Raw genomic sequence first — 72,089 nt, 5'->3', positions numbered from 1 at the left:
TATGAAATATCTTAGATGTGAAGGATATCTAAGACCTCTATGGGATATGTCTTAAAACTCTAACAGAAAAATGTTATCTTGGATCGAGCGCCTTAATTACTATATATGTTCACTTTCCCCTAAATTAATCCAGAAATGTGATGCAATGCTAATCAAAATCCCAGAGGGATATTTTTTGAGAGACTTGATTATTTTATTTTAAAGTTTGTAATGAAGAATAAAGACCACAGAGAGCTAAGATTTGTTTTTTAAAAAAGCAAGACAACCGAAGGACTTGTATGCATGTATAACCAATGGACACAAGATGGGGGTGGGGGGGTCTGGAGGAGGGGTGAGAGCAAGTGCCAGGGGTAGGGGAGGGGAGGCCGGGGGGAGATCAATGAGGGGAGGGGGTGAAGGAGACATATGTACTACTATTTGTAATATCTTAAACAATAAAATAATTTTTTTAAAAAAAGCAAGGCAAAGGCTTGTCCTTCTAAATACTGAGAGACTATAAAGTCTGTTACAAAAAAATAAGGTATTCTTCCAAGAACAAGTAAACTAGTAGAGCTGAATAAACAGTTTGAAATAGGTACATGCTTAAACAGGAACTTAATATGCAATAACAATGGAGAAAGCGTCAATTATTTTAGCACACGGTCTCGGGAAGCCTGGTTCACTCCATGAGAAAAATAAAAGTGGCTTTACACATTCCGGGTGTGTTGTTAGGAAATCAGAAAATTCCTAAATGACTACATAAATGATCATACAGTGGAATTTCACAAGTAGCCAAAAAAGCCAGGGCTACTTCCCCTTTTTCTTTTCAATAGGCTTTTAAAAGTAGTCAAAGAGTGTAACCAAGTGATCCAGAGAACGGGCATCATTCCCGTTCTCTGGATCACTAGGTAGAGCGTTAGCCTGTGAACTAAAGGGTCCCAGGTTCGATTCCAGTCAAGGGCACATGCCCAGGTTGCCTGCCCAGTCCCCAGTGGGGGGCATGCAGGACACAGCCAATCAATGACTCTCATCATTGCCATTTCTATTTCCTCTTCCCTCTCCCTTCCTCTCTGAAATCAATAAAAATATATTTGAAAAACAAAAGAATGGGGAAGAACTTTAACAAAACCACAAGGCAAAACATTGTTGAATTTGATTAGATCAGAATTACATATTTTTGTTTAGTGAAGGACAGACATGTCCTTGGCAAAATTCATAGACAGTTCATGACAGATTCGGAAATAATACGCCCAGTTAGTAAAGATGACTAGGGAATAATCCTATATAATAAAAGCCTAATATGCAAATTGACTGAACAGCAGAGAGACCGGTGGAGCAACCGGTTGCTATGTGGTGCACTGACCACCAGGGGGCATATGATCAATGCAGGAGCTGCCCCCAGCCCACAGGCCCCAGGCCAGCCAAGGCAGGTGCCATCGGGGACCCCTGATTGCCCTGCCAATAGCCCCACAGAGGGAGGCAACAAGTGGCAACTGCGGGGGCAGGGCCGGTGAACAGGAGACGCCAGGCCAGTCAAGGCAGGTGCCAGTGGGGGTCCCCTGATCGCCCTGCCAGTTGGTCCACAGATCGGCCTTGATCACTGGCCAGGCCTACGGACCCTACCTGTGCATGAATTTCATGCACTGGGCCGCTAGTATAAAAAATAAAGAACTCCTGTCCTGGCCAGTGTGGCTCAGTTGGTTGAGCATCGTCCTGTGCACCAAACCGTTGGCCATTTAATTCACCATCAAGGCACATACCCAGGTTGTGGGTTTGATCCCCAGTATAAAGTTTGTGATTGGAAGGGAAGTAATAAAAGAGCTCACTGAGAAGGAAGTGAGTGAGCTATGAGATTCACTGGGGAAAGAGTGCACCAGGCAGAGAAAGCCCAAGGCCCAGAGATTTTGCACAATAATAAGGTGGCTGTGGTGACTGTACAATGAGTTATGTGGAAATAATTGAAGAAACATAATGGAGGTTGAGATCACAGAAGGTCTTGCAAGTCATTGAAGGAAGCCACTCAGATATTTTGATCACAGAATAAGAGAAATGCCATTGCAAACAACAGTGTACTATGGCCTAGCCATCAGATAGGTAAAAATGCTGAGTGTTGGAGGGATTGTGGTGACATGGCAAGCCTTGTGCACTACTGGTGAGAGGTATGAATGTTCCCTGTCCCTGTAATTGTCACTGGTTTTTATGCTTCTTCCTTACGTGTAAGGACTGTCCAAGATAAAGCATGAAGACTTTATGCTTCTCTTATCATCTCAACTACTCCCTCCAAGGGGATTGCCCCAAATTTATATCTCCTACCAGACCAGTCAGACTTGAAACCCCAGAACATGTAATATTTCCTTCACTACCCTCATGCTCTGAGTTCCCATGATTCGAGGATTGCTTTTACAAAATCTTGCACCTCCGTCCCTTTCCTAGTCTCAACACCTCCACCAGAACTGAAAGCAGACACCACCAATCCCACACAGACTGAAAAATTACTCAAAACCCTAACAGCTAGCAATTTCTACTGGCAGTGTCCTGAAAGATCTGTAAGGGAGGACTTCGTGGAATAAAATACTTTACACTTACTTTTACTCTGACCTTTGACCTCAAGGAATCTATTCTATATACATCCTTGTCCAAGTATGAATGGATACTTAATAAGTATGTTCACTGATGTGTTGTTAGAAAATCAGAAAATTCCCAAATGACTTTGCATAATTTATCATACAGTGGAATTTCACAAAGAATAAGTCAGATCTTTAGGTGGTGACATGGAAAGATGGTCACAACACATTATTAAGTGAAAGGAGAATGCTGCATAACCATGTATATAGCATGTTATTTTTAAAGTATATATATATATATATTATTTCAGAGAGGAAGGGAGAGAGAGAGAGAGATAGAAACATCAATGAGGAGAGAGAATCATTGATCAGCTGCCTCTGCACACCCCCCACTGCGGATTGAGCCCACAACCTGGGCATGTGCCCTGACCGGGAATCGGACCTCCTTGTCCATAGGTCGACGCTCAAGCACAACTGAGCCACAATCGTGCGGCACATGTTACTTTTTTATAGAACAGAAACATAGGTTCGTTTTTATATGACTTTGTTCATATGTTGAAATGAATCTTGAGAAATATACAACACAGGAGGAAGCAGAGTACTTTGAATAAGAAACTATTCAGGTCCACTTCAGCAGCAATTTCACAGGGCTGGGCATGACTCTAGATGTACTATTAAACCCTAGACTTTCATTGCTCTATTTCAATACAGTTCTACAGATATTTTCTGACCTGTTTGCCAAATTCTAGAATATGAAAAAGAAAAAAGGACTTCACTAAAAGCTACAACTGGACTTTTAGGACCAAGAAAAACAGAAAAGTGGGCTCTAGGAATCATTTCCAAGAGCTGACACAAGCTGGAGAGAGAACGGAAGCAGTTAAACTCTCATCTGGTTCCGTAGGTGGATACTTGGAATTTCCCCAAAGACAACTCTAGCTTTTCTCATTCCATCCAGGCACCCTTCCTTGCCTCTATCTAGTAAGGAAGGGTGGTCCTACCCTTAGGTTCTACACCTGCCGGGGACAGGGTCCCAAGGGAGAGAACCTGGGAGCTGCCCGGGTGAGGGAACAGTAACACATCGCAATTTCCAGGGCCAGAGGCCCTTCCACCTCCATGTGTGGAGTTTCCCGGGGTTCTGATTACCTGGGATCACTTGTGGTAGGAACACAAGGGCAGTGAGAGTCAGAAGCAGGAGTTTCATGGTCCTTGGGAAGTAGGCGGCAGTGGATCCGGGAGTCCAGAACACTTTGTACATTGTGAATCTGAACTGCAGTTTTATAGTCCTCTCTGGGCACTAAACTGGACAGATAAAAGCTAATTCGTGTGGAACAGCAGTCTATTGGCTGGCACACTGATTGAGCATCTGATACCGGCCCTGGAGGTCAAGCAGAGGATTAGAAGTCACGGGCCTTTAGGGTGTGTTTGGAGATATGAAGAGTGGCCTCCCCGCTGGCTTCCCCAGGCCTCTCATAAGGGACCTGCCTTCTCTGCTCACAGTCCCTCCCTCCCCGGCATATGCCTGCTTTTACAGTATCTATTGACTTGTGCGTTTGCCCCCACTGGATGTGAGATTCCTGAGAATAAGGACTGTATCTCTCATTTTTGAACCCTAAGGCACAAAGCACTTTCTAGTGAAGGTTTGTGGAAATAAAAAACATGTCAATCTATATTCCAAAAATCTTACATTGGTGTCCACCAGGGAAGTGACTTGCCCAAGGTAATAGAGCTGGTTTGCTGGAGAATTTGGGGGAGAGAATTTATAATAGGACTCAAAGTGGGATGTTATGCAGTCATCAGAAATGCACCCTCCTGCCCTAGCTGGTTTGGCTTAGTGGATAGAGCATTGGCCTGCAGACTGAAAGGTCCCAAGTTCAATTCCAGTAAAGGGCACATGCCCGGGTTGCAGGCTCTATCCCCATTAGGAGACGTGCAGGAGGTAGCCAATCAATGATCCTTTCTCATCATTGATGTTTTTATCTCTCTCCCTCTTCCTCTCCCTTCCTCTCTGAAATCAATAAAAATACCCTATCTAATAAAAGAGTAATGTGCAAATTGACCATCACTCGAACACAGAAGCTGGCTGCCCCCATGTGGTCAAAGATGGCCATCCCCATGTGTACACAAGATGTTCGCTATAAGATGGCTGTCAGGGGAGGCAGTTGTTGGCGATCAGGCCAGCAGGGGAGGGCAGTTTGGAGGGACCAGGCCTGAAAGGGAGGGGAGTTGGGGGCGACCAGGCCTGAAGGGGAAGACAGTTGTGGCTACCAGGCCTGCAGCTGAGGGCAGTTGGGGGTGACCAGGCCAGCAGGGGAGGGCCGTTAGGAGCAATATGGCCAGCAGGGGAGGGCAGGTAGGGGTGACTGGGCTTGCAATGGAAGGCAGTTAAGGGTGACTGGGCCAGCAGGGGAGGGCAGTTAGGGGCAATTGGGCAGTCAGGGAGCAGTTAGGCATTGATCAGGCTGGCAGGGGAGTTGTTAGGGAGTGATATGGTGGGCAGGCAGAAGCAGTTAGGGCCAAGCTGGCAGACAGGCAGGTGAGCGGTTGGGATCCAGCAGTCCTGGATTGTGAGAGGGATGTCCCAGATTGGAAAGGGTACAGGCTGGGCTGAGGGACAACCCGCCCCCCCCCCCCCGCACAAATTTTGTGCACTGGGCCTCTAGCATTTTTTAAAAAGATTAAAAAAAGAAGAGAGCACCTTACTCAAGACAGCTCCACAGTATGTTGGGATGTTACTTCTGACAATGGGCACCCTGTAGGCCATTGAAGCTCTGGGATCATGTGTGAAGGCCTTGACATTCAGATCAGCCCCTGGGATGCAGAGCCCCAATGTGACCTCTAGAGTCAGCCTCGTCCTGAATTGTTTACATCCCATTTTCACCCTATACCAACTCCTGCTTCCTCTTGTTTACTTGATCCTAAAAGTACCTGTAAAGTTTCAGAAGAGGGTGCTGACTTTCCTTTCCTGGGTTTGATGACCATGCCTGTGAGATCAGACAATAGGAATTGGCAGGGTGGCCATGTGGATGAGCAAACTGGAGTGCCCAGTATGGACTATTCAAACCACTTTTAGGTTAACACCTCCTAACAGGCAGAGCTCCTTTACTATGAAATGTCTGCTCAGAGAGGTCTAGGGTATTCTCTAACTGGTTGTGTCAAGCTGAGGCTAAGTGATAAAATAAGAGGAATTTCTCCAGAGAATAAAAAATAGCTTTTCTCATTCCATTCGGGATAAAAAATCTATATATTAAATTTATGAATGGTGTCTCTCAATGTCTTATGATGAGTGAGATACCTGGCACTTTCTAAATGGAGGGCCTTGAGAAAAACCATTTTTGGGGTCACACTACAGAAAAGCAGGAACGTTTGGACTACCCCCAGCCCAATTCGTAGAGCCTGTCCTAATGTCTGCAGTGGTGGTGGTGCGAATGGAGAAGGGTAATTTCTAAGAGAACATGTTCTGAAGGGGAAAAGCCTATTACAGGGGAGAAGATAAGTGCATGCAGTTCGTGTATCACAGTGAGTCTCTGGCCCAGTGCCCACTCTGGCCATCCTTGTCACGGGATAAACTGAGGTCCTGCCCATCACTAAGTATACCTGGAGGGTGTGACATGGTTGTTTACCTATCTACTGGACTTCTATTTTGCTGAAAGTTGCTTTTACTTTTTTAAACAGCTTTATTGAGGTATCATTAACAAACAAGAAATTGTACATATTTAAAGTATGCAATTGGATAATTTTAACATGTATGTACTTATTAAAACTTCATCCCCATCAAGAGAATTAACATATCGGCTACTGCCCCAAAATTCTTTGTGCCTCTTTAAAATTCCCCCTCACCTCTTCCAGCACTCTCCCTCCACCCCTAGGCATCCTTTGAGCTACTTTTTGAAACCATACTGTAGTTTGCATTTTCCAGAACTTACCCAGTTAGACTGGATTGTTTCTGGTTTGGGCTATTCCAAAAGGGATAGTATGGGCATTCACGTGCAAGTTTTTATTTGGACATATGCTTTCTGTTCTTTTGGGTAAATATCTTGGAGTAGAATGGCTGGATAACATGGTAGGCGTCAGTTTAACTTACTAGGAAATTGCCACTGTGTTTTCCAAAGTGGCTGTACCATTAGCATTCCTACCAGCAATGTATGAGGGTTTCAGCTCTCCACATCCTCCACAACGCTTGATATGATCAGTCTTTTCAATTTCAGCCATTCTAATGGGTGTTTGTTTGTTTTTGAGTGCTGCTATTTTGAGGAGTAGTTTATTCTTAGAATTCAAATTTAAGTTTTGCTGTTAAACTGCCAGGAAGGGAAACACAGCTTCTGATATTCTAGCATCTGAAGTTTACAGAGAATCATTTCAGCAGAGTGTTCATAATTATTTAGTAACAAAACTGCTTGGATGAGGGCTCCTGGGCTAGGAACTTTCTGCAAGACTGTGGGCAGCACTCCTGGGCTAAACTGCACTTGCTGTGTAAGCTCTTCCTATTCAGGAACAGGTTGCTTTTTTACAGGCCCCATAATGTGGGGTCATCACACATTCCAACCAGGAAGCAGAGCTCACGGCTTCTTGCTTGTTGCATCTCCAAGAAAATGGAGATGTGCAAAGATCAAAACCATATGGAGGACTCCTAAGTGAGCTTTCTCTTCCCTTGGTGCTTATGCTGGAAGAGGTGTCTTTTCTTTTCTCTTCTTTTCTTTTCTTTACTTTTTTCTTCTCTTCTCTTCTCTTCTCTTCTCTTCTCTTCTCTTCTCTTCTCTTCTCTTCTCTTCTCTTCTCTTCTCTTCTCTTCTCTTCCTTTTTTTTGGTTTTTGTTACTTCTCCCCTAACACATTTCCTCAAAGCAAGTATTACCAAGCATGGCTCCGCTACCGTCTATACAGGTACTCGGATTGCCAAATATAACCAGAGCTTGGGTCAATAAAAGAAGCCCATGGAGCTTGCAAATCAACCGGATTGTCTGTGTTGTGTAGTCCTTAAACAAAGGAAGAAGAAGGATTTCTCTAGGTGTGGCCTGCCCCCATTCTAGAGCAAGACATCAGCCAGAAGTTTGTTTATAGAAGTGTTTATTTTATTTTTAATTGAAATATATTTGACATATATCATTGTGTAAATTTAAGGCATACAACATGTTGATTTGATACATTTATATATCGTAATATGCTTGGCATTGTAGCAATAGTCAGCACCTCTACTAAGTCACATAATTCTCTTTTCTTTTTTTGTGGTGGGAATTATTAAAATATAATCTCTTATCAAGTTTGATTATTATAATACTAGAGGCCTGGTGCAAAAATTTGTGCATGGGGGTGGGGTCCTCTCAGCCTAGCCCGGACCCTCTCCAATTCAGGGGATCAGGCCTAAACTCCCAGTTGGACAACCTTCTCAAAATCCAGGACCATTGGCTCCTAACTGCTCACCTGCCTGCCTGCCTGATCGCCACTAACTGGCCCCCCTGCCAGCCTAATCACCCCTAACCACCTCTGCCTGCTTACCTGATCACCCCTAACTCCTCCACTCCGCCTGCCTGGTCGCCCCCAACGGCCTGCCCCTGACTGCCCCACCCCTCCTTGCCAGCCTAGTTGCCCCTAACTGGCCCCCTGCCTGCATGGTCACTCCTTACTGGCCCCCTTGCCAGCCTGGTTGCCCCCAACTTCCCCCCCCTGCTGGCCTGGTTGCCCCCAACTGCTCCCTCTGCTGGCTTGGTCACCCCTCAGAACCCCTCTTGTCAGTCTGGTCACTGTCAACTTCGCCCCCTGCTAGCCTGGTTGCCTCTAACTGCCCCCCCTGCCCCCCCGCCCCCCCCCACCCCCCCGCCAGCCTGGTTGCCCCATGCAGCCTTCTATTTGGTCATTTGGCCGATCATTACTGCCCTCCCTGCTGGCCTTGTCACCCCAGGCAACCTGCTGTTCAATCGTTTGGTCGTCCCTCACTAACCCCCCTGCCGGCCTTGTCACCCGACTCAGCCTGTTTGGTCATCCATTTGGTTGTTCCGGGTGTGACGGCCCCTGGCTTTTTATACATATAAATTACTGTCTATAATCACTATACAGTAGGTCCTCAGGTCACATGGGAGATCCATTCCTAGGGCGTGACATAGCAGATTTTGGCCATAAATCGGAACCCACCCACATAAGCACCTACGTCACACACATGGAGCACATGCACAGCAGTAATGAAGTGAAACAGTAAAAAACATTTAAAACCAAGATAACAATTCCTGACCTTTACTTGTGGTAAATACAGTAAATAGTAAAAAACATAAAGAACATATGTAAATATGTCGAAATGATGGAACTTTTTAAAAAATAAATAAATGGGAGATGGCGACATAACCACAAAAACATACATCGAGTCCAACGTAACCCGAGAACTGCCTGTACTGTGCATTAGATCTCCAAGTCTTATTTACCTAGTAGTTGCGAGTTTGTACCCTTAAACAGCATTCCTATTTCCCCAGCCCCCAGCCCCTGGTATCCACCATTTTACTCTGTTTTTACAAGTGTGACTTTTTTTGGATTCCACATATAGGTGATATCACATAACATTTGTCTTTCTCTGACTTCTCTCACTTAGCATAATGTCCTCAAGGTCCATTTATGTGGTTGCAAATGGCATGATTTCCTTCTTTCTCATGGCTAATGCTTCATTGTATGTTTACATCACATTTTCTTTATCCATCAATTCCTTGATGGGTAGGTTGTTTCCATATGTTGACTCTTGTGGATAATACTACAATAATCATGGAAGTGCATATATCCCTTTGATATCCTGTTTTCATTTCTTTTGAATACATACCTGGAAGTGGGTATATTTTTAATTTTTTGAGGACCCTTCATCTTGTTTTCCACAGTAAGTGAACCAATTTACAGTCCCGCCTACAGTGCCCAAGGATTCCCTTTTTTCCACATTCTCGACAACCTTTGTTGTTGTTTGTCTTCTGGTAACAGCCATTCGAACACGTGAGAGGTGATATCTCACTGTGGTTTTTATTTGAATTTCCCTAATGATTATTGATGTTGGTGGTGATTTTTCATATTTATGTTGACCATTTGTATATCTATGGGAAAATGTCTATTCATTTTCTTAGCCCATTCTATTTTTTCTTTTCTTTTTTTTTAGTTCTTTCATATTTTATTTTATTTTATTTATTTTATTGTTTAAGGTCTTATAAATAGTAGTACATATGCCTCTCTTTTTTCCCCCCATTGACTTGCCCCCGGTCTCTTTTACCTCCTGGCACTTGCCCTCCCCCCGGCTCTCCCCAGTGTTTTGTGTCCATTGGTTATGCTTCTATGCATGCATACAAGTCCTTTGGTTGATCTCTTACCCCCCAAACCTCCCCTGCCTTCCTGCTGTAGTTTGACAGTCTGTTCGATGCTTCTTTGCCTCTGTATCTATTTTTGTTCAACAGTTTATAATGTTCTTTATATTCCACAAATGAGTGAGATCATATGGTATTTATCTTTCACTGACTCTTTGCCCATTCTTAATGAAATTATTTTACTAGAGGCCAGATGCATGAAATTAATGCAAGAATAGGATTTCGTAGCCCTGGCTTCGTCCGGAAGGTCGTCCAGATGGTCATTCTGCAGTTCGCAGAGATCAAAGGGGGAAAAGGAGACATATGTAATACTTTCAAAAATAAAGAATTAAAAATAAAATCCAGCTGATGATTTAGTTTAAAGTTGTCCCAACAGTACTGCCAAAGATACCTGACAGAAATAAATGAAGAGGTAGTTCTGGAGGTCAGGACTCAATTAATTTACTCAGATAAAATTCCAAGAAAAATGCACAGATCAGAAAACACGCAAGGCAATGAGGCACCATGAATTAAGGACAGCAGAATCTACAGACCAGAGATTCAGACTTCCAAAGGCTTCACATATTAGAAGTATTAGTAACATTAATTTTAATAAGCTTTTGAAAAAATGAATTCATGAGATTTAAATTTCTCATCAATTAAATATAATCTGAGCCCTGTCAAGAAGCACCCCAATGTTAGATAGAAATGATATGTTCAAAACTGGGACTTAAGGTCTGCAACGCATAAATAAACTGCAGAACCAGGTGGCTTAGATGCCTAGGGTACGTGCTTTACTGCCTGTCTTTCATCGCACACCAACGGGGTCACAAGGAGTGCTTATGTTAGTGAACAGAGGAGGAAAAAGCAAGAGCGTGTTTGTGGAGTGGTTTGCATGATGCTGGCATCAGCCAGAAGAGCTGCATTAACAGCCTGGTATTGAGGGGCCCTGAGATTCGAATAAGGAAAATCCTTCCCAGAGAAAGAGGGATGGCCTAAGGTATGGATCCACAGCAATTCATGGACAGTGATAATGGGTTGACTGGTAGGTTGGTCAAGGTCTCAGAAAGGACAAGATAAGATTTATAGCAACGAGGTGTGTGTGTTATCTGAATGGACCTCTCTGAAGAACTTGGGGTGTGAAGATGTTTATTTTGAATAAAATTTAATTTTTAAATTAAAAATATTTTCAATATGGTTGACATTCAATATTATTTTATATTAGTTTCAGGTGTACAGCATAGTGGTTAGACATTTATAATTTATGTAGTGATCCCTTCAATATGTCTAGTATCCACCTGACACCATACAAAGTTATTACAATACTAGAGGCCCGGTGCACGAAATTCGTGCTCAGGAGAAGGGTGTGTGTCCTTCAGCCCAGACTGCAACCTGTCCAATCTGGGACTCCTCGGGAGATGTCCAACTGCCCTTTTAGGCCTGATCCCACCGGGCAGTTGGACATCCTTCTCATAATTCAAGACTGCTGGTTCCCAACTGCTTTCCTGCCTGATTGCCCCTAACCACTTCTGCCTGCCAGTCTGCTCACCCTCTAACAATTCCCCTTCCAGCCTGATGGATGCCTAACTGCTCCTCTGCCGGTCAGCTTGCCCCTAACAACTCCCCTTCCAGACTGAACGACGCCTAACTGCTCCCCTGCTGGCCCAGTCATCCTCAACTGCCCTCCCATGCTGGCCTGGTTGCCCTCAACTGCCTTCCCCTGTTGGCCTGCTTGCCCCAAAGTGCCCTGCCCTGCCATCCTGGTCACCCCTATCTGCCCTACCCTGCTGGCCTAGTTGCCCCCAACTGCCCTCCCCTGCCGGCCAATTCTCCCCCCTCCCCCCAACGGCCCTCCCCTGCAGGCCTGGTCCCCCTCAAATGCCCTCCCTTGCAGGCCATCTTTTGTCCACAAGGGAAGGCCATCTTGTGTGTTGGAGAGATGTTCAATTTGCATATTACCTCTTTATTATATTGGATTCCCTATGATGCACTTTCAACCCCCTGAAACTTGTACTTGATATTTGTATGCCATCAGAAAGACAAATGAAGTTCTCAGTAGCCAGTGGACAAAATGGCCCATCCTTCACCCACCATTATGAGGCCTACATTCAGATGTCCATGTGTGATCCAAGTGTGGTCAAAGAAATGTGCCTATGAGGCCAGCCTTTCAACAGTTTCTATTCCAGCCTTGTAGCAGCTGGGGGAAAGGAGTCCTTGGGGCTCACACGTGGGCCGGTTTCCCACAGTGAGTGATGACACAGGGGTCTGGAGCCAGAGTTAGCCTTCACCTGAGGTTTCTGCTGCTACACAGAAAACTTAGTGTTCTAGAAACGACTCTCACAAATGCAAGGATTTAGAATTTTGATTGTGACAATTTATGCTGCCATCAAGGGGCAGGACTGACACAAGGGATGCCTCTGATATCCCAAACCACTCGCTAAGAAGACAGAAGGACACAGGGAAAGATTAAGGTTGGAATGCTTAACTAAGTGATTAAGGCTGTGCATACTAGTAAGTCACCAGCAGACAAACGGTTCAAACTTGTCATGGAAATAATTGGGCATTTCAGGAAAAGTGCTGAGGAGTTATCACTGACAGTACTGGGAAGTTTTGGGCTTCCTTACACAGCTGTTGTTTTAATCTAGAATTACACATTGATGGAAGGCAGAGTGTGTCACCGTGGTATTTGCAAATACTTTATCTATGTGCCTCAGTCCATCACCCTGAGGACGGATGAGTGACAGCCGAGAGGAAGCCATGAGCTTTAAGGAACTGGTGGGAGAGTCACCGGAGTTCCTACTGCCTGCGTAGGTCGTTCATTTTTTGTAACTCGGTCAGGAGTGAACACAGGTGTACGTGTGTGCGGTACTGTTACCATGTCATTAAATGGAATTGAGAGATCAAAAAAAAATTCTGGTATGGTAGTAGGTGGAGGCACCGTGTGAACAACCACTTCCTTCTGGACTTTTTTTCTGACACAGCAGACTTGACCGAATCGGTATTTACATCCTGGTTTTATCTCTTCATTAGCACCGCAGCTTCTCCTGCAGCTCCCGTCTTGTTGCAGGCATTTCTTTGCAGGAAAGGCTGAATAATAAAAGGAAAGACCATTTTACAAGCATGCCTGCCTATTTGACATCTCATAACAACTTCATGGGTCATAATTAGACCATGGCTACAAGCTCAGGGCTGGTAAATACCATGTTTCTAAGAATATTTGTTCCCAACCTCCTATCGGCCAAAGTTTTTGTCTGAAGGTGAGATGAATTTTACCATAAAAGAAAAGAAACTTGCCAGTCACAGGAATGGGAGCCAGTTTTAATGAAGCTACAGTTCCTGTGTGAAGCTATCCACATAAAGTTCATCTTGTTGTCACTGTGATGGAGTTATTTACATTGGTAATATCCTATGTGGTTAAATTTCCTTGAATACATTCTATTGCCAAATATACATTCCAATGAGTACATGAAACAAATGTGAATAGTTTTAAACAAACAAACAAAAAATAAAACGAACACCCAAATGCCTGCATTCTAATTAGAAATAGAACATTGTGCCCAGCTGTAATGGTTCAGTGTTTGAGCGTCAACCTATGAAGCAGAAGGTCATGGTTCAGTTCCCAGTCAGGACACATGCAGGAGGCAGCCAATCAATGATTCTCTCTCATCATTGTTGTTTCTATCTCTCTCTCCTCTCTTCTTCTCAGAAATCAATAAAAATCAATTACTAACAAAACTTTCCTTAAAAAAAAAAAGAAGAAAAGAAAGGAAACAGAGCATTGCTAGGACCTGAGAGTAGTGTAGGCTCTCCTACCTGAGAGCTTCATTTGCTCAGGTGATCAGTCAGTGCTGCTTAGGCCAGAAATGTGCCCACGAGTCAGGTGGGTGTCTTGTTAAAATGCACTCTGCTTCAGTAGGTGGAGCAGGGACTGAGTTTCTTTTTTTGTTTTGTTTTGTTTTTTATTTTTTATTTATTTCCTTATTTATTTATTTTTATCTTTAATTTCTTTTTTTTATTGCTTAAAGTATTACAAATGGTATTACATATGTGTCCTTTTTTTCCCCCCCGCCCTTGACAATCCCCTGGCCTCCCATACCCTCCAGTGTCTTATGCCCATTGGTTATGCTTATATGCATGCATACAAATCCTTCGGTTGATCTCTTACCCTCCCCTCCACTCCTGCCCCCCAACCCTCCCTGGCCTTCCCGCTGCAGTTTGACAATATGTTTGAGGCAGCTCTGCCTCTGTATCTATTATTGTTCATAAGTTTATAATGGTCTTTATTATCCATGAAGGAGTGAGGTCATGTGGTATTTTTCCTTCATTGACTGGCTTATTTCACTTAGCATAATGCTCTCCAGTTCCATCCATGCTGTTGCAAATGGTAGGAGTTCCTTCTTTTTTTACAGCAGCATAGTATTCCATCGTGTAGATGTACCACAGTTTTCTAATCCATTCATCTACTGACGGGCACTTAGGCTCTTTCCAGATCTTAGCTATGGTGAATTGTGCTGCTATGGACATATGGGCGCACATATTCTTTCTGATTGGTGTTTCTGGTTTCTTGTGATATATCCCTAGAAGTGGGATCACAGGGTCAAATGGGAGTTCCATTTTTAGTTTTATGAGGAAACCCCATACTGCCTTCCATAGTGGCTGCACCAGTCTGCATTCCCACCAGCACTGCACGAGTGTTCCTTTTTCTCCACATCCTCTCCAGCACTTGTCGTTTGTTGATTTGTTGATGATAGCCAGTCTGACAGGTGTGAGATGGTACCTCGTTGTTGTTTTGATTTGCATCTCTCAGATGATTAGTGACTTTGAGCATGTTTTCATAAGTCTCTTGGCTTTCTGAATGTCCTCTTTTGAAAGGTGTCTATTTAGATCCTTTGCCCGTTTTTTGATTGGATTGTTTATCTTCCTTTTGTTAAGTTGTATGAGTTCCCTATAAATTTTGGCGATTAGGCCCTTATCAGATATGACGTTGGCAAATATGTTTTCCCATACAGTGGGCTTTCTTGTTGTTTTGTTGATGGTTTCTTTTGCTGTGCAGAAGCTTTTTATTTTGATGAAGTCCCATTTGTTCATTTTCTCTTTAGTTTCAACTGCCCTAGGAGCTGTATCAGTGAAGAAATTGCTTGGGCATATGTCTGAGATTTTGTTGCCTTTGGATTCTTCTAGAATTTTTATGGTTTCCTGTCGAACATTTAAGTCCTTTATCCATTTTGAGTTTATTCTTGTGTATGGTGTAAGTTGGTGGTCTAGTTTCATTTTCTTGCATGTATCTGTCCAATTTTCCCAACACCATTTATTGAAGAGACTATCTTGGCTCCATTTTATGTTCTTGCCTCCTTTGTCAAATATTAATTGAGCATATTGGTTCGGGCCGATTTCTGGGCTCTCTATTCTATTCCATTGATCTATATGTCTGTTCTTGTGCCAGTACTAGGCAGTTTTGAGAACAGTGGCTTTGTAATACAGCTTGATATCTGGTATTGAGATCCCACCTACTTTGTTCTTTCTCAGGATCGATGCAGCTATTCGGGGTCTTTTTTTATTTCAGATGAATTTTTGGAGAGTTTGTTCTAGATCTGTGAAGTATCCCGTTGGGGTTAATTTTGTATCCTGCTACATTGCCTAATCCATGTATTAAGTCTAGTCGTTTTTTGATGGAGTCTCTAGGGTTTGTATGTATGATATCATGTAGTCTGCAAATAAGGACAGTTTTACTTCCTCTTTTCCAATTTGGATGCCTTTTATTTCTTCTTCTTGTCTAATTGCAATGGCTAATACTTCCAGGACTATGTTGAACAGGTGTGGTGAGAGTGGGCATCCCTGTCTTGTTCCTGTTCTTAGGGGAAATGCTGTTAGTTTTTGTCCATTGAGTATGATGTTGGCTGTGGGCTTGTCATATATGGCTTTTATTATGTTGAGGTATGATCCTTCTATTTCCACCTTGCTGAGAGTTTTTATCAAAAATGGGTGTTGGATTTTGTCAAATGCTTTTTCTGCATCAATTGATATGACTATGTGGTTTTTTTCTTTCAATTTGTTTATGTGATATATCACGTTTATTGATTTACGGATATTGTACCATCCTTGCATCCCTGGAATAAATCCTACTTGGTCATGGTGTATGATCTTTCTGATGTACTGCTGGAACCGATTTGCTAAGATTTTGTTGAGGATTTTGGCATCTATGTTCATGAGGGATATTGGCCTGTAATTCTCTTTCATTGTGTTATCTTTATCTGGTTTTGGTATAAGGATGATGCTGGCTTCATAGAATGAGCTTGGAAGTGTTCCTTCCTCTTGAATTTTTTGTAGTAGTCTGAGGAGGATAGCTTTTAGTTCTTCCTTGAATGTTTGGTAAAATTCCCCTGTGAAGCTGTCTGGCCCTGGGCTTTTGTTTGCTGGAAGCTTTTTGATGACTGCTTCAATTTCTTCCATAGTTATTGGCCTATTGAGATTTTTAGATTCTTCCTGATTGAGTTTTGGAATGTTGTATTTTTCTAGGAATTTGTCCATTTCCTCCAGGTTGTCTAGTTTGTTGGAGTAGAGTTGTCCGTAGTATTGTTTAACAATCATTTGTATTTCTTTGGGGTCTGTTGCTATTTCTCCTCTATCATTTCTGATTTTGTTTATTTGGGTCCTCTCTCTTTGCTTCTTGGTGAGCCTGTCTAGAGGTTTGTCAATCTTGTTTATCCTTTCAAAGAACCAGCTCTTGGTTTTCTTGATTTTCTGTATTGTTTTTTTGGTCTTTATGTCATTTATTTCTTCTCTAATCTTTATTATCTCCTTCCTTCTGCTCACTCTGGGGTTTTCTTGTTGCTCTCTTTCTAATTCTTTGAGTTGTAGAGTTAGATCGTTTACTACCATTTTTTCTTGTTTTTTGAGATAGGCCTGTAGAGCTATAAACTTCCCTCTCAGTACTGCTTTCATTGGGTCCCATAGGTTTTGGATTGTTGTGTTTTCATTGTCATTAGTGTCCAGGATGTTTTTAATTTCTTCTTTGATCTCATTGGTAACCCAATCAATATTTAATAACATGCTATTCAGCTTCCAAGTGTTTGAGTATTTTGGGTTGTTTTTATTGTAGTTTATTTCTAATATTATGCCATCGTGGTCTGAGAAGATGCTTGGTATGATTTTAATCTTCTTGAATTTGGGGAAACTTTGCTTATGACCCAATACGTGGTCTATTTTTGAATCTGTCCCATGAGCACCTGAGTGGAATGTATATTCCACGGCTTTGGGGTGAAGTGTTCTGAAGTTGTCAATTAAGCCCATCTGATCTAGTGAGTCATTTAGGATTGCTGTTTCTTTGCTGATTGTTTGTCTAGAGGATTTATCCAGTGATATTAGTGGTGTATTAAAGTCCCCTACAATGATTGTATTGTTGTCGATCTCTCCTTTGATATCTTCCAGGAGTTTTTTTTTTATGTATTTGGGTGCTCCTGCATTGGGTGCATATATGTTTACCAGGGTTATATCTTCTTGTTGTATTGATCCCTTTAGTATTATGAAGTGGCCTTCCTTATCTCTTGTTATGGCCTTCACTTTGAGGTCTATTTTGTCCAATATAAGTATTGCTACCCCAGCTTTCTTTTCCTTTCCATTTGCCTGAAAGATATTTTTCCATCCCTTCACTTTCAGTCTGTGTGAGTCCCTTCTAATGAGGTGGGTTTCTTGTAGACAGCAAATGTATGGGTCACGATTTTTTATCCATTCAGCCACTTGATGTCTTTTGGTTGGAGAATTTAGTCCGTTTACATTCAAAGTTATTATTGAAAGGTACTTGTTTGTAGCCATTTCTTTTTTTGTGTGGCTGTTTTCTTTCTGAGCTTTTTATTTCTTCTTTTTACACCAGTCCCTTTAGCATTTCTTGCATTGCTGGCTTGGTGGTGATAAACTCCCTTAGCCTTTTTTTTTGGTCTGTGAAGCTTCTTATTTCCCCTTCAATTTTGAATGATAGCCTGGCTGGATAGAGTATTCTTGGATTCAGTCCTTTGCTTTGCATCACTTTGTAAATTTCTGTCCATTCTTTTCTGGCCTGATGTGTTTCTGTTGAGAAATCATTTGATAATCTAATGGGAGATCCCTTGAATGTAACTTTCCGTCTCTCTCTTGCAGCCTGTAAGATTCTCTCTTTGTCCTGAACATTTGCCATGGTAGTTATGATGTGTCTTGGTGTGGGTCTTTTCGGGTTCACCTTGTTTGGGACTCTCTTTGCTTGTGTGATTTTTTTCTTCCCCACCCATGGGAAGTTTTCTGATATTATTTCTTCGAATAGGTTTTCTAATCCTTGTTCCTCTTTCTATTGTTCTGGCACCCCTATTATTCCTATGTTATTTCGTTTCATGTTGTCCCAAAGCTCCCTTAGACTCTCCTCCTGTCTTTTAATTTTTTTCTCCAATTGCAGTACAGTTTAGGTGTGTTTTGCTTCCTTGTCTTCTAATTCACTAATTCTGTCCTCTGCTTCTCCTAGTCTACTCTTGATACTTTCAATGGTGTTTTTTATTGCAGCTATATCACTCTTCATTTCTTCTTGGTTCTTACATAATTTATTGATTTTTTCATCTGTTTCTTCTTGCTTCTTGCATAAGTTTTTGATTTTTTTCCTCCATCCGGTTTATGCACTCTAGGACCCTTATTCTGAATTCTTTTTCTGTCATGTTGCATGCCTCTGTATCACTTAGCTGCTTTTCTGGTGAGCTCTCCTTTTCTTTCCTTTGGGGGTTTCTTTGTCTACTCATGTTTGATCTCACCGACATCTAGTTGTTGAGTCGTTCAGTGGCTGCTCCCTGGGTGGCAGTGGCTCCTCGGGTTGTGGTTGCTCCTTGGGTGGTTGTGATAGCAGCTGCTCCTCCGTTGGTGGCAGGTCCTCTGGTGGGTGCTGTTCACAGCTGTGGTGGCTCTTCTGGCTGGTGGAGGGAGGCTTCACACACCGCAACTGTTCCTCAGACAGAGTGTGTGGTGATCAGAAGGCCGCTGTTGCTTGGATCTGCTTTCTGTGGAGAGAAGCAGGGCTCGTCTGAGTTCACGTAGTCGTGCTGCTTGAGAGCAGTTGCTTCCAGGTTGGTAGCCGATCTCTGGATGCCGGTAACAGCCACTCAAGATGGTGCGGTCTCCGCGGTTGACCCGGCGCTATGGGAGAGGTTTCAGCTTCAATCTCTAACTGTCCCCTTTTTCTAGGAGTCCTCTGCCTTTCCTGGCTGCAGACTCAATCTGAGTTTCTGCTTTTCTAACAATTCTCTGGGGGATGTCAATACTTCTAGTCCACAGACTAGCTTTTATGTAGCAAGGTTTCAGGACATAAAACACCTCACTAAGTTCCATGTGTTTAATATCCTATATTTTCCAAACACATGCAAAAAGAAATAGAATTAAAAATTCCATGTAGTTGGAAATTAAATAAGAGGGTAAAAATACAACTTAGATTAGAAGCGTGGTAAGAAAGTCAGAAGTGGTGAAATTATTAAACTTTGGGAAAACCTAGTTAAGAGAAAATGAAAACTGGCATCCATACTGAAATGGTGAAGTAAAAAAAGATACATCATATTAAAAATAACAAAGAGAATTATCAACAACTGTACACAAATAAAATTGAAAAGCTAGATGAAATGTGAAAATCCCTAAATATAGTCCAGGGATGGCATAGGAAGAAAAGACAAACTTAAATAAATCAAGAAGTGTTTGGAAATTTAAATGGTAAAAGACAAAAACAACAAACAAACAAACAAACAAACAAAAAACAAAAAACACCTCTTCTGGAAAGCCCCAGCCATGGATGATTTTTACATTTTTTGTAAAACACATATAACGACTCCAGGGTATCACATACATCCACACTGTTATGGTACCATCACCATCATGAATCTACAGAGCTTTCTTCATCTTGCTGCTATGAAACTCTGTACCCATTAAAAAATAACCCTCTTGCCCTGGCCAGTGTTGTAATTGGTTAGAGCATCAGCCAGAGCACTGAAAGGTCACCAATTGATCCCCAGCCCCAGTTGGGGTGCATAAGAAGGCAACCAACGAATCTCTCTCTCTCTCTCTCTCTCTCTCTCTCTCTCTCTCAATTCAATGGAAAAAAATATCCTTGGATGAGGATTAACAACAACAAAAAATCACCTTTCTCATATCCCTGGCAGTCACCAGTCTACTTTATGTCCCTATGAATCTGACGATTCTATTATGATCCCCTCATACAGTACTTGTCCCTTTGTAACTGTCTTATCTCACTTGGCATTAAGTCTCCAATGTCCATCCACACTGTAACATGTACCAGAATTTGCTTCCGTTTGAAGCGTAAATGATATTCCCTTGCATGTACTAGTATACACCGCTTCCTCTGTATCCATTCATCACTCAATGGACATTTGGATTGCTTCCACTTTCTGGCTATTGTGAATAATGCTGTTAGCCTGGATGATTGTAAAGGTGCGTTCTGCCACTTTCACTGGAGGTCACACACAAAATGTTCCAGAAAATATCTGGGGCTTTGGGTGGGGGGGATTTTGGTTTTAAAACCAAAAATTATAGGTGCATTTTCTTTATAAATATAAAATTTAAATATTCTAACTAAAGTATTAGCCAATTGAATTCAACAATGTTTTAAAATACATCTTTCTCGGGCTGGTGTGCTCAATGGTTAAAGCACTGGACTGGGCACCAAGGGTCACGGGTTTGATTCCCGGTCGAGGGCACATACCTGGGTTGCAGGTTTGATCCCCTGCCCCAGTTGGGGTCTGTGCGGGAGGCAATCAATCTGTGTCTCTCTCACTTCCATGTTTCTCTCTCTCCCCCCCCCCCCCTTCTTCCCTCTCTTTCACTCTACCTAAAAGTCAGTGGGAAAATATCCTCAGGTGAGGATTATCAAAAAACAACAACAGCAAAACACCCACATCATGATCAAGCAGGTTTGACTCTGAATGTAAACTACCCTCCCGAAGCATCCATCTTACCTAAAAACTGCTGTTTGAAATTTTAACGCTGCTATTTTGGCTTCTGTAAACACTTCCTTGCTTAAATAATAAGGAAAGTAAGACTACTCCCATTCCAGAGAGACCATAATCCATGCCCCAGACAGAGTTGTCGTGCTGGCACCAGGCCAGGCCTTGAGATATGGTCTCATGGCCCCCTCCCAGCACGAGGGCTTCTTTCTCAGAAGGCCCAGAAGTCTCATTCCCAATTTGGGAGACAAAGGACTGGAAAAAGTATAAATAGAGAAAGTTTCTTCCATGTTTGGGGGCCCGCAATTTGAAAGACACATTTTTCTCTGGGCCTGTGCATAATAAAGTGTAACTCGCTTTCTCTAAATGTTGCTTGGTTTTTCTCTGGTCTTCTGTAACAATCCAACATTAGAAAATATTTTATTTTATTTTATTTATTTATTTTTTTTAAAATATATTTTATTGATTTTTTACAGAGAGGAAGGGAGAGAGATAGAGAGTTAGAAACATCGATGAGAGAGAAACATCGATCAGCTGCCTCCTGCACATCTCCTACTGGGGATGTGCCCGCAACCCAGGTACATGCCCTTGACCGGAATCAAACCTGGGACCTTTCAGTCCGCAGGCCGACGCTCTATCCACTGAGCCAAACCGGTTTTGGCTAGAAAATATTTTAATGAGATTCACTACCTTTACAGAATTAAGGAGATAAATAATAGAATTATGTTATTTAATACAGACAAATTATTTGATAAAGGTCAATCCTTATTTATGATGAAAACTCCATGCAAAGCAGGAATAGAGGGAATTTTCTTTTAAAAAAATACATTTTATTGATTTTTTTATAGAGATGAAGGGAGAGGGATAGAGAGTTAGAAACATCGATGAGAGAAAATCATGGGTCAGCTGCCTTCTGCACATGGGGATGTGCCAGCAACCAAGGTACATGCCCTTGACCGGAATCGAACCTGGGACCCTTCAGTCCGCAGGCTGATGCTCTATCCACTGAGCCACACAGGTTAGGGCAAGGGAATTTTCTTAATTTGGTAAAGGTTATTCATTAAATTCTAAAGCTAACATTATTTAATGGAGAAACTAATATCCAATGAGGTCAGGAAAATAAAAATGCTGTCTATTATTGCTATTCTTTAAAATAATAGTGGTGGCCCTGGTCAGTGTTTAAAGGAAAAGACAAAAGGAAACAGAAGTATGAGGATTCGAAGGGAAGGGATGAAATTGTCATCCATTCTAGCAATTATGATTAAAATATTAAAAAGGAACTAACAAATTCTTACAATAAATATGAGTTCAGTAATTATGTCAGATGCAATATTACCTTAAAAGAAACAATAGCACGTCTCGACACCAACAATAACTAACCAGAAAATAAAACAGATAGCATAGCTACAAAGTATCTTAGATGTGAAGGATATCTAAGACCTCTATGGGATATGTCTTAAAACTCTAACAGAAAAATGTGATCTTGGATGGAGCGCCTTAAGTATTATATATGTTCACTTTCCCCTAAATTAATCTATAAATGTGATGCAATGCTAATCAAAATCCCAGTGGGATTTTTTTTGAGAGACTTGATTATTTTATTTTAAAGTTTGCAATGAAGAATAAAGACCATAGAGAGCTAAAATTTTTTTTAAAAAAATAAGCAAGACAACCAAAGGACTTGTATGCATGTATATAAGCATAAACAATGGACTCAAGACTCGAGGGTGGGCTGGGGAAGGGGTCAGAGGAAGTGCCAGGAGGTAGGGTAGGGGAGGACAGGTAAGGGGGAGGAGGTCAATGTGGCGGGAAAAAGGAGACATATGTACTACTATTTGTAATACCTTAAACAATAAAATAAAATTTGTTTTTAAAAAGCAAGGCAAAGGCTTGTCCTTCTAAATACTGACAGACTATAAAGTTTGTTACAAAAAATAAAGCATAGTTATAAGAACAAGGAAACTGGTAGAGCAAGTAAAATAGACAGTTTGAAATAGATACATGCTTAAACAGGAACTTTATATGCAATAGCAATGGAGAAAGCATCAATTATTTCGCATACGGTGTTGGGAAGCCTGGTTCACTCCATGAGAAAAATAAAAGTGGCCTTACACATTCTGGTTGGTGTCTTAAAGATCTAAACATGAAAGGCAAAGCTAAAAAGTTATTGTAAGATAATGTCACAGATTTCCTTTGAGACATACGAGTGGGAAGAACTTTAACGAAACCACCAAGGCAAGGTTGAATTTGTTTAGATCAGAATTACTTATTTTTGTTCAATGAAGAAAAGACATATCCTGGGCACAATTCATAGATAGTTCATGACAGAATCGGGGATAATATGCCCAGTTCCTAAAGATGACTAGGGAAAAACATAAAAAATAAAGAACTCCTGCCCTGGCCAGTGTGGCTCAATTAGTTGAGCATCATCCCATGCACCAAAAAGTTGCCCGTTCACTTCCCCATCAAGGCACATACCCAGGTTGTGGGTTCGATCCCCAGTACAAAGTTTGTGATTGGAAGGGAAGTAATAAAAGAGCTCATTGAGAAGGAAGTGAGTGAGCTATGAGATTCACTGGGGAAAGAGTACACCAGGCAGAGAAAGCCCAAGGCCCAGAGATTTTGCACAATAATAAGGTAGCTGTGGTGACTGTACAATAAGTTATGTGGAAATAATTGAAGAAACATAATGGAGGTTGAGATCACACAAGGTCTTAAAAGTCATTGAAGGAAGCCATTCGGATATTTTGTTCACAGGATAAGAAAAATGCCATTGCAAACAACAGTGTACTATGGCCTAGCCATCAGACAGGTAAAAATGCTGAGTGTTGGAGGGATTGTGGTGACATGGTAAGTCTTGTGCACTACTGGTGAGAGGTATGAATGTTCCCTTTCCCTGTAGGTGTCACTGGTTTTTATGCTTCTTCCTTACGTGTAAGGGCTGTCCAAGATAAAGCATGAAGACTTTATGCTTCTTTTATCATCTCAACTACTCCCTCCAAGGGGATTGTCCCATATTTATATCTCCTACCAGAACAGCCAGACTTGAAACCCCAGAACATGTAATATTTCCTTCACTACCACATGCTCTGAGTTCCCATGATTCGAGGATTGCTTTTACAAAATCTTGCACCTCCGTCCCTTTCCTAGTCTCAACACCTCCACCAGAACTGAAAGCAGACACCACCAATCCCACACAGACTGAAAAATTACTCAAAACCTTAACAGCTAACAATTTCTACTGGCAGTGTCCTGAAAGATCTTAAGGGAGGACTTCGTGGAATAAAATACTTTACACTTACTTTTACCCTGACCTTTGACCTCAAGGAATCTATTCTATATACATCCTTGTCCAAATATGTATGCATGCTTAATAAGTATGTTCACTGATGTGTTGTTAGAAAATCAGAAAATTCCCAAATGACTTTGCATAAATTATCATACAGTGGAATTTCACAAAGAATAAGTCAGATCTTTAGGTGGTGACATGGAAAGATGGTCACAACACATTATTAAGTGAAAGGAGAATGCTGCATAACCATGTATATAGCATGTTATTTTTAAAGTATATATATATTATTTCAGAGAGGAAGGGAGAGAGAGAGAGATAGAAACATCAATGAAGAGAGAGAATCATTGATCAGCTGCCTTCTGCACCCCTCCCCCTCCCACTGGGGATTGAGCTCACAACCTGGGCATGTGCCCTGACCTGGAATCGGACCTCCTAGTCCATAGGTTGATGCTCAAGCACAACTGAGCCACAATCGCACGGCACATGTTACTTTTTTATAGAACAGAAACATAGGTTCATTTTTATATGACTTTGTGCATACATTGAAATGTGTCTTGAGAAATATACAACACTGAGGAAGCAGAGTACTTTGAATAAGAAACTATTCAGGTCCACTTCAGCAGCAATTTCACAGGTCTGGGCATGACTTTAGATAAACTTTAAAAAGCAGTGATATTAAACCCTAGACTTTCATTGCTCTATTTCAATACAGTTCTGCAGATATTTTCTGACCTGTTTGCCAAATTCTAGAATATGCAAAAAAAGGACTTCACTTAAAGCTACAACTGGACTTTTAGGGCCAAGAAAAACAGAAAAGTGGGCTCTAGGAATCATTTCCAAGAGCTGACACAAGCTGGGAAGAGAACGGAAGCAGTTAAACTCTCATCTGGTTCTGTAGGTGGCTACTTGGAATTTCCCCAAAGACAACTCTGGCTGGTGGGGTTGCCCCCGTCTAGTAAGGAAGGGCTTGTCCTACCCTTAGGTTCTACACCTGCCGGGGACAGGGTCCCAAGGGAGAGAACCTGGGAGCCGCCGGGGTGAGGGGAACAGTAACACATTGGAATTTCCAGGGCCAGAGGCCCTTCCACCTCCATGTGTGGAGTTTCCCGCGGTTCTGATTACCTGGGATCACTTGTGGTAGGAACACAAGGGCAGTGAGAGTCAGAAGCAGGAGTTTCATGGTCCTTGGGAAGTAGGCGGCAGTGGATCCGGGAGTCCAGAACACTTTGTACATTGTGAATCTGAACTGGAGTTTTATTGTCCTCTCTGGGCACTAAACTGGACAGATAAAAGCTAATTCGTGTGGAACAGCAGTCTATTGGCTGGCACACGGATTGAGCATCTGATACCGGCCCTGGAGGTCAAGCAGAGGATTAGAAGTCACGGGCCTTTAGGGTGTGTTTGGAGATATGAAGAGTGGCCTCCCCGCTGGCTTCCCCAGGCCTCTCATAAGGGACGTGCCTTCTCTGCTCACAGTCCCTCCCTCCCCGGCATATGCCTGCTTTTACAGTATCTATTGACTTGTGCGTTTGCCCCCACTGGATGTGAGATTCCTGACACTAAGGACTGTATCTCTCATTTTTGAACCCTAAGGCACAAAGCACTTTCTAGTGAAGGTTTGTGGAAATAAAACACATGTCAATCTATATTCCAAAAATCTTACATTGGTGTCCACCAGGGAAGTGACTTGCCCAAGGTAATAGAGCTGGTTTGCTGGAGAATTTGGGGGAGAGAATTTATAATAGGACTCAAAGTGGGATGTTATGCAGTCATCAGAAATGCACCCTCCTGCCCTAGCTGGTTTGGCTCAGTGGATAGAGCATCGGCCTGCAGACTGAAAGGTCCCAAGGTCAATTCCCAGGTCCACAGTATGTTGGGATGTTACTCTGACATGGGCAACCTGGAGGCCATTGAAGCTCTAGGATCATGTGTGAAGGCCTTGACATTCAGATCAGCCCCTGGGATGCAGAGCCCCAATGTGACCTCTAGAGTCAGCCTCGTCCTGAATTGTTTACATCACATCTTCACCCTATACCAACTCCTGCTTCCTCTTGTTTACTTGATCCTAAAAGTCCCTGTAAAGTTTCAGAAGACAGTGCTGACTTTCCTTTCCTGGGTTTGATGACCATGCCTGTGAGATCAGACAATAGGAATTGGCAGGGCGGCCATGTGGATGAGCAAACTGGAGTGCCCAGTATGGACTATTCAAACCACTTTTAGGTTAACACCTCCCAACAGGCAGAGCTCCTTTACTATGAAATGTCTGCTCAGAGAGGTCTAGGGTATTCTCTAACTGGTTTGTCAAGCTGAGGCTAAGTGATAGAATAAGAGGAATTTCTCCAAGGAACAAAGAATAGCTTGTCTAGTTCCATCCAGGCATAAAAAAATCTATATATTAAATTTATGAATGGTGTCTCTCAATGTCTTATGATGAGTGAGATACCTGGCACTTTCTAAATGGAGGGCCTTGAGAAAAACCATTTTTGGGGTCACACTACAGAAAAGCAGGAACGTTTGGACTACCCCCAGCCCAATTCGTAGAGCCTGTCCTAATGTCTGCAGTGGTGGTGGTGCGAATGGAGAAGGGTAATTTCTAAGAGAACATGTTCTGAAGGGGAAAAGCCTATTACAGAGGAGAAGATAAGCGCATGCAGTTCGTGTATCACAGTGAGTCTCTGGCCCAGTGCCCACTCTGGCCATCCTTGTCACGGGATAAACTGAGGTCCTGCCCATCACTAAGTATACCTGGAGGGTGTGACATGGTTGTTTACCTGTCTACTGGACTTCTATTTTGCTGAAAGTTGCTTTTACTTTTTTAAACAGCTTTATTGAGGTATAATTAACAAACAAGAAATTGTACATACTTAAAGAATACAATTTCATAATTTTAACATGTATGTACTCATTAAAACTTCATCCCCATCAAGAGAATTAACATATTGGCTACTGCCCCAAAATTCTTTGTGCCTCTTTAAAATTCCCCCTCACCTCTTCCAGCACTCTCCCTCCACCCCTAGGCATCCTTTGAGCTACTTTTTGAAACCATGCGTTAGTTTGCATTTTCCAGAATTTATCCATTTAGACTGGATTGTTTCTGGTTTGGGATATTTAAAAAAGGGATAGTATGGGCATTCACGTGCAAGTCTTTATTTGGACATATGCTTTCTGTTCTTTTGGGTAAATATCTTGGAGTAGACTGATGGCTGGATGACATGGTAGGTGTCAGTTGAATTTACTAGGAAATTGCCACTGTGTTTTCCAAAGTGGCTGTACCATTAGCATTCCTACCTGCAATGTATGAGGGTTTCAGCTCTCCACACCCTCCACAACACTTGATATGATCAGTCTTTTTAATTTCAGCCATTCTAATGGGTGTGCAGTGATATCTGATAGTTACGTTAATTTATAACTCCCTGATTACCAACAATGTTGAAGATCTTTCCACATCTTTGGTTTTGGCTATTTAGATCCTTTGCATTTCCATACCAATTTTAAAGTGAGTATGTCAATTAAAAAAATAACCTACTGGTATCTTCATTGTGATTGCATTGAATCTATAGATTAATTTGGACAGAATTGACACGTTAAAGGTATTGAGTCTTCCAACCCATAAACATAATATATATTTTTAAAAATATATTTTATTGATTTCAGAGAGAGCAACTGAGAGGGAAAGAGAGATAGAAACATCAATGATGAGAGAGAATATTGATGAGCTGCCTCCTGCAAACCCCCTACTGAGGATTGAGCCCGCAACCTGGGCATGTGCCCTGACAGGGAATGAAACCGTGATCTCTTGGTGCACCTTCTAAGCCACAATATATCTTTTCACTCAATTAGGTTTTCCTGAACTGAATTCCATAATGTTTATGGCTTTTAATAAATAGGCCTAGCACGTCATTTATCATATTTATCCGCTGGTATTTTTGATGATATTATGAGTGACCAACTAAAATTTTTCATTTTACTTGTTGTTCCTAGTATACAAAAATACAATTGATTTTTGTATATTAAACTCATGATGTGCAACCTTGTTATAATCCTTTATTCCAGTAGTATTTTTGGTAGAGTCAGTGGGATGTTGTCCATAGAGGCTTATGTTAACCTGAAACTTGAGTAATGTGTGAGATCAGATGCAGCTGAGAACCTTGAAACTTGGGAGGCAGGTCCTGTGCCTGATGATCTTATAGGTCCATGGGCAAAGTATGGAGAACCAAGACGTGTTCTGGTTGATTAGGGCTGTGTTTGGTATGATATTCCAAGGAGATGCCTTCAAGAAAGAACTGGCCAGCTTGCAAGTAGAAATGAGCTGAAATAGAGGGCCTTTCAAGGGTAGAAAACTAGTCTAATCGTAGCCCCTAAATCATAAGAGAAGGGATTTAATAAGGCATTGGACACTAAATGCAGGTAAAATATTTCCGTTGGTATGAAGCAAGTGAGAGAAAAGGTGAGATTAATGATGTGGACTTCTCAGAGCTTCACAGTAGCTGCCATTTATGAGGGAGAGGGGGCGGGGCACAAGGAAGAATAAAAATAATTTGAGAAATAAGTAATTGAGGAAGGAACCTCAGATTTGGTTAACTCCAGATGGAACTGACGAGAAGCTAATATATCAGGAGCCTGCTAAGTCTTCAAAGGTAGCCATATTGCCAAAGAAACCATTGACCCCAGGCCAACAAAGTGTCTGACTGAGCTGTGGAACAATCTAGTTCTCCAATCTTTCAAGGAGGAAAGCAGCTTCGAAGGCAAGCTTCCAAACACCAATTCCAGATACTGTCGAGGAGAATTATGTATAAGGAGGAAGCTCCACCAGGATGGATTTGGGGGTCACAGAGAATAAAGGGCAAGGGAATTCATCACAGAGCAGAAGCAGACCTCTTTCAAATTGCAAGGACTCTCTCCTAGGCACAGGGGAGAGCTTCATAGTTTGGGTCTAATGGCTATGGCTGCTGGTCTTTTCTAAATGAGAAGATTTGTGGTGGTTACTTTATTCCTAATCTAGCAGTTTACATAGGTGAGCAGACAACTTGTCTTTTTAGGTTGTCAGACTGAGGAGATCCACCTCTGGACCTGTTGGTGAGGGCCCAACATAACTCAAGAATACTGGGCTTGGAAGCACCAGTCAGAAAGAATGTGTGCACCCCTATGTGCATAGCAGCACAATTTACCACAGCTAAAATCTGGAAACAGTCCAAGTGCCCATCAGCAGATGAGTGGATAAAAAAGCTGTGGTACATTCATACCATGGAATACTATGCAGCAGTGAAAAAGAAGAATAGCTTACCCTTTGAGACAGCATGGAGGGACCTGGAGAGTATCATGCTAAGTGAAATAAGTCAGTCAGAGAAAGGCAAATATCACATGATCTCACTCATATGTGGAATCTAAGTAACAAGATAAACTGATGAACATAGTGGATCTGAAGACATGGAAGCACAGAACAGAGTACAGAATCTAGAGGGAAGGCAGGGGAGGGTGGGTGAGTGGGAGGTAATCAACCAAAGACATTGTTTACATATATGCATAACCGAGGACACAGACAATCGGGTGCTGAAGGCCTATGGTGGGGGTTGGGGGGTTGGAAGGGGGTCACTGGGTATAAAAGGAGACATCTGTAATACTTTCAATGATAAAGAATTATTTAAAAAAAGGAAATTAAAGAAATGTAGTGAAGGTTTTGAGTAGCCATATTTTACTGCTTTAGTGCATGTGCATTGAGAGAATGGAGTTTTGCCAGGTGAGTTTCATAGAGGAAGAGGGCAATGGAGTGGAGGGGAAAAAAAAGAAATAGTGGCCTTTGAGCTGAATTGGATTTTAAATTGTGTCTCCTGAAAAGAAATTGAATGTGTTTCATATGAAGGAAGAAGAGATTAAGAGATCTGACCACTTATTGGGAAGATCACTTCATAAATTATATGAATGTCTAACCACTGTGCTGTATACCTGAAACTAATATAATATTGAATGCCAACTGTAAATGAAAAATTAAAAAACAATTTAAAAAGAGAATATGATGATTTCAGACTATGGTAGAGTCTGTTAGTGCTCACCAAACATCTATGCCCTTCTCCTTCATCTTCCAGCCTTTTTTACAGGTCAGGTAGTGTCATGTGACTGAATTCTGGCCAATGGGAGTAAGCATAGAAATGACATAAATCTTTCTGTGTTGGCTCTTAAGGACACAGTATATGACTATCCAGGCCCCTTTTTCCTGCTGTGATAATCTTAGAGGCCACATGTTTCAGCTGCTGTAAACAACTACAAGGTGGAGACGGTCTGAGTGACCCACACTGACTTTGTATGAGCCAAAATAAATCCTATTGTTAAGCCACTGAGGTTAAGGATATGTTTGTTCTTGCCATATAATCTTTTCTATCCTGATTATATCAATATACTACCTATCATGTATTCTTTGTATCATCTTCCTAGAACATTGAGCATTTGCTTCAGGCTTTAGCTTGAATGTCACATTCTCAGAAGGGAATTTTTTGCACACTCCATCTAAAGTCGGCACTCATATTCCAGTTGTCATTCACCCTTTCTTGTTTCCGTTATAGCATCAATCACAAGTTATTTATTTTTTCATGTGTTTGTTTTCTACTTTCTTTGCTAGACAATACATTTCATCAGATCAGGCAATAAGCCTGTCATCTCCACCCTTGTAGCCCCAGTGTCAGCCACAATGTCCTTCAATGGAATAGGTAGTTAGAGAATTTTGTTGAATAAATTAATGAAGTTAACCCCTTTCAAACTCATTTTTCTCATCTACAAAATGTGATAGTATGAATCTGTGTACCATAGGTTGGCGTTGTTTGTTTTTGAGTGCTGCTATTTTGAGGAGTAGTTTATTCTTAGAATTCAAATTTAAGTTTTGCTGTTAAACTGCCAGGAAGGGAAACACAGCTTCTGATATTCTAGCATCTGAAGTTTACAGAGAATCATTTCAGCAGAGTGTTCATAATTATTTAGTAACAAAACTGCTTGGATGAGGGCTCCTGGGCTAGGAACTTTCTGCAAGACTGTGGGCAGCACTCCTGGGCTAAACTGCACTTGCTGTGTAAGCTCTTCCTATTCAGGAACAGGTTGCTTTTTTACAGGCCCCATAATGTGGGGTCATCACACATTCCAACCAGGAAGCAGAGCTCACGGCTTCTTGCTTGTTGCATCTCCAAGAAAATGGAGATGTGCAAAGATCAAAACCATATGGAGGACTCCTAAGTGAGCTTTCTCTTTCCTTGGTGCTTATGCTGGAAGAGATGTTTTTTTTCTTTCCTTTCCTTTCCTTTCCTTCCTTCCCTTCCCTTCCCTTCCCTTCCCTTCCCTTCCCTTCCCTTCCCTTCCCTTCCTTTCCCTTCCCTTTCTATTGTTTGTTTTGTTACTTCTCCCCTAACACATATCCTCAAAGCAAGTATTACCAAGCAGGGCTCTGCTACCATCTATACAGGTACTCAGATTGCCAAATATAACCAGAGCTTGGGTCAATAAAAGAAGCCCATGGAGCTTGCAAATCAACCGGATTGTCTGTGTTGTGTAGTCCTTAAACAAAGGAAGAAGAAGGATTTCTCTAGGTGTGGCCTGCCCCCATTCTAGAGCAAGACATCAGCCAGAAGTTTGTTTGTTTATAGAAGTGTTTATTTTATTTTTAATTGAAATATATTTGACATATATCATTGTGTAAATTTAAGGCATACAACATGTTGCTTTGATCCATTTATATATCGTAATATGCTTGCCATTGTAGCAATAGTTAGCACCTCTACTAAGTCACATAATTCTCTTTTCTTTTTTTGTGGTGGGAATTATTAAAATATAATCTCTTATCAAGTTTGATTATTATATACTAGAGGCCTGGTGCACGAAATTTTTTCACGGGGGTGGAGTCCCCTCAGCCTAGCCCAGACCCTCTCCAATTCAGGGGATCGGGCCTAAACTGGCAGTCAGACAACCCTCTCAAAATCGAGGACCATTGGCTCCTAACTGCTCACTTTCCTGCCTCCCTGATCGCCCCTAACTGGCCCCCTTGCCAGCCTAATCACCCCTAACCACCTCTGCCTGTTTACCTGATCGCCCCTAACTGCTCTGCCCCGCCGGCCTGGTCGCCCCCAACAGCCCTTGCTGGGTTAGTTGCCCCTAACTGGCCCCCTGCCTGCATGGTCACTCCTTACTGCCCCCCTTGCCAGTCTGGTTGCCCCCAACTGCTTCCTCTGCTGGCTTGGTCACCGCTCACAGCCCCTCCTGCAGGCCTGGACACCGTCAACTGCACCCCCTGCTGGCCTGGTTGCCTCTAACTGCCCTCCCCCCTGCCTGCCTGGTTGCCCCATGCAGCCTTCTATTTGGTCATTTGGCCGCTCGATACTGCCCCCCCTGCTGGCCTGGTCACCCCACGCAGGCTGCTGTTAGGTCATTTAGTCGTCCCGCACTAACCCCCCTGCCGGCCTGGTCACCCGACTCAGCCTGTTTGGTCATCCATTTGGTTGTTCCGGGTGTGACGGCCCCTGGCTTTTTATACATATAAATTACTGTCTATCATCACTATACAGTAGGTCCTCAGGTCACGTGGGAGATCCGTTCCTAGGGAGTGACATAACAGATTTTGGCCATAAATCGGAACCCACCTACATAAGCACCTACGTCACACACATGGAGCACATGCACAGCAGTAATGAAGTGAAACAGTAAAAAACATTTAAAACCAAGATAACAATTCCTGACCTTTACTTGTGGTAAATACAGTAAATAGTAAAAAACATAAAGAACATATGTAAATATGTCGAAATGACGGAACTTTTAAAAAAATAAATAAATGGGAGATGGCGACATAACCACAAAAACATACATCGAGTCCAACGTAACCCGAGAACTGCCTGTACTGTGCATTAGATCTCCAAGACTTATTTACCTAGTAGTTGCGAGTTTGTACCCTTAAACAGCATTCCTATTTCCCCAGCCCCCAGCCCCTGGTATCCACCATTTTACTCTGTTTTTACAAGTGTGACTTTTTTTTTGATTCCACATATAGGTGATATCACATAACACTTGTCTTTCTCTGACTTCTCTCACTTAGCATAATGTCCTCAAGGTCCATTTATGTGGTTGCAAATGGCATGATTTCCTTCTTTCTCATGGCTAATGCTTCATTGTATGTTTACATCACATTTTCTTTATCCATCAATTCCTTGATGGATAGGTTTTTTCCATATGTTGGCTCTTGTGGATAATACTGCAATAATCATGGAAGTGCATATATCCCTTTGATATCCTGTTTTCATTTCTTTTGAATACATACCTGGAAGTGGGTATATTTTTAATTTTTTGAGGACCCTTCATCTTGCTTTCCACAGTGAGTGAACCCACTAACAGTGCCCAAGGGTTCCCTTTTTTCCACATTCTCGACAACCCTTGTTGTTGTTTGTCTTCTTGGTAATAGCCATTTGAACATGTGAGAGGTGATATCTCACTGTGGTTTTTATTTGAATTTCCCTAATGATTATTGATGTTGGTGGTGATTTTTCATGTTTATGTTGACCATTTGTATATCTTTGGGAAAATGTCTATTCAATTTCTTAGCCCATTCTATTTTTTCTTTTTTTTTTAGTTCTCTCATATTTTATTTTATCTATTTTATTGTTTAAGGTCTTATAAATAGTAGTACATATGCCTCTCTTTTTTCCCCCCATTGACCTGCCCCCGGCCTCCTTTACCTCCTGGCACTTGCCCTCCCCCCGGCTCTCCCCAGTGTCTTGTGTCCATTGGTTATGCTTCTATGCATGCATACAAGTCCTTTGGTTGATCTCTTACCCCCCAAACCTCCCCTGCCTTCCTGCTGTAGTTTGACAGTCTGTTCGATGCTTCTTTGCCTCTGTATCTATTTTTGTTCAACAGTTTATAATGTTCTTTATATTCCACAAATGAGTGAGATCATGTAGTATTTATCTTTCACTGAATCTTTGCCTATTCTTAATGAAATTATTTATTTACTAGAGGCCCGATGCATGAAATTAATGCAAGAGTAGGATTTCGCAGCCCCGGCTTCATCCAGAAAGTCGTCCAGATGGTCATTCTGCTGTTCGCAGAGTTCAAAGGGGGAAAAGGAGACATATGTAATACTTTCAAAAATAAAGAATTAAAAATAAAATCCAGCTGATGATTTAGTTTAAAGTTGTCCCAACAGTACTGCCAAAGATACTTGACAGAAGTAAAGAAGAGGTAGTTCTGGAGGTCAGGACTCAATTAATTTACTCAGATAAAATTCCAAGAAAAATGCACAGATCGGAAAACACGCAAGGCAATGAGGCACCATGAATTAAGGACAGCAGAATCTACAGACCAGAGATTCAGACTTCCAAAGGCTTCACATATTAGAAGTATTAGTAACATTAATTTTAATAAGCTTTTGAAAAAATGAATTCAGGAGATTTAAATTTCTCATCAATTAAATATTATCTGAGCCCTGTCAAGAAGCACCCCAATGTTAGATAGAAATGATATGTTCAAAACTGGGACTTAAGGTCTGCAAAGCATAAATGAACTGCAGAACCAGGTGGGTAGATGTCTAGGGTACATGCTTTACTGCCTGTCTTTCATCGCACACCAACGGGGTCACAAGGAGTGCTTATATTAGTGAACAGAGGAGGAAAAAGCAAGAGCGTGTTTGTGGAGTGGTTTGCATGATGCCGGCACCAGCCAGAAGTGCAGTATTAACAGCCTGGTATAGAGGGGCCCTGAGATTTGACAGCGAGTAAGGAAAATCCTTCCCAGAGAAAGAGGGATGGCCTAAGGTATGGATCCACAGCAATTCATGGACAGTGAAAATGGGTTGACTGGTGGGTTGGTCAGGGTCTCAGAAAGGACAAGATAAGATTTATAGCAACGAGGTGTGTGTGTGAGTTATGTGAATGGACCTCTCTGAAGAGCTTGGGGTATGAAGATATTTACTTTGAATAAAATTTAATTTTTAAATTAAAAATATTTTCAAGACGGTTGACATTCAGTATTATTTTATATTAGTTTCAGGTGTACAGCATAGTGGTTAAACATTTATAATTTATGTAGTGATCCCTTTAATAAGTCTAGTATCCACCTGACACCATACAAAGTTATTACAATTCTAGAGGCCTGGTGCACGAAATTCATGCTAAGGAGAAGGGTGTGTGTCCTTCAGCCCAGACTGCACCCTGTCCAATCTGGGACCCCTTGGGAGATGTCCAACTGCCCCTTTTAGGCCTGATCCCACCAGGCAGTCGGACATCCTTCTCACAATTCAGGACTGCTGGTTCCCAACTGCTTTCCTGCCTGATTGCCCCTAACCACTTCTGCCTGCCAGTCTGCTCACCCTCTAACAACTCCCCTTCCAGCCTGATGGATGCCTAACTGCTCCCCTGCTGAAGTGCTTGCCCCTAACCACTCCCCTTCCAGGCTGAATGACACCTAACTGCCCTTCCCTGCCAGTCCAGTCACCCCCAATTGCCTATTCTTAATGAAATTATTTATTTACTAGAGGCCCTCCCCTGCCGGCCTGGTTCCCCCCAACTACCCTCCCCTGCAGGCCTGTTCCCCCTCAAATGCCCTCCATTGCAGGCCATCTTGTGTCCACAAGAGGTGGCCATCTGGTGTGTTGGAGAGATGTTCAATTTGCATATTACCTCTTTATTATATAGGACTAGAGGCCCGGTGCACAAAAATTTGTGCACTCGGCGGGGGGGTGGGGGGGTCCCCCAGCCCGGCCTGTGCCCTCTCGCAGTCTGGGACCCCTTGGGAGATAACGACCTCCTGGCTTAGGCCTGCTCCCGGGTGGCAGAGGGCAGGCCCAATCCCTAAGTGCAGCCCCTGGTCAGGCTCAGAGCAGGGCCGATTGGGAAGTTGGGGCGCCGCCCCATCATGCACAGAGCAGGGCGGATTGGGAGGTTGCGATGCCACCCTCAGTCACGCTCAGGGTAGGGCCGATCAGGGGTTTGGGGCACCGCCCCCTGTCACACTCAAGGCAGGGTCAATGGGGAGGTTGCGGCGCCACCCCCTGTCACGTACAGAGCAGGGCCGATCAGGGGGTTGGGGCGCTGCCCCCTGTCACTCACAGAGCAGGGCCCATCAGGGGGTTGGGGCGCTGCCCCCTGTCACAGAGCAGGGCCCATCAGGGGGGTTGGGGCTCCGTACCCTGTCACACACAGAGCAGGTTCGATCAGGGGGTTGGGGAGCTCCCCCCTGTCACTCACAGAGTAGGACCGATAGGGGAGTTGGGGCACCGCCCCCTGTCACACACAGAGCAGGGCGGATCAGGGGGTTGGGGCGCTGCACCCTGTCACACTCAGGGCAGGGCCAATGGGGAGGTTATGGCTCTACCCTGTCACACACAGAGCAAGGCCCGTGGAGGGGGGTTGGAGTGCCACCCTCTATCACCCACAGAGCAGGGCCGATCAGGGGGTTGGGGCGCTGCCACTGTCACACTCGGGGCAGGGCCGATGGAGAGGTTATGGTTCTACCCTGTCACACACAGAGCAGGGCCTGTGGGGGGGAGGGGTTGGGGTGCCGCACCCTGTCACACACAGAGCAGGGCCGATCAGGGGGTTGGTGCGCTGCACCCTGTCAAACACAGAGCCTCAGGGCAATCAGGGGGTTGGTGCGCTGCACCCTGTCAAACACAGAACCGCAGGGCAATCAGGCGCTTGGGGAGCTCCCCCCTATCAGGTACAGAGCCAGGCTGATCAGGGGTTTGGGGTGCCTTCCCCTGTCACGAACAGAGCAGGGCGGATAGGGAGGTTGTGGCCCCACCCCCTGTCACACACAGAGCCGCAGGGTGATCAGGGGGTTTAGGCACTGCCCCCTGTAACACTGATCCCGGTGCCGGGAGCCTTGCTGCTCCGCTGATCCCAGTGCTGGGAGGCATATTACCCTTTTACTATATAGGATAGAGGCCTGGTGCATGGGTAGGGGCTGGCTGTTTGCCCTGAAGGGTGTCCTGGATCAGGGTGGGGGTCCCCACTGGGGTGCCTGGCCAGTCTGGGTGAGGGGCTGAGGGCTGTTTTCCAGCTGGCGAGTGACTGAAGCTTCCAACCACTCCTTGTTTTCTTTTCTTTTTTTTTTTATTATGGGCCAGCTTTAGCTCTGAGGCCTCGCTGCTGAAAACATCGATACAATGTTGCGGTCTGGCTGGCTTTCAGTCCGGCTGGTTTCTGGGGTTTTGTTTAGCTTCTTATTTGCAACATAGTACATAGTTGCTTAGAGTTGCAGCTGAGAGGCCGGCAAGATAGGTGGGGAAGCTTGGAGTCCGCAGTTACTGGAGAAAGCAAGCCTCCCTGCTCGCTTCAGTGCATGGCTGCTGGCCGCTATCTTGGTTGTCAGTTAATTTGCATATACTCACTGATTAGCCAATGAAAAGGGTAGCGGTCGTAAGCTAATTACCATGTTTCTCTTTTATTAGTGTAGATTCCCTATGATGCACTTTCCAACCCCCTGATTATTTTGTAAAAACCAATTTGTACTTGATATTTGTGTGCCATCAGAAAGACAAATGAAGTTCTCAGTAGCCAGTGGACAAAATGGCCCATCCTTCACCCACCATTATGAGGCCTACATTCAGATGTCCATGTGTGATCCAAGTGTGGTCAAAGAAATGTGCCTATGAGGCCAGCCTTTCAACAGTTTCTATTCCAGCCTTGTAGCAGCTGGGGGAAAGGAGTCCTTGGGGCTCACACGTGGGCCGGTTTCCCACAGTGAGTGATGACACAGGGGTCTGGAGCCAGAGTTAGCCTTCACCTGAGGTTTCTGCTGCTACACAGAAAACTTAGTGTTCTAAAAACGACTCTCACAAATGCAAGGATTTAGAATTTTGATTGTGACAATTTATGCTGCCATCAAGGGGCAGGACTGACACAAGGGATGCCTCTGATATCCCAAACCACTCGCTAAGAAGACAGAAGGACACAGGGAAAGATTAAGGTTGGAATGCTTAACTAAGTGATTAAGGCTGTACATACTAGTAAGTCACCAGCAGACAAACGGTTCAAACTTGTCATGGAAATAATTGGACATTTCAGGAAAAGTGCTGAGGAGTTATCACTGACAGTACTGGGAAGTTTTGGGCTTCCTTACACAGCTGTTGTTTTAATCTAGAATTACACATTGATGGAAGGCAGAGTGTGTCACCGTGGTATTTGCAAATACTTTATCTATGTGCCTCAGTCCATTACCCTGAGGACGGGTGAGTGACAGCCGAGAGGAAGCCATGAGCTTTAAGAAACTGGTGGGAGAGTCACCTGAGTTCCTACTGCCTGCGTAGGTCGTTCATTTTTTGTAACTCGGTCAGGAGTGAACACAGGTGTATGTGTGTGCGGTACTGTTACCACGACATGAAATGTACTTGGGGGTCGGCGTGGTGTGGGCGGAGGCCTAGGCACCGTGTGATAGATCCCAGGGTGGCCTTTTTTTCTGGCACAGCAGACTTGACCGAATCGGTATTTACATCCTGGTTTTATCTCTTCCTTAGCACCGCAGCTTCTCTTGCAGCGCCCATCTTCTTGCCGGCATTTCTTTGCAGGAAAGGCTGAATAATAAAAGGAAAGACCATTTTACAAGCATGCCTGCCTATTTGACATCTCATAACAACTTCATGGGTCATAATTAGACCATGGCTACAAGCTCAGGGCTGGTAAATACCATGTTTCTAAGAATATTTGTTCCCAACCTCCTATCGGCCAAAGTTTTTGTCTGAAGGTGAGATGAATTTTACCATAAAAGAAAAGAAACTTGCCAGTCACAGGAATGGGAGCCAGTTTTAATGAAGCTACAGTTCCTGTGTGAAGCTATCCACATAAAGTTCATCTTGCCACTGTGCTGGAGTCCTTTACATTGATAATATCCTATGTAGTTAAATTTCCTTGAATACATTCTATTGCCAAATATACATTCCAATGAGTATGTAAAACAAATGTGCATAGTTTTAAACACACAAACAAAAAATAAAACGAACACCCAAATGCCTGCATTCTAATCAGAAATAGAACATTGTGCCCAGCTCTGATGGTTCAGTGGTTGAGCGTCAACCTATGAAGCAGGTGATCATGGTTCAGTTCCCAGTCAGGACACATGCAGGAGGCAGCCAATCAATGATTCTCTCTCATCATTGTTGTTTCTCTCTCTCTCTCTCCTCTCTTCTTCTCAGAAATCAATAAAAATATATTAATAACAAAACTTTCCTTAAAAAAAAGAAGAAAAGAAAGGAAACAGAGCATTGCTAGGATCTGAGAGTAGTGTAGGCTTTCCTACCTGAGAGCTTCATTTGCTCAGGTGATCAGTCAGTGCTGCTTAGGCCAGAAATGTGCCCAGGAGTCAGGTGGGTGTCTTGTTAAAATGCACTCTGCTTCAGTAGGTGGAGTAGGGACTGAGTTTCTGCTTTTCTAACAATTCTCTGGGGGATGCCAATACTTCTAGTCCACAGACTAGCTTTTATATAGCAAGCTTTCAGGACATAAAATACCTCACTAAGTTCCATGTGTTTAATATCCCATATATTCCAAACAAATGCAAAAAAATAGAATTAAAAATTCCATGTAGTTGGAAATTAAATAAGAGGGTAAAAACAAAACTTAGATTAGAAGAGTGGTAAGAAAGTCAGAAGTGGTGAATTCAGGAAACTTTGGGAAAACCTAATTAAGAGAAACAAAAAATGACATCCATAGTGAAATAAAAAAAGATACATCATATTAAAAATAACAAAAGAGATTATCAACAACTGAACACAAATAAAATTGAAAAGCTAGATGAAATGTGAAAATCCCTAAATATAGTCCAGGGATGGCATAGGAAGAAAAGACAAACTTAAATAAATCAAGAAGTGTTTGGAAATGAAATGGTAAAAGACAAAAACAACAAACAAACAAACAAACAAAAAACAAAAAACACTTCTTCTGGGAAGCCCCAGCCCTGGATGGTTTTTACATTTTTTGTAAAATACATATAACGACTCCAGGGTATCACATACACCCACACTGTTATGGTACCATCACCATCATCCATCTACAGAGCTTTCTTCATGTTGCTGCAATGAAACTCTGTACCCATTAAAAAATAACCCTCTTGCCCTGGCCAGTGTTGCTAATAGGTTAGAGCATCGGCCAGAGCACTGAAAGGTCACCAATAGATCCACAGCCCCAGTTGGGGTGCATAGGAAGGCAACCAACCAATCTTTCTCTTTTTCTTTTTCTTCCTCTTTCTCTTTCTGTCTGTCTCTCTCTTTCTCTCTCTCTCTCCCTCTCTTTCTCTCTATGTCAAATCTATGGAAAAAATATCCTTGGATGAGGATTAACAACAACAAAAAATCACCCTTCTCATATCCCTGGCAGTCACCAGTCTACTTTATGTCCCTATGAATCTGACGATTCTATTATGATCCCCTCATACAGTACTTGTCCCTTTGTAACTGTCTTATCTCACTTGGCATTAAGTCTCCAATGTCCATCCACAGTGTAACATGTATCAGAATTTGCTTCTGTTTGAAGGGTAAATGATATTCCCGTGCATGTACTAGTATACACCGCTTCCTCTGTATCCATTCATCACTCAATGGGCATTTGGATTGCTTCCACTTTCTGGCTATTGTGAATAATGCTGTTAGCCTGGGTGATTGTAAAGGTGCGTTCTGCTACTTTCACTGGCGGTCACACACAAAATGTTCCAGAAAATATCTGGGGCTTTGGGTGGGGGGATTTTGGTTTTAAAACCAAAAATTATAGGTGCATTTTCTTTATAGATATAAAATTTAAATATCCTAACTAAAGTATTAGCCAATTCAATTCAACAATGTTTTAAAATACATCTTGCCCTGGCTGGTGTGCTCAAGGGTTAAAGCACTGGACTGGGCACCAAGGGTCACGGGTTTGATTCCCGGTCGAGGGCACACACCTGGGTTGCAGGTTTGATCCCCTGCCCCAGTTGGGGCCTGTGTGGGAGGCAATCAATCTGTGTCTCTCTCACTTCCATGTTTCTCTCTCTCTCCCCCTCTTCCTCTCTCTCTTGCACTTTATCTAAAAGTCAGTGGGAAAATATCCTCAGGTGAGGATTATCAAAAAACGACAACAGCAAAACACCCACATCATGATCAAGCAGGTTTTATTCTGAATGTAAACTACCCTCCCGAAGCATCCATCTTACCTAAAAACTGCTGTTTGAAATTTTAACGCTGCTATTTTGGCTTCTGTAAACATTTGCTTGCTCAAATAATAAGGAAAGTAAGACTACTCCCATTCCAGAGAAGCTGTAAACTATGCCCCAGACAGAGTTGTCGTGCTGCACCAGGCCAGGCCTTGAGATATGGTCTCATGGCCCCCTCCCAGCACGAGGGCTTCTTTCTCAGAAGGCCCAGAAGTCTCATTCCCAATTTGGGAGACAAAAGACTGGAAAAAGTATAAATAGAGACATTTTCCTCCATGTTTGGGGGCCCACAATTTGAAAGACACATTTTTCTCTGGGCCTGCACATAATAAAGTGTAACTTGCTTTCTCTAAATGTTGCTTGATTTTTCTCCGGTCTTCTGTAACAATCCACATTAGAAAATATTTTAATGAGATTCACTACCTTTACAGAATTAAGGAGATAAATAATAGAATTATGTTATTTAATACAGACAAACTATTTGATAGAGTCCAATGCTTATTTATGATGAAAACTCCATGCAAAGCAGGAATAGAGGGAATTTTCTTTTAAAAAAATATATTTTATTGATTTTTTTATAGAGATGAAGGGAGAGGGATAGAGAGTTAGAAACATCGATGAGAGAGAAACATGGGTCAGCTGCCTCCTGCAAATGGGGATGTGCCTGCAACCAAGGTACATGCCCTTGCCCGGAATCGAACCTGGGACCCTTCAGTCCGCAGGCTGACGCTCTATCCACTGAGCCACACAGGTTAGGGCGAGGGAATTTTCTTAATTTGGTAAAGGTTATTCATCAAATTCTAAAGCTAACATTATTTAATGGAGAAACTAATATCCAATGAGGTCAGGAAAATAAAAATACTCTCTATTATTGCTATTCTTTAAAATAATAGTGGTGGCCCTGGTCAGTGTTTAAAGGAAAAGACAAAAGAAAACAGAAGTACGAGGATTCGAAGGGAAGGGATGAAATTGTCATCCATTCTAGCAATTATGATTAAAATATTAAAAAGGAACTAACAAATTCTTACAATAAATATGAGTTCAGTAATTATGTCAGATGCAATATTACCTTAAAAGAATCAATAGCACGTCTCGACACCAACAATAACTAACCAGAAATTAAAATAGATAGCATAGCTACGAAGTATCTTAAATGTGAAGGATATCTAAGACCTCTATGGGATATGTCTTAAAACTCTAACAGAAAAATGTGATCTTGGATGGAGCGCCTTAATTAGTATATATGTTCACTTTCCCCTAAATTAATCAATTGCAATGCTAATCAAAATTCAAGTGGGATTTTTTGAGAGACTTGATTATTTTATTTTAAAGTTTGTAATGAAGAATAAAGACCATGCAGAGCTAAGGTTTTTTTTTTTTTAAAATAAGCAAGACAACCGAAGGACTTGTATGCATGTATATAAGCATAAACAATGGACGCAAGACTCGAGCGTGGGCTGGGGAAGGGGTGAGAGCAAGTGCCAGGAGGTAGGGTAGGGGAGGACAGGTAAGGGGGAGGAGGTCAATGTGGGGGGAAAAAGGAGACATATGTACTACTATTTGTAATACCTTAATCAATAAGATAAAATTTTGTTTTTAAAAAGCAAGACAAAGGCTTGTCCTTCTAAATACTGACAGACTATAAAGTTTGTTACAAAAAATAAAGCATAGTTACAAGAACAAGGAAACTGGTAGAGCAAGTAAAATAGACAGTTTGAAATAGATACGTGCTTAAACAGGAACTTTATATGCAATAGCAATGGAGAAAGCATCAATTATTTCGCATACGGTGTTGGGAAGCCTGGTTCACTCCATGAGAAAAATAAAAGTGGCCTTACACATTCTGGTTGGTGTCTTAAAGATCTAAACATGAAAGGCAAAGCTAAAAAGTTATTGTAAGATAATGTCACAGATTTCCTTTGAGACATACGAGTGGGAAGAACTTTAACGAAACCACCAAGGCAAGGTTGAATTTGTTTAGATCAGAATTACTTATTTTTGTTCAATGAAGAACAGACATATCCTGGGCACAATTCATAGATAGTTCATGACAGATTCGGGGATAATATGCCCAGTTCCTAAAGACGACTAGGGAATAACATAAAAAATAAAGAACTCCTGCCCTGGCCAGTGTGGCTCAATTAGTTGAGCATCATCCCATGCACCAAAAAGTTGCCCGTTCACTTCCCCATCAAGGCACATACCCAGGTTGTATGTTCAATCCCCAGTATAAAGTTTGTGATTGGAAGAGAAGTAATAAAAGAGCTCATTGAGAAGGAAGTGAGTGAGCTATGAGATTCACTGGGGAAAGAGTGCACCAGGCAGAGAAAGCCCAAGGCCCAGAGATTTTGCACAATAATAAGGTGGCTGTGGTGACTGTACAATGAGTTATGTGGAAATAATTGAAGAAACATAATGGAGGTTGAGATCACACAATGTCTTGCAAGTCATTGAAGGAAGCCATTCAGATATTTTGATCACAGAATAAGAGAAATGCCATTGCAAACAACAGTGTACTATGGCCTAGCCATCAGACAGGTAAAAATGCTGAGTGTTGGAGGGATTGTGGTGACATGGTAAGTCTTGTGCACTACTGGTGAGAGGTATGAATGTTCCCTGTCCCTGTAATTGTCACTGGTTTTTATGCTTCTTCCTTACGTGTAAGGGCTGTCCAAGATAAAGCATGAAGACTTTATGCTTCTCTTATCATCTCAACTACTCCCTCCAAGGGGATTGCCCAAATTTATATCTCCTACCAGACCAGTCAGACTTAAAACCCTAGAACATGTAATATTTCCTTCACTACCCTCATGCTCTGAGTTCCCATGATTCGAGGATTGCTTTTACAAAATCTTGCACCTCCGTCTCTTTCCTAGTCTCAACACCTCCACCAGAACTGAAAGCAGACACCACCAATCCCACACAGACTGAAAAATTACTCAAAACCATAACAGCTAACAATTTCTACTGGCAGTGTCCTGAAAGATCTGTAAGGGAGGACTTCGTGGAATAAAACACTTTACACTTACTTTTACCCTGACCTTTGACCTCAAGGAATCTATTCTATATATATCCTTGTCAAAGTATGAATGGATACTTAATAAGTATGTTCACTGATGTGTTGTTAGAAAATCAGAAAATTCCCAAAAGACTTTGCATAAATTATCATAAGTGGAATTTCACAAAGAATAAGTCAGATCTTTAGGTGGTGACATGAAAAGATGGTCACAACACATTATTAAGTGAAAGGAGAATGCTGCATAACCATGTATATAGCATGTTATTTTTAAAGTATATATATATTATTTCAGAGAGGAAGGGAGAGAGAGAGAGATAGAAACATCAATGAGGAGAGAGAATCATTGATCAGCTGCCTCTGCACACCCCCCACTGGGGACTGAGCCCACAACCTGGGCAGGTGCCCTGACCAGGAATCGGACCTCCTTGTCCATAGGTTGATGCTCAACCACAACTGAGCCACAATCTCGCGGCACATGTTACTTTTTTATAGAAAAGAAACAGGTTCGTTTTTATATGACTTTATTCATACATTGAAATGTATCTTGAGAAATATACAACACAGGAGGAAGCAGAGTACTTTGAATAAGAAACTATTCAGGTCCACTTCAGCAGCAATTTCACAGGGCTGGGCATGACTCTAGATAAACTTTAAAAAGCAGTGATATTAAACCCTAGACTTTCATTGCTCTATTTCAATACAGTTCTGCAGATATTTTCTGACCTGTTTGCCAAATTCTAGAATATGCAAAAAAAAGGACTTCGCTTAAAGCTACAACTGGACTTTTAGGGCCAAGAAAAACAGAAAAGTGGGCTCTAGGAATCATTTCCAAGAGCTGACACAAGCTGGGAAGAGAACTGAAGCAGTTAAACTCTCATCTGGTTCCGTAGGTGGCTACTTGGAATTTTCCCAAAGACAACTCTGGCTGGTGGGGTTGCCTCTGTCTAGTAAGGAAGGGCTTGTCTTACCCTTAGGTTCTACACCTGCTGGGGACAGAGTCCCAAGGGAGAGAACCTGGGAGCTGCCGGGGTGAGGGGAACAGTAACACATTGGAATTTCCAGGGCCAGAGGCCTTTTCACCTCCATGTGCGGAGTTTCCCGGGGTTCTGATTACCTGGGATCACTTGTGGTAGGAACACAAGGGCAGTAAGAGTCAGAAGCAGGAGTTTCATGGTCCTTGGGAAGTAGGCGGCAGTGGATCCGGGAGTCCAGAACACTTTGTACAGTGTGAATCTGAACTGGAGTTTTATTGTCCTCTCTGGGCACTAAACTGGAAAGATAAAAGCTAATTCATGTGGAACAGCAGTCTATTGGCTGGCACACGGATTGAGCATCTGATACCGGCCCTGGAGGTCAAGCAGATGATTAGATGTCACGGGCCTTTAGGGTGTGTTTGGAGATATGAAGAGTGGCCTCCCCGCTGGCTTCCCCAGGCCTCTCATAAGGGACCTGCCTTCTCTGCTCACAGTCCCTCCCACCCCGGCATATGCCTGCTTTTAAAGTGTCTATTGACTTGTGCGTTTGCCCCCACTGGATGTGAGATTCCTGAGAATAAGGACTGTATCTCTCATTTTTGAACCCTAAGGCACAAAGCACTTTCTAGTGAAGGTTTGTGGAAATAAAAAACATGTCAATCTATATTCCAAAAATCTTACATTGGTGTCCACCAGGGAAGTGACTTGCCCAAGGTAATAGAGCTGGTTTGCTGGAGAATTTGGGGGAGAGAATTTATAATAGGACTCAAAGTGGGATGTTATGCAGTCATCAGAAATGCACCCTCCTGCCCTAGCTGGTTTGGCTTAGTGGATAGAGCATTGGCCTGCAGACTGAAAGGTCCCAAGTTCAATTCCAGTAAAGGGCACATGCCCGGGTTGCAGGCTCTATCCCCATTAGGAGACGTGCAGGAGGTAGCCAATCAATGATCCTTTCTCATCATTGATGTTTTTATCTCTCTCCCTCTTCCTCTCCCTTTCTCTCTGAAATCAATAAAAATATCCTATCTAATAAAAGAGTAATGTGCAAATTGACCATCACTCGAACACACAAGCTGGCTGCCCCCATGTGGTCAAAGATGGCCATCCCCATAGGTACACAAGATGTTCGCCACAAGATGGCTGGCAGGGGAGGGCGGTTGTTGGCGATAAGGCCTGAAGGGGAGTGCAGTTGGGGCGACCAGGCCAGCAGGGGAGAGCAGTTAGGGACAATCTGGCCTGCAATGGAGGGCAGTTAAGGGTGACTGGGCCAGCAGGGGAGGGTAGTTAGGGGCAATTCGGCAGTCAGGGAGCAGTTAGGCATTGATCAGGCTGGCAGGGGAGTTGTTAGGGGGTGATATAGTGGGCAGGCAGAAGCAGTTGGGGGCAAGCTGGCAGACAGGCAGGTGAGTGGTTGGGATCCAGCAGTCCTGGATTGTGAGAGGGATGTCCCAGATTGGAAAGGGTGCAGGCTGGGCTGAGGGACAACACCACCCCTCTGCACAAATTTTGTGCACCGGGCCTCTAGTATTTTTTTAAAAGATTAAAAAAAGAAGAAATGCACCTTACTCAAGGCAGCTCCACAGGAACTTGATATGTTACTTCTGACATGGGCTCCCTGGAGGCCATTGAAGCTCTGGGATCATGTGTGAAGGCCTTGACATTCAGATCAGCCCCTGGGATGCAGAGCCCCAATGTGACCTCTAGAGTCAGCCTCGTCCTGAATTGTTTACATCCCATTTTCACCCTATACCAACTCCTGCTTCCTCTTGTTTACTTGGTCCTAAAAGTACCTGTAAAGTTTCAGAAGAGGGTGCTGACTTTCCTTTCCTGGGTTTGATGACCATGCCTGTGAAAATAGACAATAGGAATTGGCAGGGTGGCCATGTGGATGAGCAAACTGGAGTGCCCAGTATGGGCTATTCAAACCACTTTTAGGTTAACACCGCCTAACAGGCAGAGCTCCTTTACTATGAAATGTCTGCTCAGAGAGGTCTAGGGTATTCTCTAACTGGTTTGTCAAGCTGAGGCTAAGTGATAAAATAAGAGGAATTTCTCCAAGGAACAAAGAGTAGCTTTTCTAGTTCCATCCAGGCATAAAAAAAATCTATATATTAAATTTATGAATGGTGTCTCTCAATGTCTTATGATGAGTGAGATACCTGGCACTTTCTAAATGGAGGGCCTTGAGAAAAACCATTTTTGGGGTCACACTACAGAAAAGCAGGAATGTTTGGACTACCCCCAGCCCAATTCGTAGAGCCTGTCCTAATGTCTGCAGTGGTGGTAGTGCGAATGGAGAAGGGTAATTTCTAAAAGAACATGTTCTGAAGGGGAAAAGCCTATTACAGGGGAGAAGATAAGTGCATGCAGTTCGTGTATCACAGTGAGTCTCTGGCCCAGTGCCCACTCTGGCCATCCTTGTCACGGGATAAACTGAGGTCCTGCCCATCACTAAGTATACCTGGAGGGTGTGACATTGTTGTTTATCTGTCTATTGGACTTCTATTTTGCTGAAAGTTGCTTTCACTTTTTTAAACAGCTTTATTGAGGCATAATTAAGAAACAAGAAATTGTACTTATTTAACGTATGCAATTGGATAATTTTAACATGTATGTACTCATTAAAACTTCATCCCCATCAAGAGAATTAACATATCTGCAACTTCCCCCAAATTCTTTATGCCTCTTTAAATTGCCCTCCTTACTTCTTATTGCATTCTCCCTCTACCCCTAGATGACTTTTGAGCTACTATTTGAAACCATACATTAGTTTGCATTTTCCAGAACTTACCCAGTTAGACTGGATTGTTTCTAGTTTGGGCTATTCCAAAAGGGATAGTATGGGCATTCACGTGCAAGTCTCTATTTGGACATATGTTTTCTGTTCTTTTGGGTAAATATCTTGGAGTAGAATGGCTGGATAACATGGTAGGCGTCAGCTTAACTTACTAGGAAATTTCCACTGTGTTTTCCAAAGTGGCTGTACCATCTTGCATAGCTACCAGCAATGTATGAGGGTTTCAGCTCTCCACATCCTCAACAACACTTTATATATGATCAGTCTTTTTAATTTCAGCCATTCTAATGGGTGTGCAGTGATATCTGATAGTTAGGTTAATTTATAACTCCCTAATTACTAATAATGTTGAAGATCTTTCCACCTCTTAAGTGGTTTTCGCTATTATAGATCCTTTGCATTTCCATATGAATTTTAAAGTCAGTATGTCAATTAAAAAAATAACTTACCAGTAACTTAGTTGTGATTGCATTGAATCTATAGATTAATTTTGACAGAATTGACACCTTAAAGGTATTGAGTCTTCCAACCCATGAACATAATACATATTTTTAAAAATATATTTTATTGATTTCAGAGAGAGCAAGTGAGAGGGAGAGAGATAGAAACATCAATGATGAGAGAGAATATTGATCAGCTGCCTCCTGCACACCGCCTACCGGGAATCGAGCCTGCAACCTGGCCATGTGCCCTGATGGGGAATCAAACCGTGATCTCTTGGTGCATGGCTCGATGCTCAACAACTAAGCTACACCTTCTAGGCCACAATATATCTTTTCACTCAATTAGGTTTTCCTGAACTGAATTCCATAATGTTTATAGCTTTTAATAAATAGGTTTTCACGTCATTTGTCATATTTATCCCCAGGTATTTTTTATAATATTATGAGTGACCATTTAAAATTTTTCATTTTATTTGTTGTTCCTAGTATACAGAAATACAATTGATTTTTGTATATTAAACTCATGATGTGCAACTTTGTTAAACTCCTTTATTCCAGTAGTTCTTTTGGTAGATTCAGTGGGATGTTGTCCATAGAGGATTATGTTATCCTGAAACTTGAGTAATGTTTGGGATCAGATGCAGCTGAGAACCTTGAAACTTGGGAGGCAGATCCTGTGCCTGATGATCTTATAGGTCCATGGGCAAAGTATGGAGAACCAAGACATGTTCTGGTTGATTAGGGCTGTGTTTGGTTTGGTATTCCAAGGAGATGCCTTCAAGAAAGAACTGGCCAGCTTGCAAGTAGAAATGAGCTGAAATAGAGGGCCTTGCAAGGGTAGAAAACTAGTCTAATCATAGCCCCTAAATAATAAGAGAAGGGATTTAATAAGGCATTGAACACTAAATGCAGGTAAAATATTTCCGTTGGTATGAAGCAAGTGAGAGAAAAGGTAAGATTAATGATGTGGACTTCTCAGAGCTTCACAGTAGCTGCCATTTATTAGGGAGAGAGGGCGGGGCACAAGGAAGAATAAAAATAATTTGAGAAATAAGTAATTGAGGAAGGAATCTCAGATTTGGTTCATTGCAGATGGAACTGACGAGAAGCTAATATATCAGGAGCCTGCTAAGTCTTCAAAGGTAGCCATATTGCCAAAGAAACCATTGACCCCAGGCCAACAAAGTGTCTGACTGAGCTGTGGAACAATCTAGTTCTCCAATCTTTCAAGGAGGAAAGCAGCTTCGAAGGCAAGCTTCCAAACACCAATTCCAGATACTGTCGAGGAGAATTATGTATAAGGAGGAAGCTCCACCAGGATGGATTTGGGGGTCACAGAGAATAAAGGGCAAGGGAATTCATCACAGAGCAGAAGCAGACCTCTTTCAAATTGCAAGGACTCTCTCCTAGGCACAGGGGAGAGCTTCATAGTTTGGGTCTAATGACTATGGCTGCTGGTCTTTTCTAAATGAGAAGATTTGTGGTGGTTACTTTATTCCTAATCTAGCAGTTTACATAGGTGAGCAGACAACTTGTCTTTTTAGGTTGTCAGACTGAGGAGATCCACCTCTGGACCTGTTGGTGAGGGCCCAACATAACTCAAGAATACTGGGCTTGGAAGCACCAGTCAGAAAGAATGTGTGCACCCCTACGTGCATAGCAGCACAATTTACCACAGCTAAAATCTGGAAACAGTCCAAGTGCCCATCAGCAGATGAGTGGATAAAAAAGCTGTGGTACATTCATACCATGGAATACTATGCAGCAGTGAAAAAGAAGAATAGCTTACCCTTTGAGACAGCATGGAGGGACCTGGAGAGTATCATGCTAAGTGAAATAAGTCAGTCAGAGAAAGGCAAGTATCACATGATCTCACTCATATTGGAATCTAAGTAACAAGATAAACTGATGAACAGAGTGGATCCAGAGACATGGAAGCATGGAACAGAGTGCAGAATCTCAGAGGGAAGGAAGGGGATTGCCGGTGAGTGGGAGGTAATCAACCAAAGACCTTATGTACATATATGCAAAACCAAGGACACAGACAGTCGGGTGCTGAAGGCCTTGGGCGGTGGTGGGGAGTGGAGGGGGTTACTGGGGGGGAAAAAGAAGACATCTGTAATACTTTCAACAATAAAGAATTATTTTTTAAAAAAGAAATTAAAGAAGTGTAGTGAAGGTTTTGAGTAGCCATATCTTACTGCTTCAGTGCAAGTGTGTAGAGAGAATGAAGTTTTGCCAAATGAGTTTAATAGAGGAAGAAGGCAAGGGGTTGGAGCAGGAAAAAAAAAAGAATACTAGTCTTTGAGCTGAACTGGATTTTAAATTGTGTCTCCTGAAAAGAAATTGAATGTGTTTTATATGAAGGAAGAAGAGATTAAGAGATCTGACCACTTATTGAGAAGATCACTTCATAAATTATATGAATGTCTAACTACTGTGCTATATACCTGAAACTAATATAATATTGAATGCCAACGGTCATTGAAAAATTAAAAAACAATTTAAAAAGAGAATATGATGATTTCAGACTATGGTAGAGTCTGTTAGTGCTCACCAAACATCTATGCCCTTCTCCTTCATCTTCCAGCCTTTTTTACAGGTCAGGTAGTGTCATGTGACTGAATTCTGGCCAATGGGAGTAAGTATAGAAATGACATAAATCTTTCTGTGTTGGCTCTTAAGGACACATTATATGACTATCCAGGCCCCTTTTTCCTGCTGTGATAATCTTAGAGGCCACATGTTTCAGCTGCTGTAAACAACTACAAGGTGGAGAAGGTCTGAGTGACCCACACTGACTTTGTATGAGCCAAAATAAATCACTATTGTTAAGCCACTGAGGTTAAGGATATGTTTGTTCTTGCCATATAATCTTTTCTATCCTGATTATATCAATATACTACCTATCATGTATTCTTTGTATCATCTTCCTAGAACATTGACCATTTGCTTCAGACTTTAGCTTGAATGTCACATTCTCAGAAGGGAATTTTTTGCACACTCCATCTAAAGTCGGCACTCATATTCCAGTTGTCATTCACCCTTTCTTGTTTCCGTTATAGCATCAATCACAAGTTATTTATTTTTTCATGTGTTTGTTTTCTACTTTCTTTGCTAGACAATACATTTCATCAGATCAGGCAATAAGCCTGTCATCTCCACCCTTGTAGCCCCAGTGTCAGCCACAATGTCCTTCAATGGAATAGGTAGTTAGAGAATATTTTTGAACAAATTAATAAAGTTAACCCTTTTTAACCTCATTTTACTAATCTATAAAATGTGATAGTACTAGTCTGTATACCACAGGTTGGTGCTGTTTGTTTGTTTTTTGGTAATAGACAAAAATTTCTGAATAAATTCCTACAGGTTAAGTTGCTAGGTAGACTAAGTTTATAATTTTGTTTTTTGTGAGCACTTTCTCTATGTCTCCTGGATCAGACAGCCAGAAGAAATCACTTGTCTTTCTAAAGTTTTAGAAAACCCAAATGAACATATTTTTTTACATAAACCCAGAAAAATCAGGGTTGTGGCAACTTCTCAACTATCACGCATATGAAAAAATAAATAAACACTTTAAATAGTGAAGGAAAACCTTGTCCGAATTGACAGAAAAATACTAAATCTTCCATAGGCAGTTCCCCATCCTAGCTCTCTTTTCCTTATTTTTTTTGGTTCTGGTTACCTGGCAACATCTGGAACAGAATCAAAAACACAGTAAGGGTCAGGAGCAAGAATTCCATGGTCTTTGAGAAGGCTGTGGCAGATCCAGGAGTCCAGAACATTCTGCAGTGGAGCTCTGGAGTCAAGTTTTTATTTACTTCCGTGGGGTGGGGTTCGGGGGCGGGTCATGGGCAATGAAACAAAGAAAAGTATAAAACAACATTGATGCTTTGGCCAGTCGCATTAATTGATTATTTACTACTCTAAGTCCTGTACTCGGAGGGGAGGCAGAGGCGAACAGAGGAGCTGATAAAAAGATCACAGAAGTATATAAAGAGAGGGTCACACACCAGGGAGTCTTCCTGGTCCCTTATCCCACCCGGCTCATGGGAGTGTTGCAATCTCTCTTCTCATGGTCCCTACCCTGTATCCTAGTCCTTACCACACTGCCCTGGGACCAACTGAAAACTTTTTTGTGGGCAAAAATTCTGTCTTTACTGTGATTCCAGGGCCAGGGGCTTAAATTAAGAAGATAACATATAATGAAGGGGATACACATATTTTTATACAAATGTGCATCCTGGGGACTCTTAGGGTCAGGATCTTTGGAATCAAGTAGGTTAAACTTCCTTATTTTATAGATGAAACACTGGGATTAAGAGACAAAGGGTGATTCACATCTCAGGTGGGATGGAGCAGGATGATGTGAAATTTCATCATGCTACTTAGAACGGCATGGCATGCAACTTAAAACTTATGAATTGTTCATTTCTAGACTCTTCCATTTAATATGTTCAGACCACAGTTGACTGTGGGTAACTGAAACCTGGGAAAGCGAAACCACAGATAAGGGGAGGCTACTGTAATGATTTTTTCTGTCAATGAAATGGGTTCTTTGGTTGGATCTGGGACAATGTCCCCTATTATATAATAACTTTTTTTACTCTCCCACCCAAACTCAAATATTCTTACTTAAATGCTATTTATATGAACTGTGAAATACTCAGATAATTGTATTAAATCCCCTAAATGTGATTAAGCTTTTAATAAAATTCTCCTTATATTAAATTGTAAATTATAAATGATATATCAATTTTTTTATTTTTAAAATATATTTTTATTGATTTCAGAGATGACAGGAGAGAGAGAGAGAAACATCTGTGATGAGAGAGAATCATTGATCGGCTGCCTCCTACACACCCCCACTGGGGATGGAGCCTGCAACTTGAGCATGTGCCCTGACCGGGAATCGAACCGGGACCTCTTGGTTCATAGGTCGACGCTCAACCACTGAGCCACGATGGCTGGGCTACATCAAGTTTTACAACTATCACAGCTTCTCTATAGATTGTAACATTTACTTTTAAAAAATATATATATTTTATTGATTTTTTTACAGAGAGGAAGAGAGAGGGATAGAGAGTTAGAAACATCGATGAGAGAGAAACGTCGATCAGCTGCCTCCTGCACACTCCCTACTGGGGATTTGCCCGCAACCAAGGTACATGCCCTTGACCGGAATCGAACCTGGGGTCCTTGAGTCTGCAGACTGACGCTCTATCCACTGAGCCAAACCGGTTAGGGCTGTAACATTTACTTTTACATAATATTTTACTTGGTTTTACCCTTGAATTCCACTTTAACTTTTTTGTGTTAACATAGAAATTGTATATGACTGCCTATAAAAATAATTGTCTATAAAATTATTGTACTGCACTTTCAACTTTCCAGAATTGCAGATGAGAGGTCTGATGCTAGTTTGATTCTCTTTCCTTTGTTGGTATCTCTTATTCTTTGCCTGGACGCTTCTGGTATTGCCTTTCTACCCTGGGAAAGCAGATTAATTCGTTCTACCAGTTTATGTCTAAATATGTGCTTTCTCTCATTAATATGCCTGGGACTTGGCAAATTCTTTCAATGTAGAAACTCACGTTTTTCTTCAGGGTGGAGAAATTTCCTTCTGTTATGTCTCTATACTTTCCACATGTTCCCCTTTTAATTTCTGAGCTCATTATTTGGAGCCGCATCATGGAAATGTTCTTTAAAATACGTTCCCTCTTGGAGTGTGTAGCTAAGTCTTCTCGTAAAAGCATGAGGAGACTGCAGGAAGCATTCCCCAGATAACAATTTCATTTCCTTGTATTTAGTCTTGCATTGTGAAGTATCACGTCCATGTCATCACATAGACCACCAGTTCAGCTCTTCTTGTGACATTCCTTTGTTTACTTCAATACAATTTTTAACTGACCATATTGCTTTGAGTTATAGGCATTTTTTGTGTGCTTCATTTTCATTTCCTTGAAGGGCTTCATTATGTCAAAGATTACATTTCATTTGGTTCTTCTATCAGTTTTGCTTCAGTGAGAATATAGTATGTCCCTTTGGGGAACTGCCTCCGAGGGTGGACCTGCTAAACATAGGGCCATACTCCCAAGACTGCTGGTGAGAGCACAGGAGCCGTAATGGGTGAATCGATTTTCTGTGTGGAATTAGGACCTAAAGCTGAGAAAACACTGAGGGGTGTATTCGCACAAAGGAGGAAAACTCATTTGTCTGGAAGCAGATGCAACTCTAAGCTAATCAACGCTGAGACCTACAAACATTCGTTGCAAGAGGACAGAAACAGGACTCCCTCCTCTGAGAACATTGCTGATGGCTTCTCAACTAAAACCCCACCTATAGCCTAATAGACACAGGCAAAAGCCGCAAGCCCACAATCAGTGCTCATCAGTAGATGAGTGGATAAGAAAGCTGTGGTACATTTACACAATGGAATATTACTCTGCCAAAAAAAGGAAGACAACCTTACTCTGTGACAACATAGTTGGACCTGTAGAACATTATGCTAAATGAAATAAGCCAGTCAGAGAAAGGCAAGTACCATATGATTTCAATTATATGTGGAATTTAATGAACTGAACTACCAAGCAAAATAGAGACAGGGTCATAGATAAAGAGCAGACAGACAGCTCTGGCAGGTGGGTGGGTGGGGGCTTTGGGGGTGGTGGAGGGATTGAGCAAAAAAGAGAGAACTCATGGACATGGACTACAGTGTGGTGACTGTGGGGAGGATGAGGGGTGGGTGGAGATGGAAGAAGGTATAGAGGGAATAAATGATGATGAAAAAGTTTTAAAAATCTAAAAAAATACAATAATAAATAAAATAAAAATTTAAAACGATCTGTCCTCAGTATCAGGGAACTGCTGCCCCCTGGAGGTCAAGTTTTGATTCACAGGCATCTCAAAGCAGCTTAGTATGTTTTCTTTTCTGAATAGGATTTATGTTCATTTTCCTTGAAAAATAAGGGTTGCTCTACAATTTCCAGCTTGCCCAAGAATTTATAGTTACCTCTGTGTGAGGCCATGTGAGAGACCGAGAGTGAAAAATGCAAGCGTAACTGAGCAGAAACTTTATTTCTTTAATATGACCTTTTCTCCTTTCTTTCCTTTTGATTAAAACTGGCCTCACCCAGCACGAAGACTCACCTGCCTCCTTCTCCCTCCCAAGACCACTCCCTTAAACAGTAAGCCCTTAGGGCAAGGAGGTTCTGGTCCGCATCAGATAACCTCAGGAACAAAGCCTCGAGTCTGTTGCCCACAGAGACAGCATTTCAACCAACTAAAGATGACATCTAGGCCTCCATTGTGTTTCAGCTCCAGGCCCCGGAAAGCAGTCAATCTAGCGGATGTGGCACCATGGCTGACCTCAGGCAAATGCGCTGATCAACCCTAGTGCCGACCAATTGGTTGGGACTAGGACCCCAACTCCCTTATCACCAGGATTAATGATTTCCCCCTATACAACCCGTCCTCTGGAAGCCACTGGAGACCGGGACTTTGAGCCTTATTGAACCTGTGTCTTGGGGCTAGCAGGGGTGGGCAAACTTTTTGACTCGAGGGCCACAATGGGTTCTTAAACTGGACCGGAGGGCCGGAACAAAAGCATGGATGGAGTGTTTGTGTGAACTAATATAAATTCAAAGTGAACATCATTACATAAAAGGGTACGGTCTTTTTTTTTTTTAGTTTTATTCATTTCAAATGGCTGGATCTGGCCTGTGGGCCGTAGTTTGCCCACGGCCACTTCCTAAAAATAAGCCCTTCCTTTCTTTGCTGCAAACTCCTGTTTGTGACGTATTGGGCTTTGACATATGCAGGCAAAAGAACTTCTTTATTCTGGTAACAAAAGAGGATTCTGTCCTAGAGTGTCTATCTTTCTGATGCTTTCTTTTTAAAAAAATATATTTTATTGTTTTTTTTACAGAGAGGAAGGTAGAGGGATAGAGAGTTAGAAACATTGATGAGAGAGAAACATTGATCCGCTGCCTCCTGCACATCCCCCACTGGGAATGTGCCAGCAACTAAGGTACATGCCCTTGACCAGAATCGAACCTGGGACCCTTCAGTCTGCAGGCCGATGCTCTATCAGAAAGCTTCCTGATGATTTCTGATGCTCTCTGAGTACAGGACAGTTGGAGAAGTCACATACCTTGAATGTTGATGGAAATAGGATATGACTAAGGAAGGAAAGAAAGGAGTTTCCTTTTAAAGGTATCTACATGCCCTGGTTGGTGTTCCCACTGTTTAGAGTGCTGTCCTGCTCACCAAAGGGTCAAGGGTTCAATTCCAGGTCAAGGGTACCTACCTAGTTGCAGGTGAGGGTGACAACCAATCAATGTGAGGTCATTTCGATGTTTCTCTCTCTTCCCCTCCCTCCTTTGGTATAGAAGTCAATGGAAAAAATATCCTTGGGTGAGGATTAACAAAAAAAATAAAAGGTATCTCTACATTAAACAGGTGAGGCTGCCTAAGGAGGTTACTGGAAAGTGTAAATGTTTTATAAGTATTCAGAAATTAAAAAAAAAAAAATCAACCCCAATTCTAATACTTTACATCTATTAGCACTTTAAGAAAATAACCCTCCTTGCCCTAAACGGTTTGGCTCAGTGGATAGAGCGTCAGCCTGTGGACTGAAAGGTCTCAGGTTTGATTCCGGTCAAGGGCATGTACCCAGTAGGCACATCCCCAGTAGGGGGTGTGCAGGAGGCAGCGGATCCATGTTTCTCTCTCATCGATGTTTCTAACTCTCTATCCCTCTCCCTTCCTCTCTGTAAAAAAATCAATAAAATTTATTTTTTTAAAAAAAGTAAGAAAGAAAATAGCCCTCCAGCCTTGGAGAAAGTGGCAAGTATTTGAGGAATTCAGTCATAAATTAAACTTTGTAACATGTGAAAGTACATTAAATAAGTTAAAGAAAATTGTCTTCAGAAGACTGAATCTTATGATTTTCTACTTAAAAAGGTGTTTTGCAAGTGAAGTAATTAAAGTGTTGAATTGTTTAAAATCTTTTGGTCAGAAAGGATACTATACTCATTTAGAAATAAAATAAAAATATATATACATAACTAAAAATGTATAAAGAATCCTGTAAAATCATGAGTTACTTGAAAATGATTTAAGTGGTGTTCCTGTGTTCTAAAATATATCCTTTCAATTCAAATGATCTAAGTGTTTACTGATGAGTACAATATAAGAAACAAAATATATGCAAATTGACCTTAGGCTAATAATGAGTTATCATAAAAGAACATTATGAAATGTTCTGTAAAGTTTGTAACATTACTTGGTTAAGATGTTTTATAGTTACATCTAGTTCCCATCAATACTCCCAATCAAGAAAACATTTTTTTTTTTTTTATGATGTTTGGATTAAAAGAACTCTATACTTATTCTCTTCTAGTTCATCCCAGTGGAAAATAAAAATACAAACATGACATTTTTAGTTTATTCAAGACTTTTTATTTATTTATTATTTTACAAAATGGTTACATTAAATACCTAAATTCCCTATAATTTGTAGATCTGATAAGTTTTTATTAATTATAATAATATTTATGGATATAAAATGTAAACTTAGGTCTTCAATTAAATAAGCCATAAGTTAAAACATTTAGTGTTTATAAATTTGGTTCTTGAAAACTTCAGATAATATTCCATTTATGGAAGATGGCGGCATAGGTAAACACCGGAGATTGCTGCCACAAACAACCACTTCAAAAATACAACTAAAAGATGGAACAGACATCACCCAGAACCACAGGAAGGCTGGCTGAGGAGAGACTCTTCAACTAGAAGGAAAGAGAACAGCATTCCGAGGCTCAGAGGAGGCGCAGTGTGGAAAATACACAGGTGCGGAGGTGCGCGCGCAAAGCTGGCTGGTGGCTGAGGGCGCGGTTGCCATTTTCAATCAGGAGGGAGTCTCAGACTCTGAGCTCCAGATCCGGGTGAGTCTCTAGGGACTCAGACTCAAACGGGAGAGGCGGGATTGTCTGGCATCAGTTGGAACGGGAGGGCAGCTTTCTCTCCGACGTTTGCAGCGGTTGCTGGGGTTCTGAGAAGCAGAGCCTCTGGGAACAGGACCGAGAGCAGCCATAACTGCTCCCTCCACCCGCCCTGTTGATCCTGTGGGACCCGCCCCGCCCAAGCCCTGCGCAGAGCCATTTGCCAGATAGCCTCAGGCAAAGGCTAGATTAGCACCTCTCCAGAGGACAGAAGTTTTCCCACTGCAGATACAGCTGATTCTCACAGCCAGTCGGCCTGGTGGTCAAATCCCTCTAGTATTAACTACAACAATCAAGGCTTAACTAGAACAAGACTGTGCACAAAGACCACAAGGGGGTGCATCAAGAAAGCATAAAAAATGCGGAGACAAAACAACATGACAGAAATGGAGGATATAGAGCTAAAAAACGCAATTTTGAGGGCTTGCAATAATGTGCTAGAAGCTGCCAATAAACTTGATGAGAGCCTCACGAAATCTAATGAGACCCTCGATGCTGTGATAAAGAACCAACTAGAAATTAAGCATACACTGACTGAAATAAAGAACATTATACAGACACCCAATAGCAGACCAGAGGAGCACAAGAATCAAGTCAAAGATTTGAAATGCGAAGAAGCAAAAAACACCCAACTGGGAAAGCAAAATGAAAAAAGAATCCGAAAATACGAAGATAGTGTAAGGAGCCTCTGGGACAGCTTCAAGCGCAGTAATATCAGAATTATAGGGGTGCCAGAAGATGAGAGACAGCAAGATATTGAAAACCTATTTGAAAAAATAATGGCAGAAAACTTCCCCCACCTGGTGAGAGAAATGGACTTACAGGTCCAAGAAGCGCAGAGAACCCCAAACGAAAGGAATCCAAAGAGGACCACACCAAGACACATCATAATTAAGATGCCAAGAGCAAAAGACAAAGAGAAAATCTTAAAAGCAGCAAGAGAAAGAGGCTCAATTACCTACAAGGGAATACCCATACGACTGTCAGCTGATTTCTCAACAGAAACTTTGCAGGCCAGAAGGGAATGGCAAGAAATATTCAAAGTGCTGAATACCAAGAACCTACAACCAAGATTACTTTATCCAGCAAAGCTATCATTCAGAATTGAAGGTCAGATAAAGAGCTTCACAGATAAGGAAAAGCTAAAGGAGTTCATCACCACTAAACCAGTATTATACGAAATGTTGAAAGGTATCCTTTAAGAAGAGGAAGAAGAAAAAGGTAAAGATACAAATAATGAACAACAAACATGCATCTATCAACAAGTGAATCTAAGAATCAAGTGAATAAATACTCTGATGTACAGAATGAACTGGTGATTATAATGAATCAGGGACATAGAAAGAGAATGGACTGACTATTCTTGTGGGGGAAAGAGGAGTGGGAGATGCGGGAAGAGACTGGACAAAAATCGTGCACCTATGGATGAGGACAGTGGGTGGGGAGTGAGGGTGGAGGGTGGGGCGGAAGTGGGAGGAGGGGAGTTATGGGGGGGAAAAAAAGAGGAACAAATGTTATCTGAACAATAAAGATTTAATTTAAAAAAATATTCCATTTATGGCTTGATAGTTTCACCACTTATACCACCTAGGTCAGTTTTATGATGTTCTTATTTTTTTTGTCAAATTCTTATTATGAACCGTGATTCATTGTCCCTTTAACTTTAGGATCTATAAAACAATTCACTATTTTAGTAATTGAGTATTAATCTTTATTTTGATACTTTAAAAAAATGAAAATTTGGAGAGACCGAGAAAATAAAGTCTATACTTACCACATATCTCTTATTGTGAAACATGTATTCTTACTGATGTCAATTCATTTGGTCCTCAAACCACCTAGTTAAGGTTCTAACTATCAATCAAATTATATGTACATAATCTTAAATTATATTTAATAAGATAGTTTATGGTGTTTTTTAAAATTTTGTTTTATTGCTTAAAGTATTCCAAAGAGTATTACATATGTCTCCTTTCCCCGCCCCCCCGCCCCCGCCCCCCCCCCCCGACCTTCCCCCGGCCTCCCCTACCCGCCAGTGTCTTGTGTCCATTGGTTATGCTTATATGCATGCATACAAGTCCTTTGGTTGATCTTTTACCGCCTCCCCAGCCTTCCCGCTGTAGTTTGACAGACTGTTTGATGCTGCTCTGCCTCTGTATCTATTTTTGTTCATCAGTTTATAATGGTCTTTATTATCCATAAATGAATGAGATCATGTGGTATTTTTCTTTCATTGACTGGCTTATTTCACTTAGCATAATGCTCTCCAGTTCCACCCATGCTGTTGCAAATGGTAAGAATTCCTTCTTTTTTACAGCAGCGTAGTATTCCATTGTGTAGATGTACCACAGTTTTCTAATCCATTCATCTGCTGATGGGCACTTAGGCTGTTTCCAAATCTTAGCTATGGTAAATTATGCTGCTATGAACATAGGGGTGCATATATCCTTTCTGATTGGTGTTTCTGGTTTCTTGGGATATATTCCTAGAAGTGGGATCACTGGGTCAAATGGGAGTTCCATTTTTAGTTTTTTGAGGAAACTCCATACTGTTCTCCACAGTGGCTGCACCAGTCTGCATTCCCACCAGCACTACACGAGGGTTCCTTTTTCTCCACATCCTCTCCAGCACTTGTTGTTTGTTGATTTGTTGATGATAGCCAGTCTGACAGGTGTGAGATGGTACCTCGTTGTTGTTTTGATTTGCATCTCTCAGATGATTAGTGACTTTGAGCATGTTTTCATATGTTTCTTGGCTTTCTGAATGTCCTCTTTTGAAAAGTGTCTATTGAGGTCCTTTGCCCATTTTTTGATTGGATTGTTTATCTTCCTTTTGTTAAGTTGTATGAATTCCCTGTAAATGTTGGAGATTAAACCCTTATCGGTGATAACATTGGCAAATATGTTCTCCCATGCAGTGGGCTTTCTTGTTGTTTTGTTGATGGTTTCTTTTGCTGTGCAGAAGCTTTTTATGTTTTAAACATTAAAATTTACTTTGTCATTTAATCATTATTTGCATAAGTATATACTGTATATATACATGCAAGTATATATCAAGATATTTTTTAATTAATGAAAAATTTGAATTAGTTGAGGAGAAAGGACTGGTATATCAAAGAAAAGCAAGTTGAACTCAAAGTATGTGGTCTGTTCTCAGAATCAGCAGGCAAATCTTTTTTTCATTCTGTGTATTTTGTACAGGTGGTAGACCTTTCTCCCTTCATTAAGCACATTTTCTCATATCAGGAACTTGACTCTCATGCATGTAGGGTATTTTATGACTTAGACAATTATAAAAATAACTAGGGGGTGTCCCTCAGTCCAGCCTGCACCCTCTCCAATCTGGGACCCTTGGGGGATGTCCAACTGCCGGTTTAGGCCAGATCCCCTGTGGGGATCCCTGATCCCCTAAACTGGCAGTTGGACATCCCTCTCACAATCCGGGACTGCTGACTCCCAACCGCTTGCCTGCCTGCCTAGCTCATTGCCCCTAACCACTACTGCCTGCCAGCCTGATCTATGCCTAACTGCTCCTCTGCTTGCCTGATCTCCCCCAACTGCCCTCCCTTTCATGCCTGGGTCCCCCCCAACTGCCCTCCCCTGCCGGCCTGATCACCCCCAACTGCCCTCCCCTGCCGGCTTGGTCACCCCCAACTGCCCTCCCCTGCCGGCTTGGTCGCCCCTAACTGCCCTCCCCTGCCGGCTTGGTCGCCCCTAACTGCTCTCCCCTGCTGGTCATCTTGTGGCAGCCATCTTGTGATGACATGGGCGTGGCCATCTTGTGACCACATGGGGCCAGCCATCTTGTGGGAGGGTGTGGTGGTCAATTTGCATATTACCTCTTTATTATATAGGATAAGGATTCCCTTACTTCTGGAGTAAGTTTATATTTCTAATGATCCTTCTCTTAACATCTAAAGTGGTGATTCTAAAAGATCATGACCAATTATCCACACAGGCAAGACTGTGGCCTTCTCTGATCTCATGCCCCTATGCTCTGATGTTCAACTGACCAACCTCCCATGACAGTGCCCCCAGATATCACCCTGGTCCAAAATCAGTACTCAAATTTAGACCTTCAGTCAGAGACTGACAGTCATCTTTTGTATGTAGCCCAGCTTTGGTCTTCATGGGTAACTGCTTGTTTGCACCAAAGATTTACTCTCTTCCTTTGCTTATGTAATCTATGGCATGACACAGAGAGAATGACAATGAGCCACGTGGGCAGGCCAGCAGTTAGGGGTGATCAGGTAGGCAGACAGCCCCTCGAAGGGCTGGCCCCACCCCCCAGAAAAGAAAGAGGGAGGCCCAGGCCAGCCAAGCCATCACACCCCAGCCTGTTGCCTGCAGAGGGAGGCCACTGGTGACAGGGGAGGGGAGGGCAGTGCTGCACAGTTGGCAAGCAGTGGCAGTGGCAGGGGTGGGGCCAGCTGCCTACAGCCAGGGGAAGGAAAGCCCCGATAGACCCTGCTCTCAGGCCAGGCCTAGGAACCTACCCGAGGGGTCCCGGATTGTGAGAGGGTGAAGGCCAGGCTGAGGGACCCCTCAAGTGCATGAATTTTTGTGCACTGGGCCTCTAGTTAATTATGATGAGGTATAATTAACATAAAACATTATTTTGGGAATGGCAGCTCCTTTCAGTAGAGGGCAAATCCCAGAGCTGCCAGCAGCCAGCCCTCCTGGCAGCCAGGGGAATGAAGGCTTCAGTCCTGACGGGGATTCTAGGTGAAGCGCCTCAGTGTACCCTAGGAGATGTATAGTTTGTGACCTTTCTGGACACCTCTGGATGCTGGCCAATTAAGTCTAGTGGACTCTCTGAGAAAACTGTGGTTAAACAGGGTGGTCAAGACTTGTGCTGTCCTGGAGACTGGAAGAAGACCAAGGGCAGAACTGACTTACAAAGACAAGACTCTATTTTCTTTTTAAATGCATACAATGCCTTATTAAGTACGACTCTGTTGGCTGGACTGAGAAGATATCAGTTTTGCACATGATAAGTGGCTTTGGAGGCCCATTTTACAAACCCTCACCCAGAATGGATGTCTGGAAGGAGGATGGAGGCTTGAAGTTACTTCATCTGTTGTACAAATTCACATACAAATAAAAGACCTGCAGTGACCCTTATCACCTGGTTAAGAGAGAATTAAGAAGTTTTCAGGAATGTTTGAGTGTATCAAAGGGAAAATGGAGGAGGAAAAGAGAAGTGTGAAGTGCCCCTGAAGGAGAAGGTCTGGTAAAAGACAAGTGTATATAGGAGATTCTGAGTATTTGGAGACATTAAAAAAAACACACACACACAAAAAAGGAATTAAAAAACCCAACACTTAACTTGTCTCTATTTATGTTTTCTTGACTTTAAAGTGTACAGAATAATAATATTGCTGGAAGAAGCATTTTATATTTAACAGTGACATTTTTGGAATGTTGTGTAATTTGCAGCTTTAACGAATAAGTAACAAATGTTTTCACATGGATATTGTTAAAAACAAAATTGAATCGAGTGAATTTGAAGATCTAATTGGCTTTATTAAGTAATTCATGAATTGGGCAGCATCTCACCTAGCAACTAGAATTGGGCTCTCAAAGAGGTTGTACAAAACAGGAGGGTTTTATAGGAAGAAGGGTGGAGCAGGGGAGCTATTGACAAAATAAAATAAGGGATTATTTTTAGAGTAGGACATCTTCTTTTGGGGGGAAGAGACCCAGGCAAATGTTTTTATCATGCAGATTACCTCTTCTTTCTTTTTCTTCAATATATATATTTTTTTATTTCAGAGAAGAAGGGACAAGGAGAGAGTGATAGAAGCATCAACGATGAGAGAGAATCATTTATCAGCTGCCTCCTGCACTCCCCAGACGGGGGATCGAGCCCATAACCCAGGCATATGCTCTGATCAGGAATCACACCATGACCTCCTGGTTTATAGGTCAATGCTCAACCACTGAGCCACACCATCAGGGCAGATTACCTCTTCTTTCTATGGGGTTGGAGGTGGGGAAATGGAGAGAACCCAAGTGACGGATTGCCTCGTTGGGGTTGACCAGAACATTTCAGACTGGCTGATTAAGTTTAGATTTTGAGGAGAAGCTGAACCAGCAACCTGGTCAGGTACTACACCTAGATTTGGTACCATGGGCTTTAGTGCAAGTGACACCATTTTGGGCTTGGGATCTTCTCTTTAACGATATTAAAGAGTAGTGCGTTCTAGAAACGAAATCTGGAAAAAAGTTAAGGGCATCTTTTGCAAATTCAAGTCTAAGGTGAAGTGTCAGCGACAACAGAAAAAGGAATTGTGAATGTAAAACATTACATTCTCCATATTTTATTTGGTAAAAATTTCCATATGTCTCTGTGTTTTAAACTTGCTTCTCCCGCCCCCTCTTCATAATCATCAGATCCCAGCACTTGTCCTAGAAACCATAAATCCTACTCACTGTTGGTGAAATAAATTGCAACAAGAAAAGGAGAGAATGTTCCCTTCTCTCGCGCAGTCTGCTAAGAACGCAGATAATATCCCCTTTGATACAACAATTCTCATGAAGATCAATGCTAACAAAGAAGTTTTGTAAACCATCCAGACTTCAAAGTCCGTTGCTATGTCTTATGAAATTAATCATAACCGCCATGAGGGCTGTAATTCCCAATTGGTTGCCACATTCATTAAATTTGAAATATTTTATTATATTTGTAATATTTTATCTTTTCTTAAGATAAAAAGCCAGAAGGGGATCACCGGATCTTCCAACTCCTCTCATAAAATGAAACAAAGGAGTAAAATGACTCTACAGGTTTCTTATCTAAAGCAAAAGTTGGATGTAGTCAAATTAATAACGGCTATTGGGAAAAGTTTTAATCTCTTCTACTGGCTTCCTCCGCATCCTGTCTCCATGAAGATGTACTTTGTTTGAGACTTTAGACAAATCTGCAATCTCATCCTTGTCCTCAGGGATGCGTGACCTCGGGAAAGTGAACACCCAATCTGAACTTCCATTTTCCTTTCTGCACAAGTTGTCGTTTAGAACAGAGAATGGCACAAAATGGTGCTTGATAAATATTAATGGACCCTCCCACCTTCCCTTGTTCCCTCTTTCCCTTTTCCCTTCAATTTTTACTCCCACCTCGCTGCCTTCTTCATTCCTAGCACAAACCTGAATGCATGAGGAGTGCTCCATAACTCCTCCTTGACAGCAGGGTTAGGATCAGGGTTAGGGGTTAGGGTAATAACTTATTTTATGAGAGGATTTGGAAGATCCGGTGACCCCTTTCTGGCTTTTTATCTTAAGAAAAGAGAAGATATTACAAATATAATAAGGACAATTTATTATTTAAAATTACCCCTTTTTTGTGAATGAAAAAGGGGCTATGTAATAACTATGACAAGCCCAGTGACTAAAAGTAACTTCATAGTGATGGTGGGGTGGGGAGGGGGGACTTATAATCTCATAGATAGAGCACCTAAATTAATCTGAAAAATAATCACCTGTTAGGCCAGTGCACCTGCATACTCCCTTTGATCCCTGGCAAAGCGATTGAGGAGGTGACTCAGCTCTGGACAATGGACAATGTACCCAGCAAGCAAGCAGAACCGTTAAGCATGATCAGGCCGAACCCATCAGGAATCAAGACATCATCTCATCACCTGATGACCAAGAACAACAGCTGAATTCTTCGGACTTCCAGGGGTGCCTGTAGAACATTCCGTTCCCAGCCTCACCCTAGCCCATTCTCCTTTATAATCCTATTAGGGGCCCAGTGCACGAATTCGAATGATATTTCAGAAAGAGAGGCTGGTTCGATTCCCAGTCAGGGCACATGCCCATGTTTTGAGCTTGATCCCCATTAGGGGGCGTGCAGGAGGCAGCCGATCAATGTTTCTCTCCTATCGATGTTTCTACCTCTCTACCCATTTCCCTTCCTCTCTCTCTAAAATAAATTAATAAGAAAAACATGTTTGTTTTTTTAAAAAAGAAAATATTTCCATTATTGTTTGTGTCTCACACAAGAAGATAAGTAGCTTTAATTTGCTTCTTTGCCTTACTGCGAGGAAGATCACACCTTTGTTATGCATGTTGGCCAGAATCCCATTTTCCTAAAACGTGTCTAGCTGGGATATATGTTAAGCTTTGTCTGTCTGCCAAGCCAACTTCAGATCAGTTTCCTTCCCCTATCTATACTTCACTGACCAAAAACGATCATATTTCAGAAGCTAATAGTGTCAGACTTCAGCCTTGCTGCTAAAATGATTTCATTTTCATGAGTCAGCCACAGACTCCTGAGACCCTATAGCCATGGGGCTGTATATCCTGATCTTTGTTATGGAAAACAACAACAACAAAAACCTGGCCCATGGAACTCAAATAACACAGGACTCTTAGTACTGCAATCTCGTCCTGTTTTAGGATACTGATTTTATATTACGGTGGCCAGCAACTGAAGCCTGGTTTCAGACAGCTTGGTGAATTTGCCCCCATGTTTACGTCATGTGAGTACCTCTTTCTGGTTATTCTCTGTCAAGATAGATTTAAGAAATCAGTGCTGCTGCAGTGGTCAAATGGTAGCAGGTTTGGGCATGTGTCGGAGTCACGGCTGGCACTGACATGTATGCCACTTATGCAATTACCTCTTGTCTCTGGGCTTCGAGTTCAACCTTCTGTACTCGGCTTTGAGAGGCTGTGTGCTTCCTGACTGGGTGGTGCCTCCGGTTGGAATCCATGTTCTGGTGGGGATGCAGTCTGGGCTTTGGAGTTGGTCAAGGCCTCAGGCTGTGCTCTGCTGTCAGGTGATGGATGTTAACTGAACTTATCGTGGTGTGTGTGTGTGTGTGTGTGTGTGTGTGTGTGTGTGTGTGAAATCATTACGGTGTACACCTTAAACTAATACAGTGTTGCATGTTAATTGTGTCTCAATAAAACTGGTGGTGGTGGTGGTGGGGGGAGAATGTGGCAGCATGAGATTGCCAAATCAGGTTTTTTTTCACTCTGAGACCAAAGCTTTTCCCACCAGTCCATGCTCATAAATTGAGGACTATGTACACGAATGGAGAAATAATGTCTTTGTTATCATTAATCTCTAATTGAAATTTAAGCATTTCCTTAATTTACAAATGTGGGCAACACGTTCATTAATACTGTCTAGTCTTCTGACTTTATCACATTAGAAATAAAAATAATTTTGTATCATATTAAAGATTTTTGAATATATCTTGAGATATCGTTATGCTTACCCCCGTGTTGAAACTTCACTAGTTATCAGACCAGCTTCTTAAAGTTATCATTTAGACACTAATAAATATTTATAATTTTATTTCAAGATATAAAAAAGTGTTGGGGTTCTGTAAAAAGAACAGAATCCAGCTGGAAGAAGTGTATATGTGCCAAAGTTATGAGAACTTGAACATCAAAATAAAGTTAAATACGACAGATTGAAATGCATTGAATCAGGGGAAAGACATGATTATCTAATAATATCTAGAGATGGGATAGCCAGAAAAGCTCCTGTGTCACGTTTTGAGGCAGCCACTAAGCAAACTGTTTCCTTTGATAACCAGTCACTAATTTGAATAAATTAAGTATTTATCCTGCCTCTCCAGTAGGAGCTGTGCTTCTGTAGCCAAATATCTCTAGTGATAAGGGAAAGTTTTATTTTACTGAGTTGTACCCTACAACTCCCAAAGAATTTATTGTCTCAGGCAAGGACTATAATTTGTGTTAAAACCAGTAAGTGTAGGATTGACATGGTGCCAGACGTTTGTACAGGCCAAGTTGCACCACACAGACGGCTTTGAATATAGAAGGGGAGAACAGCACCGTTCAATAGGAAGGTCAGGCAGTCATCACTTTAATTCAGTTATGAGTCTGAATATTAAGGGATAGCCACATATTAAGTGAGTCCTGATGGGTTGCGATATAGACAACACAGCATCACCTCTGATGCAATTTTGTCAAAAATAATAACCTGAATCAATAAAATCATTACAACTAACCTCCTATTTACATGGTATATTGGTAACAAGCTACAGGAAAGCTGATAGAACAGAAAGGGGACCACTGTAAGAATAGCTGGCCGGGTGTCTTCAACATATCCCTATAGGACAAGTCAGTATATGCTAGATTAACAGAGGCTGAGGGGTATAAAATCACATACAGTGTTTGGGCATGTGTGCTTTATGGGATATCTGTGCATGATGAGCAAATATGCACAATAAATAATGAAAAATACTTCAAAGCAAACCATCCATCAAGAGTAGCACTGGAAGAAATCCAAACCTAAGTAGATCTGTGAAGCATGAAGACATTGAGTGGAACTGAGCGCCTTCCCTCCTCCCACTCAGTCCCACACTCACAAAGTATTGACATTGAGTTCTAGTTTGTTCTGCTTAGAATAGCCCTTGTTCACCCTCTTTGCCACCGCATAATTATTAATAATGCTCGTCTTTATTCTCGAATGTGTCCTGTTTACATTCATTACGGATGAATTTATGGTCACCTCAGATGTCCCAAACATTTTTTGTTGTTAATCCTCACCGGAGACAATTCCACCATTGACTTTTAGGGAGAGTGGAAGAGAGAAAGGCAGAGATAGACATCGATGTGAGAGAAACACATCGACTGGTTGCCTCCTGCACGAGCCCCTACCAGGGCCCGGGTTGGGGAGGAGTCTGCAACCAGGGTATGTGCCTTGACTGGAATGGAACCCAGGACCCTTTGGTCTGGAGGCAGATGCTCTATCTATTGAGCAAAACCGACTAGGGCAGATGGTGCAAACTTTGAGGGAACAGTTAATTCCTGTCTACACAAGTTGTTTCAGAAGAAAGAGAAAATGTAAAAGCTACCCAGATGATTTTAGGAGGTTAATATTATCTTGCCTTCAAAAACAGATGTGAACAATAAAGAATAGAAAACTATAAGCCATATCTCCTCTGCATGAATGTGCCAAAATTCCATATTAAATTAAAAATAACTAAATTTAATAATGTGTTAAAAATATACTATAATCAGTTAAGATATATCTAAAAAATGTGTGATGATATAATATCAGAAACAATACAATTCTCTACTTTAATCGAAAAAATGATTACACAATTACTTTAAATGACTGAGAGAAAAATATTTTATAAATTTCAAAAAAACAATTATAGTAGAATATTTTAAGAAATTAAGTAGAGAAGAGAACTTACTAAACAAGCTAAATATTAAATGCCAAACTCTTAGGGCAAATGTTATATATTTTAAAGGAACTTTAGATGCATTTTCTTTAAAATTGGAAGGAAAACAAGGATTCCCACTAACATTCAAATGTTTATTATAACAATGGAAGTCCTGGCCCATGCTATTAGGAAAAATAAGAATTAAGTGCCAAGACTGAAAAGGTGGAGATACAATGTCATTGCTGACAGATAATGCAGTCACTTAGGTGAATAATCAACCAAAGGACAAGCTAATACCTCACACCTGCCAAAGTGGCTACCATCAATAAATCATCAAACACCAAGTGCTGGCGAGGATGTGGAGAAAAGGGAATCCTAGTGCACTGCTGGTGGGAATGCAGACTGTGCAGCCACTGTGGAAAGCAGTATGGAGTTTCCTCAAAAAACTAAAAATGGAACTGCCTTTTGTCCCAGTGATCCCACTTCTGGGACTATATCCTAAGAATCCCGAAACACCAATCAGAAAGAATATATGCACCCCTATGTTCACAGCAACATTATTTACAATAGCTAAGATTTGGAAACAGCCCAAGTGCCCATCAGCAGATGAGTGGATAAAAAAGCTGTGGCACATTTATACCATGGAATACTATGCAGCTGCAAAAAGGAGGATCTCTTACCTTTTGAGACAGCATGGAGGGACCTGGAGATTATTATGCTAAGTGAAATAAGCCAGTCAGAGAAAGACAACTATCATGTGATCTTATTTATATGTGGAATCCAATGAACAAAATAAACTGACTAACAGAATAAGTCCATTGATATGGAAGCATGGAACAGACTGACAGATCTCAGAGGGAAAGGAAAGGGCAGAACGGGAGGAGATTAACCAAAGAATTTATGTGCATATATGCATAGCCCATGGACATAGACAATAGTGAAGTGAAGGCCTGGCGTGGGGTGGGAGCCGGGTGGAAGGGGGCAAAGGAGGGAAAATGGGGGACATTCGTAATGCTCTCAAAAATAAAAATAAATTTTTAAAAAAGGACAAACCAATAAAATTCAAAAGAGAGTCCTGTAGGTTTTCTGGATATAAGATCAATTTACAAGAATCAATAGCATTTCTCTATGTTCCCAATGATTAAGTGGAAAAGACAATGTAAAATAAGATATAATTTTTTCACTAGCAGCAAAGTCTATAAGGTCTTTAGACTTTATTTTGATCCTACATATATGACTTCTACAGGGAAAACTCTTACATACTGACAAAGGACAGAGACAATGAGACATTCATACTCCAGGATAAGATGACTTAAAACATCCATCTCCCCAAATAAGTCTATGAGTTCAATCATTCCTAATGCAAACTCCAAGTTAGTTTTTCCAGGCAAACTCAACACATTTTTCTTAAGATTTGATTGAAATAGTAAAGATTCATCATTAGCTAAGTCAAACTTGAGAATGAAGAGGAAAGATAGATCTTGCCTAATGAGTATTGCTCCTCAAGCACACACATTTTACATGCATAAATATATTTGTATATGAATACATATGTTCTCCTCTTTTCATTGTACCACAAGTATTACCAAGATCTGTACCAAGGTGTGATACTGCAAATATTTAACAATGAGTATAGTAGTATATTGGGATCAGATATTTTAAATATGTTCCCCTCTAGTTTCTATATAAACTCTATAATATTCAACAATTTACTATATAACTTAAGAGGAAGCACAATTTTCTCATCTAATCATGCTAATAATTTGCAAATCAACCTCCTTTCTCCCTTCCCACCGTCTACAAGCTAGGAGCGAGCTCTTACCCAAAACGGGCCATGCTGGTACCTCAGTCTTGGACTTCCCAGTCTCCCACATGACTCCACTTGACCCTCCTGGATACCTAATAATCTTCAGAGCTGGACTGGAAAGTGCCAGAATAAAAGATTTAATGGGGTTAAAGGAACAAATTCACTTACTGGGATGGATCTGAATCACCTCCTTTTCGTTTTCTTAGAAACTCTGTCACATGTAGGCTGAAGGATCCATACCTGTTGGTTTTGTCCATGTGCTTGTATGGTTGGAAACTATGGGAGCAATGAACTGGTTGTCTTCTATCAACACTTTACCTAAGAGAGAGAAAAACATAAAGCACAATAAGATACCTAATTTTAAACATTAACTTTTACTATATATATATATATATATATATATATATCCATATCACACATTTTAAATGTTTTTTCTGTCTTAAAAATATCAACTAAATAACAAAACATGAAAGAATAATTATGTACATTTAAATATTAGTTAGAATATATTTTTCAGTCCATACCTTTGAGCGACATGATGAGTCTAGTTCCTTGTAATGACAAGATGTGGAAATCCTAGCCTAGATTTTCCAAAGAGCCTTTTCACTCACTTCCTCACTTTTATTCAAAAGACGACACCAGCCACCCATCTTCCACATTAATT

General features: G+C 41.8%; 1 long non-coding RNA gene across 1 annotated transcript; it reads right to left on the bottom strand.

Moving 5' to 3' along the window:
• Positions 1-37,147: 37,147 nt before the first annotated feature.
• LOC139014521 (uncharacterized) lies at positions 37,148-71,732 on the bottom strand. Its single transcript, XR_011472242.1, has 2 exons — positions 71,594-71,732; positions 37,148-38,629 (listed from the first exon to the last, which is right to left on the bottom strand). It is a non-coding gene; the product is annotated as an uncharacterized lncRNA (long non-coding RNA).
• Between the last annotated feature and the right edge of the window lie 357 nt (positions 71,733-72,089).

This window comes from Myotis yumanensis, unplaced genomic scaffold (assembly GCF_028538775.1).
Source record: "Myotis yumanensis isolate MYYU_CA2020_CCGP unplaced genomic scaffold, mMyoYum1.0.hap1 SCAF_7, whole genome shotgun sequence".
NCBI lineage: Eukaryota > Metazoa > Chordata > Mammalia > Chiroptera > Vespertilionidae > Myotis > Myotis yumanensis.
Note: the sequence above shows the minus strand (reverse complement) of the source record. Positions and strands in the feature narration are given on the sequence as shown.